The sequence below is a fragment of the Myotis nattereri genome, assembly GCF_964212035.1.
Source record: "Myotis nattereri genome assembly, chromosome: 8".
Taxonomy (NCBI): Eukaryota; Metazoa; Chordata; class Mammalia; order Chiroptera; family Vespertilionidae; genus Myotis; species Myotis nattereri.
The window spans coordinates 69,576,154-69,647,753 of NC_138083.1; the positions used below are offsets into that span (position 1 = coordinate 69,576,154).

At 45.3% G+C, this 71,600-nt stretch overlaps 2 protein-coding genes and 1 pseudogene across 3 annotated transcripts; 1 reads left to right on the top strand and 2 right to left on the bottom strand.

Moving 5' to 3' along the window:
- Positions 1–29,836: 29,836 nt before the first annotated feature.
- Positions 29,837–55,234, top strand: LOC308522962 (eppin-like; the record flags this gene model as incomplete). The annotated part of the gene is made up of 4 exons (XM_081096566.1): positions 29,837–29,849; positions 30,049–30,180; positions 31,893–32,060; positions 54,930–55,234. 4 exons carry the CDS (start codon positions 29,837–29,839, stop codon positions 55,142–55,144), a joined length of 528 nt encoding a protein of 175 aa, XP_080952692.1. The 3' UTR covers positions 55,145–55,234.
- On the bottom strand, positions 36,847–37,909 carry LOC308523630 (archaemetzincin-2-like; annotated as a pseudogene). The gene is made up of 2 exons: positions 37,901–37,909; positions 36,847–37,779 (listed from the first exon to the last, which is right to left on the bottom strand). The product of its transcript is annotated as an archaemetzincin-2-like (transcript).
- Positions 55,235–64,072: 8,838 nt separating the features above from the next.
- Positions 64,073–70,595, bottom strand: WFDC2 (WAP four-disulfide core domain 2). Its single transcript, XM_081097889.1, has 4 exons — positions 70,147–70,595; positions 69,456–69,599; positions 66,921–67,073; positions 64,073–64,229 (listed from the first exon to the last, which is right to left on the bottom strand). Exons 1-3 carry the CDS (start codon positions 70,217–70,219, stop codon positions 66,922–66,924), a joined length of 369 nt encoding a protein of 122 aa, XP_080954015.1. The 5' UTR covers positions 70,220–70,595; the 3' UTR covers positions 64,073–64,229; position 66,921.
- Positions 70,596–71,600: the final 1,005 nt, after the last annotated feature.

A 71,600-nucleotide genomic window follows, 5' to 3' on the forward strand; every position in this document is an offset into this window, starting at 1 on the left:
GGAGGCGCAGTGCTGAAGTCAAATTCTGAGGTGCGGAGTGAGCGCGGAGCGGGCTGGCTGTGGAGGGCGCGGTTGGCGTTTTCAATCGGGAGGGAGTCGCAGACTCTGAGCTCCAGATCCGGGCGAGTCTTTAGGGACCCAGACTCAAACGGGAGAAGCGGGACTGCCTAGCTTCGGTCAGAGCGAGTGCAGCTTTCTCTCCGAGCTTTGCAGCCATTGCTGGGACTCAGAGAGGCAGAGCCCCTGGGGACAGGACTGAGAGCGGCCATAACTGCTCTCTCCGGCCCACCCTGTTGATCCTGTGCGACCCGCCCCGCCCAAGCCCTGCACAGAGGCATTTGCCGGATAGCCTCAGGCAAACGCCAGATTAGCACCTCCCTAGAGGACAGAAGTTCTCTCACTGCTGACACAGCTGATTCTCATAGCCACTTGGCCTGGAGGTCAAACCCTCCCTGGAATTAGCTACAACAATCAAGATTTAACTATAAGACCACGAACAAAGACCACTAGGGGGTGCACCAAGGAAGCATAACAAAATGCGGAGACAAAGAAACAGGACAAAATTGTCAATGGAAGATATAGAGTTCAGAACCACACTTTTAAGGTCTCTCAAGAACTGTTTAGAAGCCGCCGATAAACTTAATGAGATCTACAAGAAAACTAATGAGACCCTCGATCTTATATTGGGGAACCAACTAGAAATTAAGCATACACTGACTGAAATAAAGAATATTATACAGACTCCCGACAGCAGAACAGAGGAGCGCAAGAATCAAGTCAATGATTTGAAATGCGAGGAAGCAAAAAACACCCAACCGGAAAAGCAAAATGAAAAAAGAATCCAAAAATGCGAGGATAGTGTAAGGAGCCTCTGGGACAGCTTCAGGCATACCAACATCAGAATTATAGGGGTGCCAGAAGATGAGAGAGAGCAAGATATTGAAAACCTATTTGAAGAAATAATGACAGAAAACTTCCCTCACCTGGTGAAAGAAATGGACTTACAGGTCCAAGAAGCGCGGAGAACCCCAAACAAAAGGAATCCAAAGAGGACCACACCAAGACACATCATAATTAAAATGCCAAGAGCAAAAGATAAAGAGAGACTCTTAAAAACAGCAAGAGAAAGAAACTCAGTTACCTACAAGGGAATACCCATACGACTGTCAGCTGATTTCTCAACAGAAACTTTGCAGGCCAGAAGGGAGTGGCAAGAAATATTCAAAGTGATGAATACCAAGAACCTACAACCAAGATTACTTTATCCAGCAAAGCTATCATTCAGAATTGAAGGTCAGATAAAGAGCTTCACAGATAAGGAAAAGCTAAAGGAGTTCATCACCACCAAACCAGGATTATATGAAATGCTGAAAGGTATCCTTTAAGAAGAGGAAGAGGAAGAAAAAGGTAAAGATACAAATTATGAACAACAAATATGCATCTATCAACAAGTGAATCTAAGAATCAAGTGAATAAATAATCCGATGAACAGAATGAACTGGTGATTATAATAGAATCAGGGATATAGAAAGGGAATGGACTGACTATTCTTGGGGGGGAAAGGGGTGTGGGAGATGCGGGAAGAGACTGGACAAAAATCGTGTACCTATGGATGAGGACAGTGGGTGGGGAGTGAGGGCGGATGGTGGGGCGGGAACTGGGAGGAGGGGAGTTATGGGGGGAAAAAAGAGGAACAAATGTAATAATCTGAACAATAAAGATTTAATTAAAAAAAAAAAAAAAAAAAAAAAAAAAGAATTACAGGTACATCCAACAGAGGAAGATTTCCCTTCCTTCAGACCCCATTATCAGCTGGTGCCATCACTGCCATCGAATTTCTTAAGGGAAAAAAAGAAAGAGAGAGAGAGAGAGAGAGAGAGAGAGAGAGAGAGAGAGAGAGAGAAAGGAAGGAAGGAAGGAAGGAAGGAAGGAAGGAAGGAAGGAAGGAAGGAAGGAAGGAAGGAAACTAGGAGATTTCTGAACCTCTTCTGAGTATCCTAAGTTCCCCTCTCCATGCATCAAACCAAAATTATAGCGTTTTTTCCTGAAGCTCTCTCTATCTGTACCCTTATTTCTAGGTTAGCCAGTGGACTCCAGATGAAAAATATCCCAGTAAACTCATCACCAGCAATGCACTTGAATTCTAGTCTTCTTTCCCAATCTGCCTGCTATTACTTACTTTCCAGTTTTTATAGCAGGAGAGAGAAGCAATCAGAACCAGGAAATAGTTTTTATGTCTGGAAATGGGTTTGCCTTCCCTTCTAGAAGGCCTTTGTATGGACATTTGTGTTCATCTCATTCGGAGCTGAGTTGGCGGTTTATTGGTTTATTGTTGCTGTGGTTACCTCGAGTGCACCAGAGACTTCAAATTCCTTCTTCAGAACACAAGTACCTGTGTTTAAGGTGGAGCTGGGTTTACCAGATGATCCGTTTCCCGCTGACTGCTCCACTCTCAGCTTTGTGTTCTCTGTGAATGACCGGCTCTTGCAGGTTACTTGCTACTACATGTTCCTAGTCTGGGGGTTAGTGGGGTGGTGGTGGTTGGGGGTCCGTTCTCTGTTGTTCTGATTAAGTCTGGGTCTTAGGCAGACACTGTCCCTGGGTTTCAGGCATGTTGTCTTCTTAGTGATCCTGCCTTTCCTTAGATGCCCAGGACAAAGTTCCGAACCTGGCTAGTATTTCTGCCCTCCCCGCAGCTGCATCGAGATTGCTCTTCTACTCTGAACAGTGTTGCTCCTCTCTCCCAAGATTAAAGCTTTGTCAGTAGGAAAGAAAGGAAAGCTTCCAGTTGGAATTTTTTGCCCCATCCATAGTGGCTGCTGCCTACTCTCCCCTCCGCAGTTCTGCATCACAAGGGAGACTTTCGATCTCTAAATATCTTCTCTCTAAGTGCTCAGTGGGGCTCCTGGAGAAAAAGTCTACAAGAGGGTATGACTGCCTGTATTTGCAGCCCCGGGGACTTGACTTTCTTTTGTTCCAGCAAATTGCTGATCATCCTCACTGAACTCTGCGTACCGGTGCCTGGCTGCACGCCCCGCTGGTCATCACTTCTCATGCTTCTCTCTCCTTGCAGGTGCCTCTCTTCCCCTAGATTCTGGCGGGGTTGGTTGCCCTGTGACCTCAGCATTCTGGTGAGCTCAAGAAAAGTTGTCCAGCTTTTTGTCCATGTAAGTTTGGGACTTTATTCAGCTCTCTACACCTCTGAGCAGAAACAAGAAGTCCCTTTCCTTTTTCAATTATTTTTAATTGTGGTAAAATGCACACAACATTAAGTTAACCATCCTAGCTATTCTTAAGCACACAGTTCAGTGGCATTACGTACATTCACATTGTTGTGCAACCTTCACCACCATCCATCTGCAGAACTCTTTTCATCTTCAAAACTGAAACTCTGTACCCACTAATCAATAACTCTCCAGTTCCCTCTCCTCAGCCCCTAGAAACCACTGTTCTATTTTCTGTTTCTGTGAATTTGACTACTCTAGGAACCTCATATAAGTGGAATATTATAATAAAACAGATACCATGGGGTGCTTTTTTGTGACTGGTTTAACAAACTGGTTTTGAAAATGCTTCCTTAAATACAGGATTCCAAGAAATTCCACAGATCAAGTGCCATTAAAGTTAAGTTTCCAAAGCTCTGGCTGTTGTGGCTCAGTTGGTTGGAGCATCCTCCCATACACTGAAAGGTGGTGGGTTTGATTCTTAGTCAGGGCACATACCTAGGTTGTGGTTTGATCCCTGGTTGGGGTGCATGCAGGGGACAGCCAAGTGATTGATGTTTCTCTCTTCTCTCTCTCTCTCTCTCTCTCTCTTTCTTTCTCTCTCTCTCTCTCTCAATATGAATATCAATAAAAAACATAAGTGTCTATTAAATATGAGGGTTCACAGAGAAAAATTCACACACAGCTTGACAAAACAATAAAAGATGAAGAAAAGTCAAGAGAAACAGTAGAGGCCCACAAAGACTTCAGATACTGGGATTATGGCATACAGAACACAAAATTAAAATGCCCAGGAAATAAATGGAAAGGAAAGGAATTAAAAGATGGCAATAACAGCATGACTAAAGTTAAAGAGAATATAAAAATTATCAGAATGTTGAAAAGTGCCAAATAGAACACCTAGAAACGAAATATGTAACTCAAGTAAAAAACAAAGAAAAAGAATCATTTAGAGCCAGAGGAAAAAATATTTTAGAATATAATAGAAGTAATCCTGTTATTTGCAGATTTTTAATAGTTCCTACAACTTTTATGATGTTATACTATGTTAGTACAGTTTTGGTAATGTTATTATATTTAAAATAGTTTTTCTTGAAATAATGTTTATTGCTTGTAATATTATATTTTAAATCATTTTTCTTGAAATATTAATGCTTATTGAATGTCACATTATTATATTTAAAATAGTTTTTCTTGAAACATTAATATTTACTGCATGTAAAAAAATAAAATAAAGAAAAGAAAAAAAGAACCATTTGACTAGAGTAGCAACAGAAGCCTAATGACAGCAGAAATATATTTTCAAAGTTCTGATAGAAAATAAACTATTAGTCTAGTTCTGAATACCCAGTGAAACTTTTAAAAAACTAACAAATTTTCCCAGCTTTAATGAGGTGTTATTGATAAATAAAAATTGTATATATTTACGGTCTACATCATAATGATTTTATATAGGCATATATTGTGAAATGATCTTGGCAATCAAGTTAATTAACATATGCATCACCTCCCATAGTCACCTCTTTCTTTTGTGGTGAGAACATTTAAGTTTTACTCTCTTGGAAAATTTCCAGTATATAATACAGCAATGCTAACCACAGTCACCATGCTGTAATTAGATCCCAGGGCTTATTCATCTTATAACTGAAGGCTTTACACTTTGACCAGCATCTCCACATTTCTCCCATCCCACAGTCTCTGGCAATCACCATTCTGGCATCAACTTCAACTTTTTTTATATATATATATTTTTATTGATTTCAGAGAGGAAGGGACAGTGAGGGAGGGAGAGAGAGAGAGAGAGAGAGAGAAACATCAATGATGAGAGAGAGTCATTGATCGGCTGCCTCCTGCCCGCCCCTTTGCTGGGGACGGAGCCCGCAACCTGGGCATGTGCCCTTGACTGGAATCGAACCCGGGACCATTCAGTCCGCAGGCCAATGCTCTATCCACTGAGCCAAACCAGCTAGGGCTCAACTTCAACTTTTTAGGATTTCATATATACGTGATATATATAAATGTGATCTATATCACATTTTCTTTATCCATTCATCTATTGATGGACACTTAGGTTGTTTCCTTATGTTGGCTATTGTGAATATTGCTACAATGAATAGGAGTGAAGATATCTTTTCAAAACACTGATTTAATTTTTTTTTTTTGTATGTACCCAGAGGTGGGATTGCCAGATCAAATGGTAGGCCTATTTTAAAATTTTTGAGGGAACTCCAGACTGTTTTCCATAAACAGGCTGTATCAATTTATATTTCCACTAACAGTGTACAGAGTTTCCTTGCCAACACTTGCTATTTCTTTTTTTTTATTTTTTATTTTTGGTACCCGTGACTGGAATTGAACCTGGAACCCTTCAGTCTACAGGCCAACGCTCTATCCACTGAGCCAAACCAGTCAGGGCCACTTGCTATTTCTTATCTTTTTTATAATAGCCATTCTAACAGGTATGAGATGATAGATCATTGTGATTTTGATTTGTATTTTATTAGTGATATTGAACACCTTTTCATGTACCTGTTGGCCATTTGTATGTCATCTTTTTTTCAAACCCTCACCTGAGGATATGTTGACAGTGAGAAAGAGAGAAGAACATTGATGTGAGAAAAGCATTGATTGGCTGCCTCCCATACATGCCCCCACTGGGGATCGAACCTGCGAGCTAAGTATGTGCCCTGACCAAAATCAAACCTGCAGCCTTTTGGTGTATGGCATGATGCTGCAACCAACTGAGCCATCTGGCCAGGGCTGTAAGTCTTCTTTTGAGAAGTGTCCATTTAAGTGCTTTGCCCATTTATTAATTAGTTCATTTTCTTGCTATTGAATTCTTTGAGTTTCTTATATATTTTGGATATTAACACCTTATTAGATATGCAATTCATAAATATTTTATCTCATTCTGCAGGTTGTCTCTTGTTGTTTGTTTCCTTTTTTGTGAGAAGGTTTTTTGTTTGCAATCCTGTCTATTTTTGTTTTTGTTGCCTGTGCTTTTGGGTCATATCCAAAAAAAATCATTGCCTAGACCAGTGGTTCTCAACCTTCCTAATGCCGCAACCCTTTAATACAGTCCTCATATTGTGGTGACCCCCAATTTCATTGTTACAAATTGAACATAATTAAAGCATAGTGATTAATCACAAAAACAATATGTATTATATATGTGTTTTCCGATGGTCCTAGGCGACCCCTGTGAAAGGGTCGTTCCAACTCCAAAGGGGTCGCGACCCACAGGTTGAGAACCGCTGGCTTAGACCAATGTCAAGAAGCATTTACCTGTATGTTTTCTTCTAGTAATTTTAAAGTTTCAGGTATTACATTTAAGGCTTTCGGGAACTTTGAGTTAATTTTTGCATTTATTGTGAGATAAGGGCCCAATTTCATTCTTCTGAACATGGATATCTAGTTTTCCCAATGCCATTTACTGAAGAGATTATACTTTCCACCTTCTGTGTTCTTGGCACCCTTGTCAAAAATCATTTACTATAAATGTGTGGATTTCATTTGGGGCTTTCAATGTGTTCCATTGGTCTATATGTGTATGTGTTTTATATTTGTCAATACCATACTATGTTTTTAAAAGAATACCATACTGTTTTGATTATTATAGCTTTGTAATATATTTTGAAATCAGAAAGTGTGGTTCTTCTAGTTTGTTATTTTTGCTGAAAATTGCTTTGGCTATTGGGGGTCTTATGTGGCTCCACATGATTTTTATGTGTTGTTTTTTTCTATTTCTGTGAGAAATGTCTTTGGAGTTTTGATAGAGATTTCATTGAATCTATATCATGTTGGGTAGCATAGATATTTAAACAATATTAACTCTTTCAATGAATGAATGTGAGGTATCATTCCACTTTTTGTGTGTCTTTGTTAATTTCTTTCATCACTGTTTTATAGTTTTCAGTGTACAGAACTTTCATTCCCTTGGTTAAATTTATTTCTAAATATTTTATTAATTTTGATTCTATTAGAAATAATTTTGTTTTCTTAATTTCTTTTTTTTGATAGTTTGTTGTTAGTGTATAAAAACAGAATTGATTTTTTGTTGGTTGATTTTGTATTTTGCAACTTAACTGAATTTTGGGGTTTTCTATATATGCTAGTGGCCTGGTGCATGAATTCATGCATTGGCGAGGTCCCTAGGCCTGGCCTGCGGGGATTGGGCGAAAGCCGGTAGTCTGACATCCCCCGAGGGGTCCCAGATTGCAAGTGGCACAGGCCAGGCCAAGGGACTCCACTGGTGCACCAATCTGTGCACTGGGCCTCTAGTATGCATATAAGATCTTTGGTTAATCTCTTCCCGCCTTCCCTCCACCCCCCTTCCCTCTGAGATTCATCAGTCTGTTCCATGCCTGTGCGTTGAGCATCTGCGCCCTGGTGGTCAGTGCGTGTTATAGCTACTGCTCAAACAGTCAAACGGTCAGACACTTAACAAATTCGGCTTTTATATATATAGATTATCATGCCATCTGCAAACACAATTTAACTTCTTCCATTCTAATTTGAATGTTTTTTCTTTTCTTTCGCTTTCTTGTGTAATTTTCTGGCTGGGACTTCCAGTACTGTGTTGAATAGAAATGGCAAGAGTGGGCATCTTTGTTTTTTTCCTGATCTTAGAGGAAAAGCTTTCAGTATGATATTAACTATGTATTATATTAGCTGTGGGCTTGTCATATATGACCTTTACTGTAAAGAAATTAATCATGAAAGGATGATGAATTTCTTACATGTTTTTTCTGTATCTATTGATGATCAGATGATTTTTATCCTTTATTCTGGTAATGTGGTCAATCACATTGATTGATTTGTAGATGTTGCCTCCTTGCCTCCTAAGGATAAATTCCACTTAGTCATGTTGTATAATCCTTTGAATGTGCTGTTAAATTCAGTTTTTACCAGATAATTAAAATGACCTATCTTTAAGTCTACCGATCTTTATTCTGCTTGACCACGTCTGTTTTTGAAGCCCCTCTAGTGAATTTTTCAGTTTATTTATTGTATTCTTCATCTACAGTATTTTTGTTTTATTTTTTTTTAATCATTTCTATTTCTTTGATGACATTATCATTTTGTTCATATGTCATTTAAAAAAATTTTTCATTTGGTTGTGAATCTGTGTTCTTTTATAGTTATAAAAAATAATTATTTTGACATTTTTGTTAGCCAATTTAAAGACCTCCATTTCCTTTAGGTTGGTTACTGAAAATTTGTTTTCTTCCTTTGGATGTGTCATGCTTTCTTGATTTTTCATGTTCCTGTAAGTTTGCTTTCTTGTCTGCACATTTGAAGAAGTGGCTGCCTCTCCCAGCCTTTATGAACTGGTTTTGACTGAGAGACACCTTTACTGGTCAGTAGTACTTGATATAAAGCAAGACAGAGACCAACTCTGCAGGGAGCACACAATAAAGCTGGGACTAAACCCCTTTCACGTCTTCCCTTCCCTCCTAGAGAAAAAGCCTCAATTCTGTGCTTTTTCCAATCTTACAGAGAAGTGCCTCCTCTAAGAGGATATCTCCTCCTTCCTTCATTGTTAGCTGTCCCAGTGCTTGGTATATTTGGTCACTATATAATGATAAAAAATTCAACCCGCCAGGAATTCATTCATATTGACCTAACTCAATAGAATCAGGATATAATAAGCAAACATCAATGGAATTACAGGCATAAACTGAAAAATCCATGGCTGTGTGAAGAGCCCTCAATATACTTTTCTCAATTATTGATAAGTCAATGAGAACAAAAATTAGAAAGATTTAAGACATTTAAACAACACACAATGGAGATATACCCTGCTCTGCACTGAGAGACTGCCCTTCCTCAGTGTCAGAATGTAGATCACTGATTAGGAGTTATTTAGAAGGTTATGTCTTTGGAGGAGGCAGCTACTTACTCTGAGTTTAAGGCAAGGTTTATTAAAGAGATATAGAGCCAAAACCGGTTTGGCTCAGTGGATAGAGTGTTGGGTGCGGACTGAAGGGTCCCGGGTTCGATTCCGGTCAGGGGCATGTACCTGGGTTGCGGGCACATCCCCAGTGGGAGATGTGCAGGAGGCAACTGATCGATGTTTCTCTCTCATCGATGTTTCTAACTCTCTATCTCTCTCCCTTCCTCTCTGTAAAAAATCAATAAAATATATTTAAAAAAAAGAGAGAGAGAAACATACAGAGCTAATTATCCTCCTCAAGGTCTCCTGCCTCATGGCTGAGGCTAAAGGCACATTCGTGGTTGAGTAGCCACACAGCAGAACCCACCACTCTATTGGAATGAGGAAGATGTGAACAAGGAGCTTTCATGCATGGAAACAAAACAGGACTTTGAGGCAGGGTGTTTGTGTTCCCAGTGGGGGAGCAATAGGGGACCATGATGGGGCCTTACCTGTAGTTTTCAAAGGTTGTAACCTGGAAATTCACACTGTTCCCCCAGCTCCTGGACATCTGTAGATCTGTCAGTTGCAAAATGCTCCTGGATTTATTGCAAAGAGCAACCTCTGCCACATGGGGAAAGGTAGAGTGTGAAGAAAAATGATCAGGAAAAAGAAAAAAGGAAGCCAAAGAGAAAGATACCTACGTTCAGCTGAAGCACCAGCTGGCTCTACTCAGACAAGCACACTTTGTGAGAACCAATGGGAAGGAGCCTGAGTGGCTCGAACCCGCTTCCTATGAATTCATGGCATGATGAGTGCCAAAATAAAGACCTCTGTACTGATAAAAAATATATACATATAGATAAAAACCACCTTAATAGTTGGAAATTTTAAAACACTTTTTCTTCTCCTTGAACTCCTATTTCCATTCCTCTTGCTTAGACCTTTCATGTCATGGAATATAATGTTATGCTCAAAACTTTTTTCTTCATGACTTTTCATACTTTTATGCAACAAAAACATGCATATAAGTTACACTTCACTGTTTACATCTACTGGGACTATAAGACACTAGGAATAAATTTTTTTCTTATGGTTTTATTTTTTGTTCCATTTGTTATTTAAATACTATAATAATAATGAATATATAAATAAATACATTGAATATTAATAAATACACAAAATTTTATTGATAAACAAAATTCTATAGGTAATGAATGCATATTTCAATGATATATAAGTGCATGGGAATAAAATTTCATTATTGGTATGTCACTTGGTTCTTTGAACTTCTAGTTAGTTGCCAAAAATCTCATAATGCTCTATAATAAAAAATGTTTTAAATATCTAATTTAAATATTAATCAACTTGATTAATGTCTCTTTTAATTTTTATAAAGACATATAATAGAAAACCTTATACTTACAAAAGAATTTGTTTCCTAGTAGGTAGAATACTGATCACAAATCGCAAGTGATTTTCTATTTTTAAATGTTTTTATTAATTTCAGTGAGAGGAAGGGAGAGGGAGAGAGAGATAGAGACATCAGTGATGAGAGAGAATCACGAATAGTGATTTACACAATAGTTCAATTAATTCTCATGTCTATGGAGTAGGTTTTAATACTATTCCCTTTGTAAAAAACGAGGCTCAGCAAGGATAAATAACTGAGCTGAGACTACATAGCTAGTAAGAGGGGGATTCAGGATGTGAACTCAGGTCCAAGTCTAAACTAAGTTTTGATCATACCATACCCAGTCATGAATACTCTTCACACTATCTCATCCACTCTTCACATCGACAACAGAGCTGCTAGGCAGGTGATACTACTTCCATTTTCTAGATGAGGAAACTAGGACCCAAGATACAGCTACAGCTATAAATGACCAAGCCAGGACCAACTGTGTCTTGGCCCATATTCTCATTACTGAGCAGTCCAGGCACTGTTGTAAAATTTTGGGAAGGATACTAGATTCTAATTCTGAAAAATAACAACAACAAAAACATTGTCACAGGTCTTTATTCTTAGGCAGCCAATTAGGATATCTGGCAAAGATTCTATCCCTCTCTTAGTGTCTGAAGTTCTACCAATAATACAGATGCATAAATGGCATAGAGACACATTCATTCCCTTCCCTTCCCTTCCCTTCCCTTCCCTTCCCTTCCCTTCCCTTCCCCTCCCCTCCCCTCCCCTCCCCTTCCCTCCCCTTCTCTCTCTCTCTCTCTCTCTCTCTCTCTCTCTCTCTCTCCCCTTCCCTTCATTCTTCCTCCCTCCCTTTGTCCGTCTCTTACTATTTTTTAATTAAATCTTTATTGTTCAGATTATTACAGTTGTTCCTCTTTTTTTCCTCCATAGCTCCCCTCGACCCGGTTCCAAAACCACCCTCTGCCCTTACCCCCACACACACCCACTATCCTCATTCATAGGTGTACGATTTTTGTCCAGTCTCTTCCCGCACCCCCAAACCCCTTGCGCTCCTGAGAATAGTCAGTCCACTCCCTTTCTATGCCCCTGATTGTATTATATTCACCAGTTTATTCTGTTCATCAGATTATTTATTCACTTGATTTTTAGATTCACTTGTTGATAGAAGTGTATTTGTTGTTCATAATTTGTATCTTTACCTTTTTCTTCTTTTTCCTCTTCTTAAAGAATACCTTTCAGCATTTCATATAATACTGGTTTGGTGGTGATGAACTCCTTTAGCTTTTTCTTATCTGTAAAGCTCTTTATCTGACCTTCAATTCTGAATGATAGCTTTGCTGGGTAAAGTAATCTTGGTTGTAGGTTCTTGCTATTCATCACTTTGAATATTTCTTGCCACTCCCTTCTGGCCTGCATAGTTTCTGTTGAGAAATTGGCTGACAGTCCTATGGGTACGCCCTTGTAGGTAACTAACTGTTTTTCTCTTGCTGCTTTTAAGATTCTCTCTTTGTCTTTTGCTCTTGACATTTTAATATGATGTGTCTTGGTGTGGTCCTCTTTGGATTCCTTTTGTTTGGGGTTCTCTGTGCTTCCTGGACTTGGAAGTCTATTTCTTTCACCAGGTCGGGGAAGTTTTCTGTCATTATTTCTTCAAATAGGTTTTCAATATCTTGCTCTCTTTCTTCTTCTGGCACCCCCATAATTTGGATGTTGGCACGCTTGAAGCTGTCCCAGAGGCTCCTTACACTATCTTCATATTTTTGGATTCTTTTTTCTTTTTGTTTTTCCGGTTGGGCGTTTTTTGCTTCTTCGCATTTCAAATCTTTCACTTGATTCTTGCGATCCTCTAGTCCGATATTGGAACTCTGTATAATATTCTTTATTTCAGCCAGTGTTTGCTTAATTTCTATATGGTCCTTTTTCATATCCTCAAGGGTCTCACTAGATTTCTTGAGAGTCTTATTAACTTTATCGGTGGTTTCTAGAAAATTCTTGAAAAACTTCATAAGTGTGGTTTTGAACTCTATATCCAGTAGTTTGCTTTCCTCCATTTCTGTCATTTGTGACCTGTTTTTTTTTTCTCCGCATTTTTTATGCTTCCCTGTGCTGATAGGGTGGCTTTCTGTGCTAGGTGTCCTATAGGGCCCAGTGGCTCAGCCTCCCCAATTACCTGAGGTGAACACTCTTGGTGCACCCCTTTGTGGGCTGTGTGCACAGTCTTGTTGTAGTTAAGCCTTGATTGTTGTAGGTATCACTGGGAGGAATTGACCTCCAGGCCAATTGTCTGTGAGAATCAGCTGTGTCGACAGTGGGAGAACTTCTGTGCTGGAGATACCCTTCTGGGGCAAGACTTACTTCAGTGGGGCTTTGGTGCTCACTGAGTCTGCCCCCTGAGTGTGTCCCTTATGGATCTGAGGAGCTGTAATCTGATGGTCCCACTCTGACCACTGGGTACACTGGCTCTTAGATCTCTAAGGAGGTGCTAATTTAGCCTCTGCCTGAGGCTACCCAGCAGGAGCTACAGAGAAATCTGCAGGTTCCTCTTCCTTGTTTGGGGTTTGGAGGTGCCCAGATGAGGCCCAGCTGTGAAGCAATGCAAGCTTCTGTGGGGCCTTGGGCCTTCTTTTGGAAGTTCTGGGTCTCTCTGACCCACCTGCAGTTTGTTAGGTAATTTTCAGATTGCAAAGGGCCAGGGCATTCATATGCAAAAGCCTCTGCGCACAGCTTGGGTGGGGCGGGGTCTCAGGGAATCAACAGGGTGGATTAAACAGCTATGGCTGATCCTCAATCCTACCCTAAGGTAGGAGTGCCCAGGGTCTCAGTGTCCCACGGTAATGGCTGCAAGCACCTCTGAGAAAAAGCCGCCCTCGAGTTCCACCCGCTGCCAGACAGTCCAGTTTCTCCCCGTATGAGTCTGGGTCTCCAGAGACTCGCCTGAAACAGGAGTTCAGAGCAGTCGGGAGCTTGAGACTCCCTCCTGATTGAAAAAGACAACCATGTCCTCAGTTGCCAGCCCTTTCCATGTGTGCCTCCGTGCCTCTGCACTTTACTTCCGCACCTCCTCTGGGTCTCAGTGTGCTTTTCTCTTTCCTTCTAGTTGTAGAATTTTCACTTAGCCAGCCTTTCTGTGGTTCTGGATGATGTCAGTTTTGTCTTTTAGTTGTATTTTTGAAGTGGTTGTGCAAGGCAGCAATTTCTGGTGTTTACCTATGCCACCATCTTCCTCTCTTACTGTTTTTAAAATGCATTTACTCCAAGAGAGCTAATACAGTAAGGCATTAGCAGTTCTTCCCATCATAATATTTTAAAAATACTTAAGGGCCAGGAAGAGACCTAGAAAATGGAGATGTGAGTTGGTGGGGAAATATCATCTATTTATGTGGTTGTCTAAGATCATAAGTTCACAGGCTTGGATAACACCAGAAGGAATAAAAGGGATCCTTTTGTTACCCCCAGGTCATCTGGGATCATTGTTCCTCCTAAGATGGAGGGCCATATGCCCAGGCTCTCTCCTGAAAATCTGTTTCTTGTCATGAGTGGTACAAAGAAAAGTGCTCCTTAGAGCCTGGGATTGCCCCAGGAGTGACTGTGGGCAAACTAGCCTTGTAACTGCTACAGCAGAATCACTGTGATCATTCACATGTGGCCTCTCACCCAGAGCCACATGGGCAAGTGTCTGGGTAGATCACATACTGTACCATGGAAGAGTGTGGGACCATGGGGAGGGTCCTGGGACTGAAGGTCCTGTCCTACTTGCCATGTGACCAGAGACAAGCCCCTTCTCCACTATGATTCTCAGTTTTTAAATTTGTAAACTAAGGGAATTGGTGGATTATTTCTAAGGTTCATCTGCATGTGCTTTGTGTCTCTGTCTGGTTTGTGCCTAACCCCTGGCCCTCTTCTCATCCCACACAGGCCCCTTCCTTGCCACACCGCCATCGTCTCCAGGAGGAGCAGAGCTCTCCTGCTGCTTCTCTCCCTCTCTTTGGAGATGACATTTGCGGCGCCACGCCAAAGAATCAGACGTGGGTTCAGAAAAGCTGTAGCTGCTCATCCTAAGCAGGCATTCTCAGGGACTGAGGGTTCGGCGTGAGGCAAGGACTTGTGTTGGATGAAGCCACTTCCACTATGGTTTCAGAGAACAAGTCCTACTCACCCACTTTGGGCCCTTCAGATCTTTCCCTCACCTGCTCCCTGAAAATTATTTCCCTAACTTTTCCCGATATGTGTTTTTACCAAGTTTAATTTAAAAAAATTAATCAGTCACTAGATAAGAGCTGGAAGGCAGAGGACCAGTGAGGAGGCTGTTGGAATAGTTAAGAAAGGTCAGAGGAAGTCATAGTAAAGAGGGAGAAGGGAGGGGGTTGGAGAGTTAGGAGATTGAATCGACCCAAGTCCGTGACTGATAGGATGCTAGGCTGATGGAAAGGGAGGAGCTTATTTCATGGGGACTATTGCTGCCAAATGTCAAAATGGGAACAGACAAAAGGCACGGTTTTGGCACCGGGAGACACTGGCTCTTTTTAAACATCTTGCAACAGAGGTGCTTATGAGATGCTCAAATGCCATTGTCCCCAGGTGGTTGGATATAAGTGTCTTAGCCTGGAAGAGAGGAGAGGTCTGGGGGAGATAAAGGAATCACAGTTGGGATTGTCACAGGAATGGACGTGGTCATCTGGGAAGTACGTGTCAAGTAATGACAGGAGAGGGCCGAGACCAGAACTTTGGGGACCATCCCCAGTAACAGCAGAGGAATCCCTGGGGTGTGTATCACAATGGAAACTGTACACACAAGGTAAGTGGCTGAGAAGGGCTGACAGGGAGGAAGGAGGATTCTAAGTGAGAGTTCAAGCTGAAAGTGGGGTAAGAGGCTACCATGACTGAAACCCCAAGAAAGGTTTAAATAGCCCCCAAAACAGGGAGCAGGAAGAACTGGCTGGAGTCAGCACTAGTAAGAAGGGAAGTTTGTCTTCATAATCCCAAGGTTTTTATGCATCTTTACCTCTTTGGAGGTGTCCTGTGTGATTTGCTTAACTCTATGCCCAAACCTAGAACACTGGTTCCCAATTAGTAGCCTACATCATGGTGCCCAGCTGGCTGCTTCAAGATTACCGAGCAACTTGAAAAATCTGAGTCCCTGGGCCTCACTTTCTAGACATTCTGATTCGGTTCATGGTCTATATTTGCTAAATGATGCACAGATGATTTTGTTGTGCACTGCAGGTTGGGAACCATATGCTCTTCTTAGCTTCAGGCTATCCTTGGAGGAATATTAAGGGTGGACTGAGAAGTAAGAAATACAGTTGAAAATATTATAAGTCTCAGTGGCCAGTCCTTAGGGGAGATGTGGGATCCTCTGGAGTGAGCCATGGATTAGAAGTCCCAGACCTCCCCCTAATTCACTGTTATCTACTCTGACCTTATTGTTTTTAAACCTATGAAATTAGAAGGTTGATGCTAATGATTATTATGGTGTTTGTAATTCTCAACATCTATAGTTTCAAGACTCAGTATTGTTTAAAAGGATCATGCCTCTCTGGTCAGGCTCCACTGGAGAAGTAACGAGCATGAAGCAAAATTAAGCATTGTTGCTGCATAACCAGTTACCTGTAGGAGGAAGGAGGATCCTGTGCTCAGGTTCTGACCAGGCTGAAATCGCGGTGTCAGCAAGGCTGCTGTTGTCTTCTGGGACTCTCCCAAGATCGCTGGATGTTAGCAGAATCCTTTTCTTGCCATTGCAGACTGAGGTTTCCTTATTGGCTGTCATCTTCTAGAGTCCACCCTCATTCCTTGGCACTGAGCCTCCTCCAGCTTCAAAGCTATGAATAGCATAATGGATTTGTGTTATAGTTTGAATCTTTATGGTCTTTTCTTCTCTACTAATTATGGGGGGGGGGACCCTCTTCTTTTTAAGGACTCAAGAAATTGAATCAGGCCCACTTAAATAATCGATGTATCTTAAGGTCAACTGACTTGAGACTTTAATTCCCTTTACAAAATCCCTTCACAGCAGTATCTAAATGGGTGTTTGATCCAATAACTAGAGGATCGAAATCTTGAGGGTACAACTTTGGAATTCTGCCTCATACAAGAGCTGAAATAAAGAAGCCATATCTAACCCTAAATAGAAAGGAAGTAAACCCATATGTGCCAAGCGCTTACCATGTGCCAGGCATGATAAGTACATTTTGGCATCATCCCACTTCATTGTTTTAAGCAGCCTATAAGGTAGAGATTGTAATTCTCATTTTGCAGATTGGGAAATTACGATACAGACGAAGGAAGACATTTTCTCCAAGATTATTTAGTTGGTTGTGTTGAGTCAAACTCCCAAGCCAGATCTGTCTTGCTTACAGTGCTTCTTCCACTCCAACATTTCCTTCCCCCTTACAGGAAATGTGAATCATATAGTGGAACTCAGGTTGGTCTTGAACTTACAGGGAGTTAGGGGCTAAAATTAGGCCTCCTGACTCCTATTTCCATATTTCTGCTGCTCCCCACTAATTAATTCCCCTTGTCAACTAAGATACTAGAGACAGGAATTAAGCATTAAAATATTAAGTTTCGAGAGGAGAGAGCTCCTGAATTTAAGGCAAGGATCTTGGTTACCATTTAACCACCTGCCCTGGAATCTAAGAGGCTTCCCCTTTAGTTCTACGTGGGCACACATTTCTAATTCAGATCTATCTCAATGGGCTGAGAGTGGTGAGAGGCAGACCCAGTCCCTAAATACAGTCAGCAAGAACTAAAGATTAAAGGCAGAGGATAGGACTGAGATAGTTTCACTATTCACCTTTGCTATGGCAGAAGAGCTGAAACTCTCAAGAGTTGTTTGTGAATTCAGACATACCTTTCTTGCAGAGAAACCAGGAATATGCCCTGAAGAGAGACTCAAGTGTCAGACTAACATTCAAAGATCGTGTGCAGGGGATTATGGCTGTGAGGAACACTTGAAGTGCTGCCAATTTGCCTGTAGGAAGAAGTGCATGGATCCATACGAAGGTAGTGGCTTCCAGGCTGAAGGCAGAGGTGTCATTTGAGGCACCTTACTTCTTACTGGTCCAGAACTGGCTGAACATTCCCTAGGATGGCAGGATCAAGAGGCCAGGGTTCGTGTTGTGCACCTTTTCTAATTAGACTCCCAACTTTCAAGTGCATGCTCACTGTGTGTCAAGAGACACACAGTCCCAAATATAAACCTCAGTCAGCTTAGATGCTGGTGTTGTTGTTGGACTCTTTGGCCTCCAAGGAAGTTTTCTGGTAACTCAAGCTATTGACCATCTAATAGTAGGGAACTCTGCATTTTATATAAATCCACTCAACAAATATCTATTGTCAATGTCTTTTGCCCAAAGTCCACCAGAAACACACCTGTAATTAAACAAGTTGGGTTTGTTACTCATTGCAATCAGGGAGAATGTTCATCACAGACAACCTGAGGCATCTCACTAAGAAGCTGTTAGAAAGAATCTACTATGGGATTGAGGCTTTGATAGGGTTATTTCAGGGACAGTCTAAGGAAGTGGGGGTTGGCTCTAGATTGGGTGCTATCAGAAAGTGGGGCAATTCTATGAGTACCTCGGTGAATCTTATCTACAGAGAGGAAAGGCTAGAATGAGGATAGAGTGTAGTCAGTAGAGAAGCATAAATCACTCAAAGGTGCTTGCTATTTTGTGGGTTTCACAGTGATTTTTATTTTTTGGTTCAATTTATACTGGTCTCAGAGTGACCTTGGTTGATGTGGCTGTTCTGTGAGATTGTTTATGTCCTACAGAGAAACAACGTGACTTAGCTGTGAGCATCAGGTAAGTTTCCAGTCATGAGCGGGTGCTGTTTTTTTCTTTCTCAGTATTTTAACGCTCCTATGTGTCAGGCACTGTCTTAGGCACTTTGGATATAGCTGCTGAATGAGTCTTGCCCTCCCAAAGCTCAGAGAAGTGGAAATATCAGCTCCAAAGCATTTTCGTGTACTCTTTATGAGATCCTTTGCAAGGTAGAAAAGATGCTCAGAGATGCTATTCACTACAGAGCATTTGTAGTAGAGTGAAGACTAGAAGTTTTATTGACCATGGCTCTTTCTATGATGTGAATGGTAACACCATGAATTATAAAAATGCTGAGGGCCTGACCCCTTCCCTCTTTTGCTACCTTTTATGTTTTTCCCTCTTTGCTTCTTGCCCTCAGAACCCTGCATGCTACCATTCGATCAAGGAAACTGTAAGCATTTTGATAGGCGCTGGCATTATGATTTAAAAAATTTGTTATGCAAACCTTTTAAATATGGAGGCTGTGATGGAAATTCCAACAACTTCCTCAGCAAGGAAGACTGCATGAAGGCTTGCTCGTTAACTGGTAAGACTAATATCCTTGGCAATCTGAGGGCCTAGTCCAGCCGTGGGCAAACTACGGCCCGCGGGCCGGATCCGGCCCGTTTGAAATAAATAAAACTAAAAAAAAAAAAGACCATACCCTTTTATGTAATGATGTTTACTTTGAATTTATATTAGTTCACACAAACACTCCATCCATGCTTTTGTTCCGGCTCTCCGGTCCAGTTTAAGAACCCATTGTGGCCCTCGAGTCAAAAAGTTTGCCCACCCCTGGCCTAGTCTAACGAGAAACAGAAAACCCATACTGCTAAAGGCTCAGACTTTGAGATGATCTGGATCTCATAAATGCCTCACATTTAACTTGTCTAAAATTGAATACCTTAACTCTCCCATCTCAAACCTGCCATATCCATATATCACCCCATCTTAGTTGTAAAAAACAACAACACAAAACTCCTAAATCACCCATGATATCTTCCTTTTTTCAATCAACATCCGTTTAGTTAGGGAAATAGATCTAGGAGTTGACTGCTTCTTCCTACTTCCACAGCTGCTACCCTGGTAGGAGGTGTCATCTTCTCACCTGGATATGGCTTCAGCCTACTCACAGGTCTCCATGCTTCTATCCTTCCCCTTTTACAATCTATTACACAATAGCCACAACGATCCTTTCAAAATGTGAGTCATCCTGTCACTCCTCATTCAAAGTAAAACCAAATCCCTGAAAATGGCTTACATTGATTTGTGTAGATCTCACATAACACTTCTATTTTACTGGTGTAGGAGAAACTGAAGCAGGACTGGGACTTTACCTTGGGGCTTCAAACACCAATCCTAACTCTTTGTCTATTGCAGGGGTCCTCAAACTTTTTAAACAGGGGGCCAGTTCACTGTCCCTCAGACCGTTGGAGGGCCGGACTATAGTTTAAAAAAAAAAAACTATGAACAAATTCCTATGCACACTGCACATATCTTATTTTGAAGTAAAAAAACAAAACGGGAACAAATACAATATTTGTATTTGCATGTGGCCCGTGGGCCGTAGTTTGAGGACCCCTGGTCTATTGCATCCCATAAAATGTGAGGCATTTCATTCCTCCACAGCCCACTACCCATAGGCAGAATGAACCAAGTCACAGAAATACCAGTTTTGAAGAGGAGAAGTTGCTTGAGGGTGGGGCAATGGGATGGGGTTTTAAGGAGCTCATATCTGCTCTTGTTTTAGTCAAGAAAGGACAGTGCCCACTCTTTCCTTCCAAGGACCGTATGCAATGTTCGGGTTCGTGTAAGAGTGACAATGATTGCGCTGAGAATGAAAAATGTTGTGAATCCATGTGTGGCTTTGTTTGTTCCGTCTTCTGGATAGGTGAGTACCGGGTATGCCTCCCAAAGTATACGAGCTGAGGATGCTGTGCTGTGTCGTAGGTTAACCTTAGAGTTCTCTTGAGAACCTTTCCCCCTTTAATACCCAAACAATGCGCTCATGTTGCCCTCCTGATCTCAGGAGACTATTATGCTGTTCTTCAAAGTCAATCATGTGTGTTATCACTCCCCATTTTTTCCCCATGAAAACTCATTTATTCTGAATCTCTTTCTGCAAAAGCCTACAAGGTGACAGGATGCTCTTATTCATACCAAAAATCATAACCATTGAGTATATTCCTAGTAAGTCTGCAGAGAACTTCAGAGCATGCACAGCATATTCACACCCTGTAAGGTGTACTAGGGAAAAGATTGGTAGCAAAATATGTTGGGCTAGAAGTAAACTCTCCAGCCTCTAAGGCTAGTGTTCATTCCCCGACTGTTCAGATGGTATGATCTTGTCCCAGGGATTGTCAGTGTTTTGAGGAACAGCATGGTATGATGGAAGGAGTCTAGTCTTTTCAACTGACTTCCAACTTTTCTGTGTGGGCTTAGGCAACTCACTTCCCCCTCTATGGTCCTCAATTTCTATAGTTTATAAAACAAGGAACTTCTGATAATCTTTAATACTCTTTCTTCTACCTCTGGTACTATGGAATTAGATAACCCAAATCCATTAATTCTTTAGGGACAGGTAGAAATACTATCAGATTTTATAAGTAAGACATGGCAAAACTTTTTGATGTCCCTCAAAATTATTAGCCATAGAAAGTTGATACTCTGCTTCCTTCACTCTATTGTTATGCTAGAGGGAAAGATAAAAGGCTTAATCAGAAGAAAATCCTTTTTAGGGATCCCAAGAGACTCCAAATTTGTCTCAAACTATGATCAAGTACTTATTTTTTAATGATTTTTCAATTTTATAAGTATTAGCACAATAATTATGGTTAATCCAGGATAATGTGAAATATTATACAGTGGGGCCTTAACTTACGAGTGTCCCAACTAACGAGTTTTTCAAGATACGAGCCATCTCTCAGCTGATTTTTTGCTTTGAGTTGCGAGCTAAAATTCGGGTTACGAGCCAGCTTCAGATACCCCACCGCTAGATGGTGCAGCAAACGTCACAGTGAACGCCACAACATCAGCCCAGCATCACGTGTCTCACTCGTTCACTGTTGATTTGACATACGAGTAATTTGAGTTACGAGCTCTGTCACGGAATGAATTAAACTCGTAAGTCAAGGCCCCACTGTAGTTACATGCTGATTCTATATAATAAAAGAGTAATATGTAAATTAACCATCAATCCGAGACAAAGATGGCAGCGCCCATAGTGGCCAGGGAGGAACGCTGGCGGCGTCACCCCGGGAATGTGAGCCCAGTGTCTGTGCCCTGGCCACGTGGAGGGAGAGGAGGGGAGAGGCCTTGGGCTGGAGGCCGGGGTGAGGGACACTGGTGTTGTTGCAGGCTGGGCTGAGGGACAACCCCCCCCCCCCCCGTACAAATTTCGTGCACTGAGCCTCTAGTATTATAATAAAAGAGATAAAAGCTGTGATATTTTTATTTTTTATGATCAAGTATTTAAAGTTTAAGTACCTTGTTGTATCCCATAAAGTCAAAACAGGCTCCTGCCCACCAAAGCCCCCAACATGTCTAAAGATTGATAAACCCCAGTGCCAGAGAGATGAGGATTGCCAGTTGGGGGACAAGTGCTGCTCACGTTGTGGACTAAAGTGCCTGGAACCTCAACCCTAGAGAGTAAGTAAAAATATTTTCTTTTTCACAAATTTATTTATTGATTTTTAAAGAGAGAGAGTGTGAGAGAGAGAGAGAGAAACATCATGTTGTTGTTTCACTAAGTTGTACATGATTCTTATATGTGCCCTGACCCCATGCTTTATAGAATTTCTTCTTTTCAGACATTCTGGAATGAAAGAATTTGGCTGCTGCTATTTTTATTAGAATTTTTTTTACACCTGCTTCCCCCCTTCCTAGGCTATTAATACAGATAGTTATTGCTTTTGTCCCTCTGAAATTCCTTCTAAGAGCTGAGTGCTAGGGGGACAATATTCAATCACTTCATGCTCTAGGAACTGGTACATGGGATTGATGACATCACTGGTGAGCCATTCATCTAGCAGTAGGATGATAATCCTGAAGCAGTTGCTGCCTGGCTAAGAAAGGACAAGGATGTGGCAAAGCCAGTCATTAAACTATACAAGAGCCCAGGAGTGTTCCACCAATTTTCTGGAATGGAGACTAACAAAAGCTGGCCCTGTGTTTACATGCTTTTCTTGAACAAGATCACACCTATACAATCCAAAGAAGCATACTGAGCCCGCCCAGTGGAAGAACCAGGAAGATGTGGTTCTTTCAATTATATGTGTAGTTTTGGTGTGGTGTCCCAATTAGAAGCTAGCTGAGCTATCTTGCAGTGTCTTCTAGTATAAATGGTGAACTGATTTGAAAACTAATGAGTAGAAAGAGTTAATGAGGAGGCTCTTAACTGCCTTTCAAAAGAAGGGTCACTTAGACATGTTGAAGATATCTCTGCACATGTGTCAAGCCATTCACAAGGAAGCAAATACAGGCTGCATTTCAAACATGTATAACCCAAGCTCTAGCTGATCTGAGCGTCATGCTGTTGTCATAGTAGCCATGATGGTGGTGGTCTTTGGGTCTCCCCCATCCCCTAAAGGCTGTTGAACCATAGCACCAGTAGGCGTGGGAATGCCAAGGGCTGTAGCCTGGGGTTTGTCCCATGTTCTCTGGTATGTGCCCCCCTGGTGACAATGAGGGTGAAGCCAGTTGCTTTCCGTGGTCGATTTTATGACTTTGAGTGACTGTGTCCACAATTCATTTTTTTCTCTCTTAGGAGTAACACCTTCTTTTCTGCATCCATGCTCCACAGAATCTCTTTTTTTCAGACATTCTGGAATGAAAGAAAGATTTCTGCTTTTTACTTATTTTTAGTTCCTTGGTTAATCCTCACCTGAGGATATTTTTCCATTTATTTTTAGAGAGAGTGGAAGGAAGATGGAGAGACAGAGAGAATCAACTATGTGAGGGAGACATATCAATTGGTTGCCTCCTGCACGCACCCCCACCAGGGCCAGGGAACCTGCAACTAAGGTACATGCCCTTGACTGGAATCAAGCTCGGAACCCTTCAGGCTGCAGGCCAATGTTCTACCCACTGAGCCAAACCAGCTAGGGCTCTGCTATTTTTTATTAGACTGCATTTTTTCCATTTCTGTTTCTTCCCTCCCTAGGCTATTAATACAGATAGTTACTGCTTTTGTCCCTCTGAAATTTCTAAGAGCTGAGCACCAGGGGATGATACTGAATTGTTCACACACCAGGAACTGAGCTCTGCGGAGGGTCTACTTAAACTGCTGCTCTGATTCTCATGGGTGAATACCATTTCTTTCATTTTTGTGAAAACATAAAATCCACAGCGTCTTTTGGAAATCCTAAAAAAAAAAAAAGAAAAGAAAAGAAAAGAAATAGGCTTGTACATAATGTGAAAAGATCCTATATAGTTATGTATAGATGCAATAAGACCATATGGAATTACTGGACTAAAAGAATAATTTAGTTTTTTATTCAAGATTTTAAAAAGCTTATTTTGAAAATACTGCTAAATGTTGATGCTGACAGTGTTTTTCTCCTGTGAGTAACCTACGCACATAATAAGTAGTTAGTAAAGGGAATGGAGCCCATGGAGTTGAGGAAACACGTTTTGCTGGCTGTGCCTGGACTAAATATGACAGCTTTACAATTATGAGAAAACAAAATCTTAATTTTTTTTCTATTCCAAAGATTCCAACCTGCTGGAGGTCTTTGCTCAAATCATAAAGACCACAAATTTCCAAATGAGTTACAGAATAGGCATTCTTAGTAGTTATTGTTTACCGGTACTTCATTCTAAACACATTACTTGCATTGTTAAATCCTCAACAATTAACACTAATTAATAGATATTATTTCAATTTTCTTGCCTCCTTGTATTTAAAAACTGAAATAATTCTGTGTGTGTGTGTGTGTGTGTGTGTGTTTTAATCCTCACTCAAGGATATTTTTTCCATTGACTTTTTTTTTTTTTTTTTTTTTTTTTTTTAGAGAGAGTGAGAGGAAAGAGGATGGGGAGAGAGAGAGGGAGAGAAACATTGATGTGAGAGAGACACATTGATTGGTTGCCTCCCAATGCACCTTACTGGGATTGAGCCCATAGCTGAGGCACACAGCCTTAATTGGAAATCAAAACCTAGACCAGTGGTCGGCAAACTGCAGCTCACGAGCCACATGCGGCTCTTTGGCCCCTTGAGTGTGGCTCTTCCTAAGCCTTAGGAGTACCCTAATTAAGTTAATAACAATGCACCTACCTGTATAGTTTAAGTTTAAAAAATTTAGCTCTCAAAAGAAATGTCAATCGTTGTACTGTTGATATTTGGCTCTGTTGACTAATGAGTTTGCCGACCAGTGCCCTAGACCCTTCGATCTACAGGCTGATGCTCAAACCACTGAGTGAACTGGCCAGAGCTGAAATAATCCTGTTTATGTGAATTTGTGTTTTTATGCACCTACAGGGATTAATCAGAAAATTCAAAAGGGACTGCTTGGTACCTTTCTTTAGTTTGAGCTCTCCATTCTTATTAATAGGCGAAACGGTGTATTTGCTCCCTCCTGGGATCTTTGCTTTTGGCGCTCTGGTGCTAAGACAGGAAATGGGTTTCTTGGTGGTAGTTGCACCCTGTATATGCAGAGGGCATATGTCTCAACTCTGCTGCATTACAGGATCTTGGGAGGCATCTGTATCTACCTGATGAATTTCATTTATTACCTTTCATTTAACAGACAGCATCTTTTCTTGCTGCAGTTAATTTTGCCAGGGAAACTATTCATAAATCAGTCATTTGCACAGTATGAATTGCTTTCTCTCTCTTCCTCTCCATTTTTAGTAACTTCCTTATCTATTTGGTTTTTCAAAAGAAGAACCCAGTGACGGAGACTTCTATTAGTACAGAAACGTGGTCTGGACATAAGTTCTCATACCTTTCTGTATATAACTCAGCCAGTTTGGTTTGCAAAGGAAAAGAGTGCAAGACCCAGGTGTTGGGAAACCATGAAGCCGGATTTCAACTACAAAGAAAAATCTGCTTCCTGCATCAGCTGCGATGTATTATAATGATGGTGATTTGTAAATGCCATACCGTATCTTTCCTTAACAAATCGCACAATTCTGGCCCAAACAAATGCCGTTCTCTGTATGCTTCCGCAAATTCCCCGACATAATTAGTGTGTGTGAGGGAAAGAGGTAGAGACGATAAAACATTTCCAAAAGGGAGAAAGTTTTTGTATGGCATAGATAGTCCTTTCTTCCTTAGTGATCATTAGGCTGTTCCAGGAGGCATTATTCTTGAAATAAAAGATTCTCTGGGTAAACTTTCCATGGAGCAGTGCACCTAGGAGATTCTCCCTGGCGTTAGTGTGTGTCTAACTCCATTTCATTAAATCTTTCCTTTTTTTTTTGTTTTAAACCCTGGCTGTAAAGACAAAAATGTGCTAAATAGGAACAAACTGGTTGGTATTTAACTTAAAGAGAGTAAAGGGAAGAAAAACACAAACTCAGTCTATATGTCAGCTCCGAGGTGTCAGGGCTTGAGGGCTTCTCTAGTTTTAGGAGAATGTGTGCTGCTGATGTTTATATACTTTTGGTTTTGAGATGAACAGATCTCTGGGGGAAACCGTCAAGTTCCAATGGCATTTCACCGTGATCCCTCTCAAGCTCAAATCAGTTCTCTAACCTCATGACAACTTGTTTCTGGTTTATTGTCCTGGGAAATGTCAGCTCCACTGTCCCGGAAGTCACGTGCTTATGACGAGCCCATGTGAAAACCATCGCCCCTTGGTTTGGGTGTATGTGCTTAATTCAAAGTGTCTAAACCTAATCTGTAAACGCTCTTCTAACTGTTCATGGTATTATTGATTACTTTGATTATCTTGTTTGAGGATGATTCAAACTTTTAATTTGATAGAAATAAAAAAATTTTTTCTGCTAAAAAAAGAAAGAAAGAAATTCTGAGTTTTCATTTACTTTCCAGAAAATGTAGAGACAATTTGACTGTGATTGGGAGCCCTGGGAAGTATTTGGACACTTACAGACTCCATGGGTCTTTAGCCCCTGCCCCTCACTAAGGACATAACCTTCATTCTCTTTGGACCCACTATTCCTCTCTACCTTTAACTCCATAGTAAAATATTATATTCACACCGATATTAGAAAATTCCCTGGTGACCTGTGGTAAGAACTTAGACACTCAGCTCCCTCTTAACGTCAGGTCTGACACTCATCTGCTGGGTGACACTGAGTCAGCCTCTTTCACTTTTCTGGACCTTAATGATCCCTACCTGTAAGATGAGGACATGGGACCTGATGGGCCCTCAGAATCCTTCCATTTAGGAATTTCAGCTTTTTATTCCCTTCAGGGCTAAGTTTGGGAGAATGCAGGTAGTAGAATAAGAGGGACAGGACTGCGTAACACATCTTGGTTGTTCATTAAAAATTCTATTCCTTAGTCTCTTTGTGGGATCTAGTGAGACTGAAGTTGGTGGGATGGGATTGTGTAGTGTAAGTGTCTGACATGTTTTATAGTTATGTAAGTAAGCTTTTGATTGCCAAGGCATTCATTTCAAAGACACTCACCTCTAGTAAACATATTGCCAGCTGTAAGACATAGCTGTGAGCAAAATAACTAGGTAAAGAACCAGGCTGCCTTTTAGAAAGCCCTGAGTAACCTAGGTAACTGACACTTGAGTGGTCCTGCTTCTCCCTTCCCATGTTCTAATTCCCAATGTTATGCTTTAAATTATCTAATAGAGTGAACTATGGAACCCCAGACGTGGACGTTAATAAAGACAGAGCCCAGGTTCACGCTTTCTGCCCCTCTCTCTGCCCTCAACCTTGCTGTGTGGCCCTCCAGCCTGCCATGTACCCTTTGGGACCTGTGAGCAATAAATATTGTTCTTCCAAAGTCCCCTGATGGTTTAGTAGTGGTGGGTCCTGCAATCATAATAAGAATCACAGGGCTGGTCCAAGCACCACATTGGTCCTGGTAGTGGTAGGGGGAATGTCCGTGGGGCTCACTACATGAGTGAATATAGCTGCCCTAGTGCCTTAGGTATTCCTAGTCAAGGACATCACTATCCATAGGCTGAGGGGCTCTGCCTTTCATCTTAAATTTTGTGACCAGATAGTCACCCACTGATGACAAGGCTTCTGTCCACCAGGTAGGACAATGGGAGAACAAAGCTTGTCCCAAAAGTGCAATACCTAGTTAGGAAAGGGAATAGGAACCTTAGAGATGACATTAACTCTTTGAAGAGTGTCTCCCTCTATGAAGACTGGTTGACTGGCTCATGTTTTGGATTCCGTGGCTATAGGAAAGCTTATCTTTCCAATGACTCCTCCACTATTCCAGTTAGAATCCAACAACTCTGTTGTCTTATTGACCTTTATTGTATTGAGGTCTCTCAGGCAGATTTCTTCACTTGATAGTTCTTCCTTAGACAACAGGGAGTTTGAGCCAGATGATAGCAGCTCTCTAAAAGCTCTGACATTCTCTCCTGTTCTCAAAGCAACACAACCTTGACAAACTCTGTCTGCAAACTCTATCAGCTGCTTCCTTCCCCACACCCTGCTCTGGGGCAACATATTTATTCTTTGGCCTTAGTCAAACAATAGAAGTGACCTAAAGAGAAAAGGGAGAGAGATGGGAGGAGAGTGTGGGAAAGGGAGAAAGAGACACAGAGATCATGGGAAAAAGAAAAAGTCAGGCAAAGGCACACAGAGACACAGAGAAGCAAAGAGATACCAAGAGATCAAAAAGACACATTGTCAGAAACAAAAGGGGTGTGCCAGTTAGTGTGCAGATAAAATGGAAAATGAATAGAGAATGAGGACATTCCACAACTCTCAATGTTATCAAGAAGACCCCATTCACTTCCAAGGTAGCCTGGAAAGTGAGACAAGCTTTGCCCATTTTTCTCACCCCTACCCCATAGCTGACCAGAGAACCCAGCCCAGCCCAGGGGACTAAGAACCAGAACCAGGAGCCATCCAATAAGAGACCTTTCCCCAGGGCTGTGGGTTATAGCTGCCAGCTCGCCACATTGATAATCTCAGAAACGTGGTGTTCCCAGGAAAAAAAAGAGAGTGGCTGGCTTGACTCCAGATCTCATATCCAAAATACTGACTACTGAAACAATAGGCTAGACAAAGGCAGCCAGACATTTTTATGTTCTGGAACCACCAGACGGACAGGCCAGCTCTTCTTCAGAATGGTGTCTTCTGGACTTTTGAGGATCCTGGTGGTATCCATCCTTCTAGAGAATGTCCAAGGATTTAGTCTGACTAACTTGTTCTCTCCAAGTAAGTAATGGGGTCTCAAGTAATAGAGTTACTTTTCACTATCTTAGCCTTGGTCCTGGGTTGGGAAAGGAGAGAAATATTTGGAATATTTCATCCTATTTCCCTCTCTGTTGAAGATCTCGTCTATGAATGCAAGAATCCAGAAAAGGCAACTCTTACTGCCCCTTTGAAGTAGAGGGTCTTTCTTGGGGGAAGGTGGGGAGGGGCTGGGAAGACTCATAGAATATAACATTTCTGGGAGGGTCTTTAGGAATCCTGGGAGCTTAAGGGGCCTTCCTCTCACCCCACACAAAAACAGCTCCCTTTCTTGGGACATCATCCCTATCAATTCCTGATTATTTCAAATACAGTCCTATAAAATAGTTCTGCACCCCAAACGGTTCCTTGACTTTGGGATAAAGGACAGTATCCAGAAGTTCCTTTGAACTTAAGACAGTAATATTCCATGACTATATAGTAATAATGTTAATTGCTAACATTTACAGAACACTCAGAAAGTAGGGATTTAAAGAGAAGGATCTGGAGTCAGACTTGGTGGGTCCAAATTCTGGTTTCACCACTTAGTAGCCATGTAATCTTGGGCAAGTTACTTAAACTCCACCTGCTTCAGTTTCCTTATCTGCTAAATGGGGATATTAATTAAACTATTATGGGGATTAAATAAGAGTTAATATGACTGTGTATTAGTTACTGTAATTACAGCTTTATATGTGTTGTCTCATTTCTTCCTCATAACTCTGTGAGGCTAAAACGATTTTACAAATGAAGAAACCAAGGCTCAGAGAGAGTAAGTGGTAAACCAAGAGTTAAGAATTTAAAAACCTAACTGTCTGACGCCAGGTTGAGTGGTATTAATCACTGTACAATACACCCCTCCCCCTCAAGAAGGAATTCCTGAACGGTGACTCCCTGACCCGGCCAAAATGACCAGATTAGCGCAGACCAGTGGGTTTTAACAGGGTGATTTTGCCTTCCAGGGGACATTTGTAAAGTCTGGAGATATTTTTGGTTACAACTGGGTGTGCTATTGGCATCTAGTAGGTAGAGGCCAGGGATGCTGCTAAACCTCCTACGATGCACAGGACAGCTCTTCTCTCCCATCAAATAATTATCCAACTGGAATGTCACTAGTATCAAGGATGAGAAATCCTACCTTAGGCGGGCTGGGCTGATGGTGGGACTAGGGATGGGATCAGAAGGTAGAGAGTGAGGGATGGTCAGGAAGGAAGGTATTGCAGGCAGTGCTGGGAAATACATGAGGACACCCTGAGGAAAAGGACTTCTGGGAAGAGCAAAGTAAAAGCAAATTTCCCTGACTCCCCAGAGTCGCCTTGGGTCTGGAGAAGATGGGCACTGTGCCCTCCATGACTCATGGTTGTAAAACTGTCTCTTCCACAGGGAGATGCCCCAGAATCCGAGAGAAATGCCAATTCAAAGAAAGGGATGAATGTTCGAAGAACAAAACCTGTCCGGACAAGAAGAAGTGCTGTGTCTTCAACTGTGGGAAAAAATGTTTAGACCTCCAACAAGGTACTATTCAGAGCCTCTGAATAACCAATCCTTCTACCCAAACCCTCACCGTCTGCCCACTTGGGCTGGCTTTGTCCCTGGTGTGCTAAGGGTAGGTGTCTGAGCAACACTGCTGGACTTGGGAAACAGGGGCTCTACATTCATCTCCGCCCCTAATATGATGTCTGACATTAGGTAATGTCTTCATTTTGTCTGGGCTTCGCTTTCCCCTGCAAAGGGGTGCAAGGGTGTGATGATAGTCTCTCGGCTAGTTTCCACTCTTACTCTTTCGAGTCCCCAGTGGCCATTGTTGGCCCACCATATACCAACATTGTTGTTGCAAATGGCATCATCTAGCTTCTTGCTCTAGAGTGCCTGCCTCTCTGCCTAACTTGGTAAATCTAAGAGCACCAGCAAACCTCCTCTGACCACTTCAGACTAGTGCCAGTTGGATACTGGAAATATCAGGGGAAACACTTTGTAAAGTATATGATTGTCTAACCACTATGCTGCACACCTGAAACTAAGAAAGAGTGGCAGAGAGGTAGGCTGTGAGGAAGTGAAAATCAACAGGACTTGACTGTTCAGCTGAACTAGCAGTTTAGTTCAGACCTGTTTTGGTTTGCCAGGGCTGCTGAAACAAAGTTCCACAGACTGGGCAGCTTTAGCAACAGCAATGTATTGTCTCACTGTTCTGCAGGCTCGAAGTCCAAGGTCAAGTGTTGGCAGGGTTGGTTCTTTCTCAGTTGTGTGTGAGAATCTGTTCCATGCCTCTCCCCGAATTTCTGGGGGTGTGCTGGGAGCAGTTGGCATTCTTTGGCTTGTAGACCTCTGTCTGCAGCTTCACATGGTGTTCTCTGTGTGTGTCTCTGAACAAATTTCTCCTTTTTCTAAGGACATTGGTCATACTGGATTAGAGAGGCACCCTATTCCAGTATAACTCAACTCTATTTCCAAATAGGGTCACATTCTGAGGTACTGAGGATTAGGACTTTAACATATAAATGGGTTGGGGGGTGAGGGGATGCAATTCATTTCATAACAGGAATGAAACTAACCACCAGAAGAAAGGGGGCTTGACCATCTGAAAAACTACTCTCGCCTTCCCTGCATTGGACTTGCACTTTACTCATGATCACATAGTCTCTTCTTGGCATGCTGTGGAAGGCAGAGTAAATGGCTTATAATTTCTAATTTCCATATCTTTTATTTATTCAGGGCATGTTTTTTGAGCAGCTACTCTCTGCCAAGCACTGTGCTCAAAGCTGCACATTCAGATACAGTCAAAGAGCTGGCAACTTAGAGGGCCATGAGGGTGGTTCACTTGCCCTCAGGACAGCCCTGGGCAACACGCAGGGTGAGACTTTGCATTTCCATTTTACAGAAATGGGAGTCGAGAACAAGAGAGGTAATGTGGGAGGTCGATGGGCAGACACTGAATTAGGAAAAGAACCTTGAAGCCAGAGTCTCCTCACTCAGGGGAGACAATGAGGCCAGTGACCAGAAGGGAAGGGAGATACCGATGTTTCCCAGGGAGGCAGTTGCCCAGACAGCTCCACTTTACGGTCTCCCTGGAATGTGCACAATACATAAATGGGGCTGGGCCCCACGGTGTGATCAGGTGAAGAGGAGGCGGCTCGGTTTTATCCTACGGGGGTTGCCAAAGGGACAGTAACAGTTGTATTTTTTCCAGGTGGGCACTCTAAGTTCTCAACTCTGGGATCTCCCTGCAGATATATGCAGTTTGCCGAAAAATCCTGGTCCCTGCATGGCTTTTTTTCGTCGTTGGTGGTATGATAAGAAGAATGATACCTGTTCCATGTTCATCTATGGTGGCTGCCAAGGAAACAATAACAACTTCCAAACCAAAGACCTGTGTCAGAACATGTGCTCCAAAAAACGTGAGTACCAAGGGCCTCGACCTCCCATCCTCCCCAGGGCCACGTGGGAGGTCTGGGTGTTGGCTAGTCCATCCTAGGATGGCTGCATCCTTGGCACAATCAGCTTCAACCAGGAGGTAAGAATATATCTCACAGAGGGTTGGACAGGGGCTTAGTGGGAACTGAGACTGGGAAAAACGTGGTCATGAATCAAAGCTGGCAAGTATGAGGAGTGGAGGGAGGGTGCAGATGTGGTGAAATATCAGAGACCCAACTTCAGAGAGATCACATGACACCCAACCTAGCACTGGGCATATTGACCAACCACCCAGGCCATTAATTTCCAGACCATTAATTTCCTTATTACAATGTTTTGCTAGTAATCCACATCCATTTTTCCTCTAAGGAGATGTATAACTTCCCAAAGTAAACTCACTTCTGTTTAATGTCCTGTGGAAATGTTCAAACACAACTTCAAGACTAGTTCTGAAGATAAGCCCAAGATGCTCAGCTGGTCTTGGTCTACATTGTCAACAGGCTTCTAATCCTGAATGTATATGGATTAACTGGAACACCACCAGGATTTGGCTCATGATTCAAGGCTCTGTCTGTGTGCCCGATCGGCACTCTAAGTTGGCTTCCTCTGTTCCACTCCCAGCATTTCAAGGCCTTATCCCTTCCCAAGACTAAACCCCTGGATCTGCTTCCCCCTTCTTCCGTTTCAGTCTCTTTTCATATAAAATATCCTGTTTTGATCCCATTTCTAAAGTCCAACTTCTAGCACCCCCTGTTTATACCTTTGTAGCTCCCAATTTTTCCCAATAAAATACTGGTTGATCCTGTGCCTCTAAGGCTGAATGACTCACATCTATTGGTACATTATGGTTTGTGGAGAGTAAAAGCTTACTGAGGCTTCTCAAGACACCATTAAAGGGAGTGAAGAAAATCAGAACCTTGAAAATTGATACCCCAGGGATATTGGTATTCTCCTCTGTTTCTTCAAAAAATTGCAAGACCCTTTTATGATAAGGGCTCCTGGGCATTGCCTTAGCTTGGATACCCCAGTAACTGATCCTAGGACATGGGTAAAAGGGCATGGGTAAAAGTAGTTTATTTGGGAGATAAATGTGAGGAGTAGGTAAGTGATATAGGAAAGCGAGGAGTTGATAATGAGCTGGTTACCACGGTGCAAACTGTAGCTTAATTCTACTGGAGACCTTCCACAAGATCATGTAAAACATGTCTCCATCTGTAGTTATAGGGAAGCTGAGGTGTGTATCCACTGATTCCCGTATCCTCCTGGATGTCTGGGGGGGGGGGGGGGGGCATGAAATCCCTCATTCTTCCAGGCTGTTCTGTATGGAATCTGAGCAAGCTCCCAGGAGAAGGAAAAAACTCTCAGCAGAGAAGTAGAGACTCTGATGCTTGACGTGGAAAGCTATCAATATGCACTAGATCAGCCGTGGGCAAACTACGGCCCGCGGGCCAGATCCGGCCCATTTGAAATGAATAAAACTATTGAAAAAAAAAGACCGTACCCTTTTATGTAATGATGTTTACTTTGAATTTATATTAGTTCACACAAACACTCCATCCATGCTTTTGTTCCGGCCCTCCGGTCCAGTTTAAGAACCCATTGTGGCCCTCGAGTCAAAAAGTTTGCCCACCCCTGCACTAGATATTATTCAGCCATAAGAAGGAAGGAAGCATGAATACATGCCACACTGGGTGGACCTCAAAAACATTACGCTAGCCGAAACCGGTTTGGCTCAGTGGATAGAGCGTCGGCCTGCAGACTGAAGGGTCCCAGGTTCGATTCCGGTCAAGGGCATGTACCTGGGTTGTGGGCACAACCCCAGTAGGAGATGTGCAGGAGGCAGCTGATCGATGTTTCTCTCTCATCGATGTTTCTAACTCTCTATCTCTCTCCCTTCCTCTCTGTAAAAAATCAATAAAAACAAAACAAAACAAAACAAAACAAAACAAAACAAAAAACATTACGCTAAGTGAAAGAAGCCAGTCACAAAAGGCCATACACTCTATGGTTCCATTTATATAAAATATCCAGAATAAGCAAATTCATAGAGGTAGAAAATAGATTAGTGGTTGCCAGGGGCTGGAGTAAGGCTGGGGGAAAATGGAGAGTGACTGCTAATGGTTATGGAGTTTTCTCTTGTGACAAAAATGTTTTGGAACTAATAAAGGTGATGGTTACACGACATCATGAAGGTAATAAAAAGCCACTTAAGTGTTCACTTAAAATGGTTAATTTTATATAATGTGAATTCCATCTCAATTATAAAAAATGGATTAGAAAAAAATGTACATTAGAATTGCAGCTGCAGGTGAGCTGAGAATATGTCTTACTGATGCTTCAAGCCTTAAATTGGAAAGTTCAATGGAATAATCTTCAGGCCCCACCCATTGATGCAGCTGGTTCTGAGGTCATAACTGACACTTATTTACTATTTACTATTTCCCTCCTGCTTCACCTATTCCAAATTGAACCCGATGATAGAAGTTCTCCGTTAGCCCTACCATTCTCTCCTGCTTTCAAAGTATCATGATTTTGATAGGCACTCTGAAGATTTGGTTCAATCTGGAATCAACCTTCTCCTCCCTTCCATGCTATTCGTGGCAATAGCTTTACTCTTTGACGATGGTTAAAGAAAAGGGATGGCCCAAAGAGAAGAAAGAGGAAAAGGACCAGAGGGAAATAGAAGGGCAGGGAGAAAGAGACCCAGACCCTGAGAGACTCACAGAAAAAAAAAAGAGAGAGAAAAAGACAGGGACAGAGTAAAAGAAAGAGGCACAAAGAGAAGAAAATGAACAGCGTGAGAAAAACAAGCAGACAGAAAAATAAACACGCCAGAAGAGTAAGTTCTGAAAGAAAGACAAGACCTGGGATACTCTTGACCTCCAAACTCTCCCTGAAAAATGAGAGACCTTGGAATCGAACATTCCCTCTGCTAAAGGCGTTTAGAGGCCCCCGAAAAACTTTCTCTCTCTGGTTGACCAGACAGCCAGAGAGCCTCCGCTCACTTGAGGACTAGATGCTGCCTATCAGGAGCCCCTTCCCTCAGGGTTGGTGCTGTGGGTGTCAGCTAGTCCCATTCATGGCCTCGGGGACTTGGCGTTCCTTGGAGGAGGGAGAGTAGCTGGCTGGTCTCCAGTGACGTGTACCTCTTGGAGTGCTAAGCTGTGTCCGGGCAGACAAAAGCTCTGAGGCTGCTGCTTAGCCCTTGTTCTTAGTTTTGGTGCCACCAGCCAGGCCAGCCCCTCCTAAAATGGGGCCCTCAGGACTTCTGTCAATACTGGTACCATTCATCCTCCTGGGGGGTGTCCAGGAACCTGGGCTGGTTGAGGGGTTCCTCAGTAAGTATTGGGGACTCAGTGCTCCCAGTGGAGAAATGGAACTCAGCTGGGAGGAAGGAACAAAGAATTCTACCCCTGAGAAATGCTTCCCCCCATCTCAGCCTGGGATCTTGGGCGGGAAAGAGGGGAGATATTTGGAGTTTTCTTTTCAGGTAAGATGCCTCCAGGAATGCAGGAAACAGTCGGTGGCAACTGACCCCCCCACCCCCACCCCCACACCATCATTATGAGAGATTTCACTTCCTGAAAGTGCCTGGACCTGGACCTCATGAAACAAACTAAGGGAACTGGGAAGCTTAAGGGTCTTTTCCATATGAAAGGCCACTCCCCCTAGCACTACCCTTTCCCTTGCAGGCCCCAAAAGTCTTCCCACACCCACAGGGGATCCTTGCCTTTGGGGTAAAGAATGGTCTCTGGAAGTCCCTTGAAATGCTGAGATATGAAGACCCTCATAATTAGCAGCTAAAACATACAGAGCATTCAGACCACAGTGGAGCCATACTTCACAGGTTCAAATCTTGGTTCCACTTCTTAGCAGCTGTGTGATGTTGGGCAAAGTTCTCCTAACTTCCCTGTGCTTTAGGTTCCTCTGATATAAAATGTGAATATTTTTATATTTGAAAATACTTATACCCCAGGCAAAAGTACTACAGATTTATTGTTGAAAGTACTACAGATGTCCCTTTCTCCCCTCTCCCCTCCCCCATTGACCCCTGCCTGCCCACTCCTGCTCTCCCCACTACCCCCAGGCCTTCATGGAACTACTGTCTGTCTCCATGGGTTATGCATATATGCATATAAGTTCTTTGGTTAATCTCTTCCAGTCCTCTTCCCTTTCCTCTGAGAATCATCAGTCTGTTGCATACTTTTATGTCTCTGGATCTGTTTTTCAGTTTATTTTATTCATTAGATTTCACTTATAAGAGATCATGTGATATTTGTTTTTCTCTGACTGGCTTATTTTGCTTAGCATAATACTCTCCAGGTCCCTCCATGTTGTCTCAAAGGGTAAGAGATCTTTCTTTTTTAGACCACAGCTTTTTTATCCATTCATCTACTGATGGGCAGGCACTTGGGCTGTTTCCAGATCTTAGCGATCATAAATAATTCTGCTATGAACATAGGGTTACATAAATTCTTTCTAATTTGTGTTTCAGGCTTCTTAGGATATATTCCTAGACGTGGGATCACTGCATCAAATGGCAGTTCCATTTATAATTTTTTGAGGAAATGACACACTGTTTTCTATAGTGGTTGTACCAGTCTGCCTTCCTACCAGCAGTGCACTAGGGTTCCCTTTTCTCTGTATCCTCGCCAGCACTTGTTGTTTGTTGATTCAGTGATGGTAGCCATTCTGGCAGGTATAAGGTGGTACCTCATTGTCATTTTTTTGTTTTTGTTTTTAATGTGCAAATTTTTATTTTAATTACTCCTATTTGAAGGTTCTTATTTTTGGACAACAGCAAGGCATTTCATTATCCACTGTGTAAAGGTTCCCACAGGGCAAATGCACATTATTCTCACGACTATGTTTTGGAGTGACTGGTGAGTCAGCAGATTCATCATCAATCCACCTTCGTATCTTTCTACAACATTGAAGCCAATAGCACACTGCAACTTGTGTAAACAGACAGGGCACGGATTTAGGGGGCACTGGTCAGCTTCTTCCAAGTGCTTGTTCTAGGCATGCAATCCACTGGCAGGGTCGAAGTCCAAATATGTGTCTAATTTCATGTACTAAAGCCTTACAGGACTGAAGCAGCAAAACATCAGTCATGTCAGGAGTATAATAGTTACCAAACACCGAGTAGCCACTTGAAGATTGTTTTCTGCGACACCTTCACGTTGCCTTCATAGCCTGAGCTGTAGAAATCACTGCCATAGCTTACAAAGCTGAATATCCCCACATCATCTGTCAGAGAGGCCTGTCCAAAGACAAAATTTCAGGAGTCTCTTGGGTGAAGACGTATCCTTGTTATTCCCGCAACACAGAAGTCATCCTCAGCTTCCTTCTTTTTTAAGAACTTCAGGATGTGCCCTGCATGTATTTGAAGGTTTTGTATATTATCATTGACTGTAAAGGAACAACTCGTTGCAGAGACAGGAACTGGTTCTAGGCATTTTACTGTCAAGCCATAGAAAATTGCTTCACAGTAGCCTTTGAGCCATTTAATAGATTTTTCACTGATAATTCTGGTGTTTCCTAGAGATCCAGTGCACTGTATATAAATACTGTGTTTCTCTGGAGAAGGTATCTTTCTGGAAGGATCATTTGAAAACTCTTCAAGGTCTTGGGGAGGCTCAGGATGAGAGGTGATCCAATCTGATGGAGAATGCAAGGTAATGGGTCCAAAGAGATCACTGGCTGGTTGGAAGTCTTCGTTCATCAAACACCACTCTGCAGCATCAACCTTCTCCTACTGGGACACAAGCACTGGGTTCTTTGAGATGAGAGCTGTTCTAAGTGTCTGTTCCGAGTGCCATACCGTTTTCATAATGACAGGTCTCTTCCATTCACAACATGTTTTAGATAGAGCTTTCATCCTTCCTTTGCATGGGTCAAACAGCAGTTCTACCATGAGGCTCACAAGAACAGGCGTGTCAGGGCCTGGTCTGGAAGGTGTTGTGCGGGGGTGCCTTCACCCGCACCCTGCCCGGCCTGGGTAACACCAGACCGCCTGCCTACCACAGTGGCCTGTGCACTTCTCCTCATTGTGATTTTAATTTGCATCTCTCTGAAGATTCGTGACGCTGAGCATTTGTTCATATGTCGCTTGGCCATTTGTATGTCCTCTTTGAAGACGTGTCTATTGGGTCCTCAGCCCATTTTTTAATTGGATTGTTTGTCTTCCTTTTGTTGAGTTTTATGAGTACTTTATGTATCTTGGAAATTAACCCCTTATCTGATGTATCATTGGTAAACATGTTCTCCCATTCAATGGGTTTCCTTTTCATTTTGATGCTTGTTTCTTTTGCTGTGCAGAAGCTTTTTATTTTTATGTAGTCCCATTTGTTAATTTTTTCCTTTGTTTCTTTTGCCCTAGCTTCTGTATCAGTGACAATTCTGCTGCCTGAAATGTCTGATATTTGGCTGCCTATGATTTCTTCCAGGATTATTATGGTTTCACATCTTACATTTAAGAATTTTATCCATTTTTTTAGTTTATTCTTGTGTATGATATAGTTGGTGGTATACTTTCTTGGGTGTTGTTTTTTTTTTTTTACATGTCCAATTATCCCAATTATTGAAGAGATTGTCTTTACTCCATTGTATGCTCTTGCCTCCTTTCTCAAATATTAATTGAGCGTAACAGCTGTTCTGTTCCATGGATCTACTAGTATATGCCTATTCTTGTGCCAGTACCAGGATGTTTTGATTACAGTGGCTTTGTAGTATAGTTTGATATTGGATATTGTGATCTCTCCAACTTTGTTCTTCTTTCTCAAGATTGCTATGGCTATCCAGGGTCTTTTTAGGTTCCATATGAGTTTTTGGAGTATTCTAGATCTGTGGAATATGCCTTTGGTATAGTGTCTTCATATGGTTTTGGTTAGAAGTGTTCCTCCCTCTTGGATCTTTTGGAATAGATTGAGGAGGATAGATGTTAGTTCTTCTTTGAATATTTGGTAAAATTCCCTTGTGAAGTTGCCTGGGCCAGGGCTTTTGTTTCCTGTATTTTTATTACTGCTTCAATTTCATCAGTTGTTATCAGCCTATTCAGGTTTTCTGATTCTTCCTCATTCAGTTTTGGATTTCAGATTATATTTTTCTAGGAATTTGTTCATTTCATCCAACTCATCCACTTTGTTTGCTTATAGCTGTTCAAAGTATTTTCTTACAACAATTTGTATTTCTGTGGTGTCAGTTGTTACTTCACCTCTTTAGTTTCTGATTGTATTTATTTGGGTCATCTCTCTTTGTTTCTTTTTTCTTTTTTTAATCCTCACCCAAGGATATTTTTCCATTGATTTCTAGAGAGAGAGAGAGAGAGAGAGAGAGAGAGAGAGAGAGAGAGAGACCTGCATGCACCCCTACTGGGGCTAGGGAACTTGCAACTGAGGTACATGTCCTTGACCAGGAATCAAACCTGGGACTCTTTGGTTCACAGGCCGACCACTCTATCCACTGAGCCAAACTGGCCAGGCCTCTCTTTGTTTCTTGATGAGTCTGGCTAAAGGTTCATCAATCTTGTTTATCTTTTCAAAGAACCAGCTCTTGGTTTCATTTATCTTTTGTATTTTTTTTAAGTCTCTATGTCATTTATTTCCACTCTGATCTTTATTATTTCCTTCTTTCTACTTGCTCTGGGATTTTCTTGTTCTCTTTCTAATTCTTTAAGATGTAGGGTTAAATAGTTTATTAGAAATTGTTTTTTGTCTCTTGAGATAGGCCTATAGTGCTATGAACTTCCCTCTCAGGACTGCTTTCGCTGTGTCCTATAGATTTTGGGTTGTTGTGTGTTCATTTTAATTTGTTTCCAGGAAGTGTTTTTATTTCTTCTTTGATCTCATTGGTAACCCATTCATTGTTTAATAACTTGCTATTTAGCTTCCATGTGTTTGAATGTTTTGGGGCATTTTTATTGTAGTTGAGTTCTAGTTTCATGCCATTGTGACCTGAGCAGATGCTTGATATGATTTAAATTTTCTTGAACTTGTAGAGACTTAGTTTGTGTCCCAACATGTGGTCTATCTTTGAGGATGTCCCATGTGTACTTGAGAAGAATGTATATTCTGTAGCTCTGGTTGAAATGTCCTGTTAATTAAATCCATTTGACCTAGTGTGTCATTTAGTGTCCCTGTTTCCTTGTTGATATTTTGTATGGAAGATCCATCCAGTGATGTCAGGGGTGTTCAAGTCCCTTACTATGATTGCTGTCAATCTCTCCCTTAAAGTACTCCAGAAGTCTTTTGTTTGTTTGTTTGTTTTGTTGTTGTTGTTAATCCTCACCTAAGAATATTTTTCCATTGATTTTTTTTTTTTTTTTTTAGAGAGAGTGGAAGGGAGCGGGAAAGACCGAGAGAGAAACATCAATGTGAGAGAGACACATCAATCAGTTGTCTGTCACACATGCCCCACCTGGGGCCAGGAATTGAGCCTGTAACCCACGTACATGCCTTTGACCAGAATCAAATCCAGGACCCTTCAGTCCAAGGGCTGACACTCTATCCACTGAGCCAAACTGGCTAAGGCCAGAAGTTTTCAAAATATATTTGGGTGCTCCTATATTAGATGCATATACGTTTACTAGGGTTATATCCTCTTATTGTATCAGTCCCTTTAGTATTAGGAAGTGGCCTTCATTGTCTTTTGTTCTGGCTTTCATTTTGAAGTCTATTTTGTCAGATGAGCATTGCTACCTCAGCTTTTTTTCCATTTCCATTTGCATGGAAAATTTTTTCCATCCCTTCACTTTCATCCTATGTGAGTCTTTTGTTCTGGGGTGGGTCTCTTGTAGACAACGTATATATGGGTGACAAAGCTAGAAAAGCAATTGGCAGGTAATATGTTTTCTTATCCATTCAGCTACCCTATGTCTTTTGATTGGAGCAGTTAAGCCATTTTACATTTAAGGCTATTATTGATAGGTATTTATTTGTTGCCACTTTTATTCTTTATGCCTGTGCTCCTCTCTCTCTTCTTACAACAGTCCCTTTAGCATTTCTTGCATCACTGGTTTGGTGGTAATAAACTTCTTCAGCCTTTTTTTTTTTTCTATGAAGCTCTTTATTTCACCTTCAATTTTGAATTATAGCCTTGCTAGATAGAGTAGTCTTGGATTCAGTCCCTTGCTTTTCATTACTTTGTATACTCATGACACTGCCTTCTGGCTTGAAGTGTTTCTATTGAGAAATCAGCTGGAAGTCTAATGGGAGCTCCTTGTAGGTAACTTTCTGTCTCTCTCTTGCATCCTTTAATATTTTTTCTTTGTCTGTAACATTTGGCATTTTATTTATGATGGGTCTTGGTGTGGGTCATTTTGGGTTCATCTTGATTGGGACACTCTGTGTTTCTTGGACTTGTGTGACTTTTTCCTTTACCAGGTCAGGGAAGTTTTTCTGTCATTATTTCTTCCAACAGGCTCTCTATTCCTTGCTCAGATTCTTCCAGCACCCCTATGATGTGGATGTTGTTACATAGTATGTTGTCCCAAAGCTTCCTTTAACTCTCCTCCTGCTTTTTAATTTTTCTTCCAATTGCTGCTCTAAATGGGTGTTTTTTTCTATCCTGTCTTCTAATTCGCCGATTCAGTCCTCAGCTTCTTCCAGTCTACTGTTGATTCCACCCAGGGTATTTTTTATTTCAGCTATGTCATTTTTCATTTCTGATTGATTCTTATTGCAGGTCCATGCATCCAGGTGGGCCATGTGCCAAGATGGCTGGGTAGGATGTGCACGCTGCTTGTCAAGGCAGCAGGGTTGGCCCTAAAATGTGAATATCACTAGGGCTTGCCCATAGAGTTGTCATGAAGGTTAAGGAGAAAAATACAAGTACATAGTAAGCACTTCATTAATATCAGTTATTATTATTATGCCTGAGGCAGCCTGCCAATTGCTTTGCTAGCTTTGTCACACAATCATCAAAACAATCATAGGCAAATAAGGGAATAGAGGATCAGAGATGGTGCCTGCCATACCAAAGATTGCACAAAATTCAGAAACTCGGCCATCTAACTCCAAAAATGGGAGCTCAATCACCGAAAGCTCTAGCACCTGCTCCCACCGCACCCTCCCTCAGGGAATGTCCAAACACAGGAAGGTTAAGTGAACAGAACAGTCCTAGGGGAGAGTGTCCTTTAAAACTTTGTGGGTGGTGGGTATAGGGGAGAAGGCTGAATTTAGGGATTAGATGGTAAATTGTGATGGGGTGGAGATGGGGGCAGCAGTGTGCCAGTCATAAGCCCTCTGAAGATCACTACTTTCTGTGGACAATGAAGTGAACAAACTTCCCTAAGTCTGCAGTGGTGCCCTAGACCTGGGAATGGTGTTCTGGCCCCTCAAAGTCCTTTCTCCCCTCCCCTTAGACACGTGTCCCAAAATCAAAGTACATTGTGATACGAACGAAATAAACCAATGTCGGAGGAGAACCAAGATGGCGGCATAGGTTAACGCCGGAGTTTGCTGCTTTGAACAACTACTTCAAAAGTGAAACTAAAAGACGGAACGGACATCACCCAGAACCACTGGAACGCTGGCTGAGTGGAAGTCCTACAACTAGGAGGAAAGAGAAACACATACGGACACTCAGAGGAGGCGCAGTGCTGAAGTCAAATTCTGAGGTGCGGAGTTCGCGGAGTGGGCTGGCGGCGGAGGGCGCGGTTGGCGCTTTCAATCCGGAGGGAGTCGAAGACTCTGAGCTCCAGATCCGGGCGAGTCTTTAGGGACCCAGACTCAAACGGGAGAAGCGGGACTGCCTGGCTTCGGTCAGAGCGAGTGCAGCTTTCTCTCCGAGCTTTGCAGCGGGTGCTGGGACTCAGAGAGACAGAGCCCCTGGGGACAGGACTGAGAGCCGCCATAACTGCTCTCTCCGGCCCACCCTGTTGATCCTGTGCGACCCGCCCCGCCCAAGCCCTGCACAGAGGCATTTGCCGGATAGCCTCAGGCAAAGGCTAGATTAGCACCTCCCTAGAGGACAGAAGTTCTCTCACTGCAGACACAGCTGATTCTCATAGCCACTTGGCCTGGAGGTCAAACCCTCCCCGGAATTAGCTACAACAATCAAGATTTAACTATAAGACCACGAACAAAGACCACTAGGGGGTGCACCAAGGAAGCATAACAAAATGCGGAGACAAAGAAACAGGACAAAATTGTCAATGGAAGATATAGAGTTCAGAACCACACTTTTAAGGTCTCTCAAGAACTGTTTAGAAGCCGCCGATAAACTTAATGAGATCTACAAGAAAACTAATGAGACCCTCGATGTTATATTGGGGAACCAACTAGAAATTAAGCATACACTGACTGAAATAAAGAATATTATACAGACTCCCGACAGCAGAACAGAGGAGCGCAAGAATCAAGTCAATGATTTGAAATGCGAGGAAGCAAAAAACACCCAACCGGAAAAGCAAAATGAAAAAAGAATCCAAAAATTCGAGGATAGTGTAAGGAGCCTCTGGGACAGCTTCAGGCGTACCAACATCAGAATTATAGGGGTGCCAGAAGATGAGAGAGAGCAAGATATTGAAAACCTATTTGAAGAAATAATGACAGAAAACTTCCCTCATCTGGTGAAAGAAATGGACTTACAGGTCCAAGAAGCGCGGAGAACCCCAAACAAAAGGAATCCAAAGAGGACCACACCAAGACACATCATAATTAAAATGCCAAGAGCAAAAGATAAAGAGAGAATCTTAAAAACAGCAAGAGAAAGAAACTCAGTTACCTACAAGGGAATACCCATACGACTGTCAGCTGATTTCTCAACAGAAACTTTGCAGGCCAGAAGGGAGTGGCAAGAAATATTCAAAGTGATGAATACCAAGAACCTACAACCAAGATTACTTTATCCAGCAAAGCTATCATTCAGAATTGAAGGTCAGATAAAGAGCTTCACAGATAAGGAAAAGCTAAAGGAGTTCATCACCACCAAACCAGGATTATATGAAATGCTGAAAGGTATCCTTTAAGAAGAGGAAGAGGAAGAAAAAGGTAAAGATACAAATTAGGAACAACAAATATGCATCTATCAACAAGTGAATCTAAGAATCAAGTGAATAAATAAACCGATGAACAGAATGAACTGGTGATTAAAATAGAATCAGGGACATAGAAAGGGAATGGACTGACTATTCCTGGGGGGGAAAGGGGTGTGGGAGATGCGGGAAGAGACTGGACAAAAATCGTGCACCTATGGATGAGGACAGTGGGTGGGGAGTGAGGGCGGAGGGTGGGGCGGGAACTGGGAGGAGGGGAGTTATGGGGGGGAAAAAGAGGAACAAATGTAATAATCTGAACAATAAAGATTTAATTAAAAAAAAAAAAAGAAATAAACCAATGTCTAAAGAGCAGACAGTGCCCAGAGAAGATGAAGTGTTGCAACTTTAACTGTGCAAGGAAATGTTTAAACCTCAAACAAGGTAACTCAGAAATCCTCTGAACTATCCCATGCCTACACACCCTACCCCCAATCTCTGCCCACCTACACTGACATTACTAGACCACTTCCCTGGTTCACTGATGGCTGGTGTCTGATCAAGAGTCTGGGTGCATCTTTTAATTAATACAAATCCTGGATTTGGAAGGAGGGGGTGTTGGGAGTCATGGGTTTTATTTCTTTTCTGTTCATATTTAGGTATGTGATGTGGGTAATGGAGTTTTTCCTTTATGGGACTTAGTTTCCCATCTGTAAGAAAGATGGGAGGGGGGAAGTGGGCATTAGATCACATTGTCTCTTGGCTGCTTTTCTGTGATCCTCTGAGATGCCAAATAGCCAGTGAAGTCCCATCAAATGCCAACAGAGAGCCAGGTGATAGAATAGTTATAAGACACAGGTATATAATTTTTATTTCCTGGTTGTGCTTTTTCTAGGCCTCTTTGTCTATATAAATCCAAAATGCCTTCCCTAACCACCTTTGTCCTTCACTCTTTCCTCTCTGCTCATATAATTGAACTCTAAAGAAGACCATCAAGGAATACTCATCCATTCATTCATTTTACAAATATTTACTGGTTCCCCTGACACCAATGATAGGCTCCACTTGCTCAGTGTAGCCAGGGAACTCAGTAAAGTTTTTCCAGGTAAAAAGATCCACAATTTAAGACCTGTGAGGTCTTAAATGATACGGTTCTGAAAAAAACAACACAAAAAACCCTCTCTTTATTCCCCTTAGCACTATGTACAAAACATTTGCTCTATAAATGTTTTTTGAAGTTCAGGATACATTTGATTTTTAAAAATATTTTTAATTGATTTTTAGAAAGAGGAAGGGAGAGGGAAACATTGATATGAGAGTGAAACATGGATTGGCTATGCCCTGTATGCCCCCTACTGGGGATCAGCTTGCAACCCAGAATGTGTCCTGATCAGGAATGAACCAGTGACTTTTCAGTGCAGAGGACGATGCCCAACCAACAGAGCCACATTGGCGATTTTATTTTTATTTATTTATTTATTCATTCATTCATTCATTCATTCATTCATTGTGTGTGTGTGTGTGTGTGTGTGTGTGTGTGTTTTACTGTGAACATTCCTGAAGCATCCACTCAGTGCCTAATTATCTTAAAGGAACTGGTGTACCAAGATGACATAAGGCACAAATCTCACATTCTCATGGAGGAGTCAGAAAATACAAACAAGTAATTACATAGAAGTGGCAAATGTGTGTGCAAGACTGAGAAGCAATACAGAAAGGCAAGGAGTGAAGCATGGAGCCGGGAAAGGCAACATAGAAGTGTGTGATGACTGAGAAGTGTTTGAATAATGAAAAGGGATGTACCTGGTGGGCAAGAGAGAGGTGGACACTCCAGGCATATGCAAAGGCATGGAGGCGTGTAAGAGGCCACTCCTCCATGACTTTGCACATGTCTGAAATGTTCTCTAGGGAGGCAGGCACCCAAACTGCTCTACTCTGTAATCTCCTTGCAGACATATGCAGTTTGCCAAAGGTAGTTGGCCCCTGCCTGGCCTTCTTTCCACGCTGGTGGTATGATAAGGAAACTCAGGCATGCTCCAAATTCATCTATGGTGGTTGCCTAGGGAACGATAACAACTTCCAATCTGAATCTATCTGCAAGACCATCTGCAAAAAAAAGAAAGTAAGTCCCACAGGTCCCATTTCCCATGCTCACCTGGGCTACCCTGGGAGATCTGGGTGTTGGCTGGTCTGTTCTAGGAACTTGGCAGGTTTGGGGCTGATATAACCAATTCAATCAGGAAATAAGAATGCACCTTTGAAGGGGTAAGTGGAAGAAAAAGAGGGTGGAAAGGGAAGCAGTAGTCAAAGTTGGCAAGTATGAGATGAATAGAGGGTACATAGAAAGCTGAAGTGGTGAAGGGTCTGAGACCAAGTCAGAAGAAGGCCCAGTAAATAAGCGGCACCATGAATCAGTCAGTCACTCCAGGACATTACTTCTCACCAAACCTCATCAACAATTCTCTTCCCTTTCCTTCTTAAGCTGATTATAGCTAGGACAACCACATGCTACATTGATGACATGAAGATACTTTTGAGAGCAAAAGGAAATACCATTAATTATGTTATTGGGAAAACGGACATAAACTGGGACTTTAATGGAAAACCAGAACATGTGATCACTCTCTGAGCCCCTGAAGTCACTCCACTTCTGTTTCCTCTTCCTGTGAAAAGATGCCAAATGATCTTATCTCAAACACTTCCACACCTTTCTTCTCTCTTTCTCAGGCATATATCTTATCTCTGTTTCTCCTAAATGCTAAGGATCCTGGCGAGACTTGCAACCAGGGGAGCAGTGGGCAGTGGCAGCGCATCCCGGGCTCATCCCCTGAACCTGTCTTCAAGGCTCCCTTTTCTCTGACTTTATAATGAGCTAACAGAAGCCCCACCTAGGCTCACTTCTGTCACTGATATTTACTTCTCAGGGAGTACACACTGGCCTGCATGGCTCACTTCTTTCCTATTATGTTCCTATAGAGCCAAAGCAGGACACCACTTAGGCTATCTCCTGCTGCTTCTTCTACCCTAAGCCCTTCATTTGTTTCACCTTCCCCAGAATTAATAAGCATACTCTAAAAATCACACACACACACACACACACACACACACACACACACACGCAGATCTTACCTCTCTTTTTCCATTAACTGCAAGACTTAGTTCATATGGGGATTAAAGTCCAAGTATCTCACCCTTTTCTTTTCTGCTATCTCACAGGGTCGTGGTCTTGGGTAGGATAACCTAAGCTGAAACCACCTCCAGAATTTGGCTCATAATACAGCTCTCTCCATGTGTGCTTGACTGATATCCCATATTGGTTTTTGCTGGCCAAGTCTCCGCTGCCAAGACCTTGGCTGTTCCAAACACCAGTCCCCAGGATTTGTTTATTCCTGCAGCTCAGCTTCTCTTCAAATATAATGCCCATCGCCCTTTGACCCTATGTCTTCAACTCTCGGGCCCCCATTTATCCGTTGGAAGCCTCCAGTTTTCCCTAATAAAGTGCTCCGTGAGGTCTGATATCTCTGAGGCTGAATAATTCACATTTGCTCCCTGGTGCAGTTTTTGGAAAAGAGGTCATTGGATCTCCTGGGGACGTCAAAAGAGGGAGAGAGGAGTAGAAAAATCCTGCAAATTGAGAACTCTGGTAACACTGTTTCCTGATAAAATTGTCATAAGAGGCTTAAGAATGGAACCAGAGCCGATTCATGTTTTGTATGGTCTAAAGCTTATAAAGTTAGGGGGTTCATTTCATAAATAAATACAAATTAAAAAGTGAATATTCTTCAAATGAGAAAGAAAATTGCAACCAATTGCAAATTTTAAAAAGCTAACAAATACCACATGTTGCATAAGATCCATATAGATTAATTATTAAGTTTTTACATATATGACAGCAATTCTACAAAACTCAATTTCTGTGGAAAGATAATTCAGTCTTTTGTTGAACATGGTTGAACAAAAATTATTATACTTTTATTTTGGTTGTAGTTGGGATGCATACAATAGAAGCATGAATGCACAGCCATACTTGATATTTGTGTCCTAAAAACACGAGAATTTAAATTCTCTTTTGCACAGTTCCATCAAGAAGCCTAGTTGGGCCGAAACCGGCTTGGCTCAGTGGATAGAGCGTCGGCCTGAGGACTGAAAGGTCCCAGGTTCGATTCCGGTCAAGGGCGTGTACCTGGGTTGCGGGCACATCCCCAGTGGGAGATGTGCAGGAGGCAGCTGATCGATGTTTCTCTCTCATCGATGTTTCTAACTTTCTCTCTCTCCCTTCCTCTCTGTGAAAAATCAATAAAATATATTTAAAAAAAAAAAAGAAGCCTAGTTGGGACAGGGTAGGGTGCAGGACTGCTCCTCTCAGGATCTCAGTTTTCTAACCATGAGTTGAAGGTGGTGGACTAGTGTCAAAGAATACTTCTAAATTTGAGAAGATAAGGCAGCTCAGGAGCCCTGCCCAATTTGATAAGTACCTGGGGCTTTTCCAACCCATTGGTGCTTCTCAATCCTTGCTTGGGGTTGAAGTACATGAGTGACTGGAACAGAATCATCCGTCCTAGGGGCTCATGAACCAGAGAGGTCCTTGGAAATAGCCAGAGTGTGCCCTGTAGTCGGTAGTATCTGCTCACCTGCTGAGAATGAGCCCAGAGCCCTTGTGACTGAGTACAGGGAACTCCATGCCTTATTAAGACCTCAGGGAAAGATGCTGCATGTCTTTGTTAATTGTTTGTTCATTTCTCCGCCCATTAAAACCTAGGGAACACCTCCAGTGGAATCTTTTGGTGTTATTCATGGTGCCATGCAGACCTGAGATCCCCCTCATCTTCCTCTCCTTTTTAGTCTCACCTCAAAGCTTCCTGCAGAGCCAGAAATGCCCAGAGGAAGCTGTGGATGGTTTGAAAATTCAGGAAATGTCCAAGCTGAGGATATTAGAGAGCCCCACCGGCCCAAATAACCCTCCTTGTTTTTTTATACATGTACAAATGGAAGCTACTAGTAGGAAATAGACATCCAAGATACACAGCAAATCAACAGCAAAACTGGAGCTAAAATCCAGGTTTGAGTGTAACAAGGTGTTGCCAGATCCCACAGCCTTGTTGGAAATCAGGGTGGATATAATGGCTACTTGTCACTTTGTTGTTTTAATATTCAGCATCTCTTTTTTTCATTTTTTTAAAATTCTTTTTTAAAAAATCTTTATTGTTGAAAGTATTACATATGTCCCCTTCCCCTGCCCCCCAATATTCAGCATCCTAATGCCATTCCTACAGTTGAAGAATTCCCTACCATGGGGAGTCTTTGTGTAAAGTAACACCAGTGTTCCATTATGAAAGTTGAAAGGCCAGACTCTCACTCTATTGGTCGGGTTTAGTAATGGACACAGAAACCATACTCAGTATTTCAAGAGAAAATGTAATACTGAGATTTGGTTACATGATTATTGGGAGGATCTGGGCATTGGAAAGAACTGGAGCTTGTGTAGGAATCAGAGAGAACATTTTCTCCAAAATAACAGGATAAAGTGAGACTAGTTCCATGAATAATGGAAAAGGCTTTGGGCTTGGGCATCTGGATTCTAATGCCGGCCCAGCCATTAATTTCTAGGGGACAATAAGCAAGTCATTCTTCTCTCTGGGAGCCAGTTACCATACTTGCACCATTGGGAAAGAACAAACAAAGGACCTTCCTCACATCACTGGGGCACTTCCTTGGCTCTCATCCTTACTGGCCCCAGTGATGTTCAAAATATATCAGTGGTGTTAGTGATGGGAAAAGTGTGGACCTGTGCCCAGCAATAGGTGATCCAGTAAAGCACTGTAGACCACACACGTTCCAAGAAGACCTGGGAGTCCAAGCCCTTGTGCTATGTCTGCCTCTCATCAGGAGAGCGGCACTCTAGGGCAATAACATATCAGGAAGGGAGAACTGAGTCAATATAACTGTTATTGAGACCTGGGTTTTGTGTTGGAAGGACAGTTTCCTCTCTAATTTAATAAGTACTGCTATATGAACTGCTGTAAGATATCTCAAACAACTTGAGCAAGTCTTCTGAGGAAGATGGGCAAACATCATAGAATCTTTTCAATTCATTGTTTGCCATTGAGCAGGTCAAGGATTTTTTTCTGTAGCCAAATCATGTAAGTGGCTGACCAATACCAGTGCATTAAAAACTCAGAGATAGAATCTTTAAAAAACTGAATTAAAATAAAATGAAAAGTCTCAATCAAGGTGACTCTGATATAAGTTCAGGACTACTGGTCTAAAACTCTTCTGATTTAATATCACACATCTGATTTATATAATTTCCTTGGGTCTTGGTGTCCTCATCTATGAAATATGCAAAACAATAAAACCAGTGTCATAGAGTTTTTAACAAGCACACAAGATGAGTTATGTAAAATGTGCATAACATACTGCCTTGGATGTTAATGTTCCATAAACAATAAAGATTAGTATTATTGCCCTAACCAGTTTGGCTCAGTGGATAGAGTGTCGGCCTGCGGACTGAAAGGTCCCAGGTTCGATTCTGGTCAAGGGCATGTACCTGGGTTGTGGGCACATCCCCAGTGGGAGGTGTGCAGGAGGCAGCTGATCCATGTTTCTCTTTCATCAATGTTTCTAACTCTCTATCCTTCTCCCTTCCTCTCTGTAAAAAATCAATAATATATATATATATTTTTTAAATGATTAGTATTATTATTAGAACAAACACAGTAAAAAAAGGTAGGCACCCCTTTATGATATCAACTACTCAGATGCAAACCTTGTAGGGTCACAGCTTCCAGAAAAGGGGTCAACCTGGAGCTTCCCACTGTAAACAGTTTCCATGTCCTGTGAATAAAGCTCCAGGCTCCTGGGTTCATAGACCCTTTCTCCCTCCTCTATTTATATTCAAGCTCTTTGGCATAGAGTGCTAATAATTATCTTCTGTAAAAATTCCACTTGGATTTCAGAAGATATAAATTAACTCTCCTCTTAAAGTAATCAACCTTATTTTGCTCCCTACACATTTATTTTGCATATAAATAAGGTAAAAAATAGAAATAAACTTTCTTAGTACGTGTATGCTTATAATAAATGCATTTGTTATATGTATAAGCAAGTCCTCTTTCTAAGTCCCTGTTCCCCTGTTCTGTAAGATGAAGATGATGATAATATCTCTCCCAAGGACTTTTTTAGAAGAGTGTAATGAGAAAAGGCAGAGAATCCTCTGACATATTGTTGGTGTTGAAGTGATGTCAGTTTCCTTCTCCCTTCTAGAAAAGATAAAGGTTTTGTGGAGTTTAGAATCTGACTGGGAAAACTTTATTCTTTCACAATCCCACCCACATTTACTTCCCCATCTCTACGCCACCCAAATCAATGGATCTCAATCAAAAGTAATTTCATTCTTTACACACATATATGGTTGACATAGGGTTTGTAAGACTCCTATGATGAGTACAAGTGCTAAATAACTAGCAAGAGCCTCCTGCTAGTTTCTCGAATGTGCTTTTAATAAATCTTACACTTGTGCTCCATGTTCTGGAATGTTAGTAACCTTACCACCCAAATCACCTGAGGAAGAGCCAAGTCACTGAGATGAGGCCAAAGATCCCCCAGGGCAACCCAGGTACAGAGTGGTTTTCAAAGGCCAGTACCTCCCACTCCACCCACAAGGCCTGTTCAGCCAAATAAGTACATCAAATACATCAAATAAGTACAGGCACATCTCATCAAGCACTGCCCTCACTGCATGGAGTCCTTATCGCACTCCTCATGTTGGAAATATTTTTATAATGAAAAAACACTTATATCCATAACTCTTCTGCAGGGTTTCTAACTGTGGCACTATTGACATTTGGGGGCAGCTCTTTCTTTGTTGTGGGGCTATCCTGTGCATTGCAGGATGGTTAGGTTAGCAGCATCACTGGCCTCTGCCAGTAGGCGCCCCCATCCCCCGCAAGTTGTGACAATCAGAAATGTCTCTAGACATTGCCAAGTGTCCTGGGGGGTAGAATCGCCTCCTCCCCAGATGAAAATTGCTCTTCTGAATTGTGTTTTAAACGGTCAGTTTTCACTTCCTGGTCAGCTGCTCTAGAAGAGGGAGCAATGTGGGAGCCCTCTTCCAAGAGCACCGGTAGGCAGCCCTGCCTTTCCTCTGTTGGAATGGCAACTGCCAGTCTGTTCGCTCCCTGGGGACCTCCTTCTACCATTATTTTGGTTTCTGACTAACAGATTTGATAATCCAAGAGAGCTAAGGAAAGAGACAGGAATAATAGTAGTGGACCCAATAAAGTGCAAAAAAAGATGTATCACCGAGATGTTGAAATGCAGGCTTTTAGAGGAGTCTTAAGAAAATAAAGGCAGAGGAAGCAGTGAAGGTGAGGAGGCCATGAGAGGGTTGACCCACCATTATGTGAACTATAGTTTGGAGAAGCAATGTCCAAGGAATGAGTATCATCATGGCTGCAGGGGATTTAAAGAGAAAGAAGGAAGAGTTACCACTAATATGCAAGGATGGGTAACACATTTCTATAGATAACAAGTATGGTTCTAACCTAGTTTGCACTCCCATTTCCAAAGATTATCATACACACACACATCTGCAAATGGCATGTGTCTGTGTGTGCATTTATAATATATGAAGCATTTGTATATCTATTGAACACTTGTGCAGTTCTCGGAAGTATGCTAAACCAGTATCATTAATCTCAATGTATAGATGATAAACTGAGGCTCGGAGAGATCATATGACTTGCCAAAGGTCAAGAGCACCTGAACTCAAAAGCACTACCTTAGACTTCATATCCCACACTCACTATATCCCACCAAAGCATGCCAGCTTTGCCTTTTAAAAAATCAGATCTCTAGAGCAGGGGTCCTCAAACTACGGCCCGCGGGCCACATGCAAATACAAATATTGTATTTGTTCCCATTTTGCTTTTTTACTTCAAAATAAGATATGTGCAGTGTGCATAGGAATTTGTTCATAGTTTTTTTTTTTTTTAACTATAGTCCGGCCCTCCAACGGTCTGAGGGACAGTGAATTGGCCCCCTGTTTAAAAAGTTTGAGGACCCCTGGTCTAGAGTCTAGAGGATCTGGGAAAGGAAGAGGGTGGGAATGTGCTGGTTCCTGGCAATTGAGGTGTGTCTATAGACAGATGATTCTCTAAACCAGACAAAGCTGGCCCCTTCTACACCACAATGTTGCTCTCATAATTCCCTGGGAGACTTCAGGTGAGAGGGAGGAAGCAACTAAAACCATGCTTAGCACGTTAAGTGTTTGATGAATGAATGAATAATACGAGGGCATTGGAGCTGGACAGACGAGGATCCCAATCCTGGCTTTGAAACTCACTATCCATGTGACAATGGCCAATGAACTTTAACCTCTCTTCGTGTACAAATTGGGGGTTCTAAGCCTTGTAGGAATCCTGTGTGGGTTCAAGGGAGGTGATATGCGAAGAGTAGTTTCTATGATGCTTGGGAAGGTAAATGCACTCAATAAATGGTACTTATTGTTTTATTATTGTTACAGCAGCTTCCACCCTTAAGTGTAATAAAGTGGCCTTGGATAGAGGCCAAAGATCAGACAAGGTCAAAGAAAAAAGTCAGAGATGTGCTTTGGCTGGACACTCTGTCCCAGGGCTAGCCCAAACTCGTGATTAACAAGAGTTAGGGGTGAGTGAGCTGAATGTGGAGCCAGACTTCTCCCGATTGGTCCCCCTTCTCCCTAAAATGCCAACCTCAGGCTGGGCCACTGGCTGGGTGGCACCATGCAGCTCCGGATCGCTCTTCCATTTCTTCTATTTCTCACCTTCAGCCAAGAGTTTCAATCGGAAGCAGGAACAGGTTGGTATGGAAGTGGGAGCTCCAAGAATAGATTGGGAATAGGGGGGGGGGGGCGGCAGTACAAAGAGAGTCTGTTCTTTATCTCATAACGTAGGGAGTCAATTCAATTCACTTCATCAAATATACATGTTGGGTGCATGCAGTGTGCCAAGTACTGTGCTAGGTGCTAAGGCTAAAGTAATGAGTGAAGCAAAAATCCTGCCTTTTGTGGAATTTATATTCCAGTGGGAGGGAGACAGACAATACATAATACACATAATAGATGATAAACGTGCTATAGAAAAGAGAAAACCTAGAGCTGGGTAAAGGGTGAGATCCCTGCTCTCAAGAGTCCTCTTGGTCAAGGAAGGAAAAGAATGATTGAGAGCAGCTACTATTTACTGGTGCTTTTCTATTTATCAATGCTTTCCATAGGTTATCTCTAAGCCTTTGGTGCGTCTAACGTGTGAATATTACACCCCCATTTTACATGAAGGAATCTGAGTGCCAAAGATACAGGTGATTTGTCTAAGATCACACAGCTAGAAATCTGAATAAACTTTGAACCCCACTCTCGGATTCTAAGTCAGCCCTTCCATACAGGGTGTCTATTCTAAAGAATGAGGAGGAGACAGGAGGTGGAAGCCTGGGAGAGCTTACTCATCAAATCCTAGAAAATCAGATCTGAAAGGATGCTCAGAGATGATGGAATTCAACTCCCTAATTTTAAAAATGAAGAAATGAAGATTTGGAGAAGTTGATACGGTTATCCCACAGTAATAAGTGGATTTGAATCCACTAGAACAGGATTCTCAAGTCTGGGGGTTTTAGCACAGCAGTCTACTTCCAGAAATGAAAAATCTCAATTTCTGTAGAGATGGATAAGGCCATTGCTGTGTGGGCCAGATGAGCTGGATGGGAAGAGGTACAGAGCTCAGTTGCTGTGTATAGCCTCACAGTTGTGCCCATGGCCATCCTAGCCCCTGGCATATGAGCATATGGGCCAACAAGGGAAAGGTTTTGATAAGTTTTGCTGATATCAACCACTTTCTCTATTTAGGCCAATCGACTCACCATCAGAATCACCAACCGAGTGTCTCCCCAGAAGATTGCAAACTTCCAATGGAAAAGGGCCCTTGTCGAGCCAAACTCCCACGGTGGTTTTACAACTCATCAACTTATGGATGCATGCTGTTTCACTTCGGAGGCTGCAATGGCAATGGGAACAACTTTTTGAAGAAAGATGCATGTGAGAAAGCGTGCAAGAACATCTGATTTCCTCATAAGAGCACAGTATTCCCTGGAGTCAGGATTGCTCTATGGCAATAAAAGGTGTTTTTGTGAACATGAGATGCATTTCTCCGCACCAAATTTATAGTCCTTGTTGTGTTCTTAAAACTACTCACCTCTGTGCCTGAACTTCTATAAATATGCACGTGATCAGCCAGAAGTGGGCACCTGGCCAGGGGGGCTGGGGCTTGTGATCAGCTGGAAGCTGGCACATGAACAGGAGGTTGGGGGCACTGATCAGCAGGAAGGGGCACCAGGACGGGGGGGGGGGGGTGGGGGCGGGGGGCTCCTGATCAGCCAGAAGCAGGCAGGTGAACAAGGGGGTGGAGGCAGTGATTATGCCAGAGATGTCAGGAGAGGATGGAGGAGGGACCAAATGACTCCGGCCCCCCGGCCCCCCAGTCCCCAGGGCTCCTCGGCAGTGACAGTGCAGTGGGCACACCAGGGCAGGCTGTTTGGTTGGAAGTGCAGGTAACCTGGCTCAGGGACTCCTCCTCTTGCCGAGCCCCAGACTGTAGGATGATGCAGGGTATTCCAAAGCCCCGCCCTTGCCTCCCGCCTTTCCCTTGAATCCAGCCTGGGGCTCCCCTTCCTGAAGCACCTGGGTTGACAGGAGCCAGCAACTGTGTTGTCCTGCCCAGATTCTAGATGCCAAAACTGAGGCTCAGAGAGGGGAGCAGAGGTCCCTAACCTCAGCCCACCCACCCCTCAACTCAGCCCAGACAACAGGGGGTTCCACCCGCTGCCAAAAGGGTGGGGTAACATAATCAGGTGGAAATGGCACCTGAATAAGGGGGCAGGGGCAAGTGAGCAGTGGGCACATGAAAGGGGGGGCGGGCGGGGCAGGGCCATGTGGGCAGCCGGAAGTGCACATGTGAACACAGTGTGGCTTATGTTAGGACAGAGGAGGAGGCACATGAGGATGGAGGAGAGGCCACATGAAGATGAGGGGAGATTGAAGGGATGGAGCAAGAGCACCAGGAGCCCCCAGAAGCTGACCAGGCAGGAGGGACCCTGCCCTGGAGCCCTCTGAGGGAGCACAGCCCTGGACGCCCTGATTTCAGATTCTGGCACCCAGGTGGGGAGAGCACTTGTTCCTGTTGGCTTAGGCCAGTCTGTGGTCATGGGAGCAGCAGCCTCAGGAAACAGACCCTCCTTTTGGGGCTTTGACTGGGTTCTGGGAACAGCTGAGCCCTGTGCTCTGAGGCAGGGGAGACACCTCCCGCCCAGCCCTCTCACTGCAGGGCTCACAGGGAGAGCCATCCCTGTGTCTGTGCCTCGGCCTGTCTCCTGCTCCCTGAGGCTCCTCCGCAGTGACAGTGCGGTGGGCATAGTAGGCAGGCTGCTTGGTGGGAGGCTGCTTGGTGGGAGGCGCAGGCCACGTGGCTCAGGGACCCCCCCCCCCCGTCCCCCCCCCCCACCACCACCACCACCTTGCCCAGGCCCCGGGCTGTAGGATGATGCAGGGCACTCCTCAGCCCCGCCCTTATCTCCCTCCCAGGCCTTCCTCTAAGGCAGCGGTTCTCAACCTGTGGGTCACGACCCTTTTGGGGGTTGAACGACCCTTTCACAGGGGTCGCCTAAGACCATCGGAAAACACATATATAATTACATATTGTTTTTGTGATTAATCACTGTGCTTTAATTATATTCAAGTTGTAACAATGAAATTGGGGGCCACCACAACACGAGGAACTGTATGAAAGGGCCGCGGAATCAGGAAGGTGGAGAACCGCTGCTCTAAGGAGTCCTGCCTGGGCCAGGGCTTCCTGGAGCTCCTGGGTTGACAGGAACCCACAGCTGGGTTGCCGTGCCCATATTCGAGATGCCAGGACTGAGGCTCAGAGAGAGGGAGCAGAGGTCCCTACCACCAGCCCACCTCCCCCTCAACTCAGCCCAGCTCCTACGTGGCTTCCCCAGCTGCCTTGCAGTTGCCATGGTGTGTCGGAGGAGGAGGAGGAGGAGGAGGAGGAGGAGGAGGAGGAGGAGGAGGAGGAGATTGAGGAGATTTCTGAGAAGCAATCCCAAAACACACACCAGCTGGCCCCTCCTTCCTTACTCCCTCTCTCCAATGTCATTTGTGCAGCTGGGCCGGGGCCTCTTCCTAGCCAGGAGCAAAGGAGGTCAAGAAGGCAGAGGGTCCAGGGAGTGGGTTCTGGGACCCCAACCTCACCCAGCAGATTTCCTGGACCTGGGCTCCCACAGTTCCCAGACCAGGCGGGCTCCCTGCCTTCACCCATGCAGTTCCCGCCCTCTGGAATGCCCTTCCTCAGCCTTCAGGTCCCAGCCGGCTGCTTTAACTCCACTGGAGAACCTTCCCTGAGTCCCTTGGGGCTCCCCCTGCATCCTGCACCCACCGCGGTCACAGCCTTTTTCTTGATGATGCTCTCACGGGGCAGTGAGGTCCTGGGGATGCTAGCTTTGCCTTTGGACCCCAGCGCCTGGCACAGACAGGTGCTCAGTAAAGCCAGAAGGAAGGGAAGGAGGGAGGGAGGGAGGGAGGGAAGGGAGCAAAGAAACACCTCTCACAGGATTGGAGAGGATCTGGACCGTGAGCACCGGGCACAGGGCTGGGCATGGAGCAAAGCCCACCAACTTCCTGCCGCCTCCACTTGAGCCTGGGCTCCAGCACCTGCTGCCTCATCCCATTTGGAGCCGGCTCAGAGGTCGTCTCCATGCCCACAGGCCTGAGTCTGTTGCCCACTGGAGGCAAGGTGCCCTCTTATTTCTGAGTGGAACGCCTGGCAGGATGTCCCTGCAGCATGTGGAGGGAAGAGCAGAGGGCTCCCATCCTAGAGGCTGCGTACCAGTCCCGGCCACCACGTCCCAGCTTGTGCCCTGCAGGGGTCTCTGGTAATACAGCCACAGTTACAAATGCACAGAGGGCCCTGGCGCCTCCTGGGTTTGTGAAAATGGGCACCACACACATCAGCTGCAGAGACCGCCCTGATTCCCAATCCAGCTCTGCTCCATCCCAGCGGAGGGAAGCGCCCAGGCCTGGTTCTAACTTGTGAAATGGGACCCTTGCTGCCTCCCAGTGGGCAAAGGCTGCGTGGCAGGGTGACTCTTACTTTCTTGCAGTAACAGGAATTGGCCAGCAGAGGGCAACAGCCCCTGCCGCCTCCCAAGGCAGGCAGCCGGGCTGGGCAGAACCACACCTGGTTCCCCTTCAGAAGGGGGAAGGGGGAGGCTGAAGGATGGCTTTGGTGCCAGGTGGGTATCCAGCTGCCCTGTGAGGCCTGTTCCGCCTACCACCGTGCAGACGGGTCTTCTCTGGTGGCCGCACTGCGCAGGCGGAGCCCTCCAGGAGCTGGACGTCAGCACAGACTCGGGGCTCTGGGCATTTCCTCCGGGGAGAGGGCAGGCGGGGTGTGGGGGCAGAGTGCCCACCTGGTGTCTGCACCCCTCTGCCTAAGGGGGTCAACCCTCCCCCTGACCCCTCCCAGACTGATTTGAGGACCCTGGGGCTGCAGGCAGGACCTGGGGAACTGGTGACCGGCTGGGGCTCGGGCTCAGCAAGTCCCTGGAGGTGCGGCGGGGGGGGGCCGGGGGGGGGCGGCCCAGGGGATGAGAGATGCTGCCACGGAGGTGGGGAGGCATCGGGGACTTGGACCAGGAGGCGCCGGGGCAGAGCCACGTCTCACAGAGCGAATGCAGGAAGTCTGCTGGTTTGCAGACCCCGAATCAATTTCATGTCGAGGCAAAACAAAATCTGCCGGGAGAGGCAGGCTGCGTAGGCCAGACGGGGAAAGATAATGGTACTTTGTAATCTAAGCCACGGATGGCGAGGGGAGGCGGGATGTTCTCCACGCAAGGCCCTCGCCCCAATGCAGCGGGACTGGGCCAAGATTTCCAGCTGGGAGGGACCTTGGGACAAAGAGAGCAGCCACCCAGGAGCACTGGTGCCATGACAGGACCCCTGTCTGCTGGGGGTGGGGGGAAGGGGGAAGCCCATCAGAGCAAATGGCCGCAGGGTGAAGGGCCGCTTACCCAGAGGTCACAGGTCAAGGAGACAGAGGCTCTGGGCGGCAGAGGGTTCTATTTTCAGCTCCGTCCTTTTACTGCTGTGCACCCTCCAAGGAGAAGTCACTCGCCCTCTCTGTGCCGCAGTAGCTTCACCTGTACAAGGGGCAGGAGACCAGGGTGGCGGGCCCATGTGATCAGCTGGAAGTGCGCAGGTGAACACAGGGTGGTGTTATGTTAGGACGGAGTAGGAGGCACCTGAAGATGGAGGAGGAGTCACGTGAGGATGGAGGAGAGGCCACATGAAGATGAGGGGAGATTGAAGGGATGGGGCAGGAGCACCAGGAGCCCCCAGAAGCTGACCAGGCAGGAAGGACCCTGCCTGGAGCCCTCTGAGGGAGCACAGCCCTGGAGGCCCTGATTTCAGATTCTGGCACCCAGGTGGGGAGAGCCCTTGTTCCTGTTGGTTTAGGCCAGTCTGTAGTCATGGGAGCAGCAGCCTCAGGAAATTTACACCCCCTTGTCCCTCCTTCTGTGGCGTGACCTGGTTCTGGGGACTGCAGTGGCTCACAGGGAGATCCATACCTGAGTCTGTGCCTTGACCCTGTCTCCCCCTCCCCCAACCTGTGGGAGCCCCTCGGCAGTGACAGTGCAGTGGGCACACCAGGGCAGGCTGCTTGGTGGGAAGTGCAGGTAACTTGGCTCAGGGACTCCTCCCCTTGCCGAGCCCCAGGCTGTAGGATGACAGGGGAACTCCAAAGCCCCGCCCTTACCTCCCAGGTCTTTCCCCTATTGAGTCCCCATGGGGCTCCCCTTCCTAAAGCACCTGGGTTGACATGAGCCAGCAACTGGGTTTTAGTGCCCAGATTCTAGATGCCAAAACTGAGGCTCAGAGAGGGGAGCAGAGGTTTCTGGCCTTGGCCTATGTCCCCATCAACTCAGCCCAGCTCACAGGTGGCTCCACCTGCTGCCACGGGGGCGTGGCCACATGATCGGTTGGAAGTGGGCACCTGAACCAGGGGGCAGGGGCAAGTGAGCAGCCAGAAGTCGGCATGTGTACAGGGGGGTGGGGCTTCTGATTAGCTGGTAGTGGTCACAGCCGGAACGGGGCTCATGAAATGGACGCAGGGCTTGTGATCAGTTGGAAGTGGGCACCTAAATAAGGGGGTAGGGGCAAGTGAGCAGCCGGAAGTGGGCACATGAACAGGGGCGGGCACACATGATCAGCCAGAAGTGGGCACAGCTGGAAGTAAGTAGGTGAACAGGGGGGCGGAGGGCAGGTGATCAGCCAGAAGTGGGCACCTGAATAGTGGGCAGGAGCAAGTGAGCAGCTGGAAGTGGGCAGGTGAACAGGGGGTTGGGGCTCATGATCCCCCAGAAGTGGGCAGGTCAATAGGAGGTTGGGGCAGGTGTTCAGCCGGAATTGGGCACCTGAACAGGGGGGCAGGGGCTTGAGATCAGCAGGAAGTGGGCAGGTGAACAGGGGGTTGGGGGCTTGTGATCAGCATCGTATTGGAAGGACCTACATTGAACAAGGAAAAGATTTCTTGTCAAATAAGGGAAGAAAAGAAACCAAAGAATAATGGACATAAGACACTGGGGGATAGGGGAGGCTAGGGGACTGTCTAGGGCGGGGGGAAAAAATGGACACATATGTAATACCCTTTGTATTACTTTAAGCAATAAAAAAAAAAGAAACCAAAGAATAAAGAAAAATGGGGGAGAACCTGAAGATATTAAGACTATTTTTAATTTAAAAATTAATGAAACTTTATGAAAGCCCTTATCTTCTAAGGCTACACCACATAGTCCTGCCATAGGCTACTCGGGGAGAGGAGTCCCTTGATTTACCCTAAGCAACACCAACTATTGCAACGTGGAGGGGAAGGAGAAAACATGAGGATAATCTGTTCAGTTATCTAAATCCAGAGCGGAAAATGGAAGACCAAAGGTTGGGCAGAGACTTCTCTAAAACCACACGAGAGGAATGAAACCGAGGTATCACTAATCCAAGAAAAAGACCTGATTCTCTGCATTGCAATGCCCACTCTATAATTTTCCCAAGCTTCCTCTATACTGGGGGATGGAGCATTCAATTGGGTGGGAATTGGGCACCTGAACAAGGTGATCAGGAGGCTCTGTGCATGTCACCAGCCTGCCCTGGTGTGCCCACTGAAGCCCTTGGAGGGAGCACACCCATATGGGCCTCCAGAGCCAGGTCTATGGACCTCAATCTTGGCTGTGAAGCAGCCTGGGGCTCAGTTCCAGTCCCTCTCATTCATGGTCTAGGGCCGGTTCTGTCCATTTGGGGACCCATCCAGTGACCAAGCAAGGGAACAAGGGCCCTGGTGGTAGCCACACTTCTGATATGCCAGGAACCAAGCTAAGTGCTTTACATACCGTATCTCGTTTAATATTTCCAACAGCCCAGAGAGGAAGATTCTATTAAAACTGTATCTCACAAATGAGGAAGTTGAAGGTCAGGAAGATAAATTACTTGCCCAAAATAGTCAACTGGCAAGGAACGAAGCTGGTGTCTGACTCTAGCGCCCATGTTCTTTCTTAATCAGGTTGCTATCATTAACACTCAGCTTGGCCATGACCACCCAGTCCCTGCTTAGCTCTCCATCTCATAAAATCCGCTTTCTTCATATAGACGACAGAGATCTTCTGGGCTTGCCTGCCTCTACCTTTGCAGGTTCACATATGGTGGTTCTTTTTAAAAAAAATATATATTTTTTTTATTGATTTTTAGAGCGAGAGGAAGAGGGAAATAGAAAAACATTGATGTGAGAAGGAAACATCAATCAGCTGCCTCCTGCCTGCCTCTTATGGAAGTTTGAGCCCACAACCCAGGCATGTGCCCTGACCAGGAATGTAATCAGCAACCTTTCTGTGCACAGGACGACGCCCAACCGAGCAACACCAGCCAGGGATTTGGAGGTTCCTGAAGTCAGGGATTCGCCTTACATACTTCTCCCCTACACTGAGCCAAGAAAAGTGACACGCACAGAGTATATGATGTTGATTTGTTTGGTTACAGGTGATGTTAACTTTGATGGCTGGAGTGAGGTGGCAAGCACTTGTCGATTCATTTCATAGAGATTATATAATGGAGGGAAGGAGGAACCTGGGACTTATTTTTGGAGTTAAGGTTTTAAACTATGCATGAATGCTATGAGTCTCATCATCTCTGAATTATGGAAGAGAGCATAGAAAGAAGAATGGAAGGGAGGGAGGATGGAAGGAATGAGGGGTCCCAAGCTCTGCTCAGAATGGGTGGGTTAACAGAAGACCTAAGGGTAACCCCCTTTCAAGAGTAGGATATTATACTACTGAGTTGGGACATTTAATCAAAACTCAGAGGCGAGATCTCAAAACCTACTATGAAGCTTACCCCCTACACCACCAAGCCCCCAGGCTCAGAAGCGTAGACAACACAGTACCATCCCTCACACTGAGGCTAGAGGAGATGGAAGCCCACCACCCCCTCCCAAAAAAAAAAGAGCTCAAGAAGGATAGAATTAGAAAACCATTGTTTAACAACCATGAAATAATCATTAATTTTGGCAAGAATCACCAGTGAGTGCTAAAACCAGTGTGTAAAATTTTAAGAAGTAATAGGATATTTACAAAGTCTCAAAGTGTCTCTCCATAGACACTTCTGTTGGGGTCTGTCACCAAGGAAGTGAGGGCATCCCTCAAGGTCCATTACCTGGGCTCCTTCTTCCAATAAGAGCTACCCAAAGCCCCCTGTGGGCTGCTGGCTGCTCACCCTCTTTGCCCATGTCATCTCCATACCCATACACCGATATCCAGCACAGCTCCCTGGGAATGTACCAATTTCCCAGCGTTTAGGAGAATGCTGAGTTCAGGCCTCCTTTTTTCCTACCAGTTTTGTGTCCTAGAAAAGCCTTTGTGCCTCTCAAGGCCTCCCCAGTCTCCCAACCTGCACAGTGAGGACGATGCTAGACACCATTGGGTGTAGAGGAGATGATACCGTTAACTCCTGTGAGTGTTGAGAGAAGGCCATGGAGAAGGGGGACAGAAAAGAGGTGATAGAGGAGGACAGGGGATGGGGGTACAGAGAGAGAAGAGAAAAGTGGGACAGACAGGGAGAGAGACGGGGAAGGGTGGGAAGAGAGATGGAGGGAGGGAGAGAAGGATAAAAAGAGGGGGAAATGGGAAAGAGAGTGAGTAGAGAGAAAGGGGAAAATAGGGGGGAAAGAGAGAGGGATAGAGAGAGTAAGGGAATAGAGGAGGAAAGAGGAAAGGAGAGAACAAATAGAGAAAGAGGGGCTAGATGGAGAGATGGAGCTATCTCTCTGAAAGAATACACAAGGAACTGATCCTGGTCCCATCCTCAGAAAACAACTGGTTGGCTGGGGTTGGGGAAGGAAGTCAAGGGTGAAAGATGCTTTTCATTTTACCTTTTAAATTTTGACCCAATATATTGTTTGTACCAAACAATGATTTGACTTGAAACAACAATAACAACAAAGGACCCTGCCTTTGCCACCTTCTTTTTCTGTGGCCACAAGCTAGTAACTCGGCAGAGACCTGGTGTGTAAGTCGGGGCTGTCATCACCCCTCTGGGGCGTCTGTGGAGCCAGGAGCTCTCACCAGGGAACCTCCCAGCCCTGCATCTGGAGCACAGTCCGTGCTGCTGCTGCTGCTGCTGCTATCAGAACGCCCAGCAACAATTCGGCGACCTTAGAAGCATTCCATCATCTCTGAGCTTCAGTGTTGGCTTCCATCATCCTCGAGAATAAACACCCACCCCAGACCAGACGAGCCCTGTAAATGTGTTCATTGTTCAGAGTTGATCCCTCTCTGGACTTCGTGCCTGGATGATTTGGTTGCCCCCCCCCCCCCGCCACCCCACCTTAACCCAGAATCAGGGGTGGGGGGGAGGGGGCAGAATAAGAATGGAGGCCATGGCCCCACCAGTGCTGGAAGTGGTCACTTTATTGGTTGGAAAAAGAAACTGTGGTCAGCACAGGAGGGAGTGCAGAGGCCAGAAAGAAGGGAGGGCAGCTGGGCTGGAGCCAGACGGGGCCAGGTAGAAACTCCCACTCCCTCATTCCTCAGGCTGTGGTGGCTGAAACTGGAGGAGAGAATCATAATAAAACCATCAACAACAATATCCACAATACTAGACGAGAGTACCTGCAGCTTCAGTTCTGGACCAAAGCTTTCCTCACGCCACCATACCGTGCCCCCCCCCACCCCCCACCTCGACACACACACACACACACACACACACACACACACTTCACCTTCTTGAGGCCCTGGGGCTCTGCCTATACTTCTCTGCGGGTCCTACACTCACCTCTTCTGCTTCAGACCATTCCTCAGGCACACATGGCCTTCCTGAGGAGCCATGGGCCATTGATCTCCCTGAGTCCCTCTACCACCAGGAAGCTCCATCTTGCCTCCCTTCTTTGGGTTCATCAAACTAATATTTATCCCATTTTATAAGTAAAATAATTGCAGCTCAGGGAGATGAAAGGCTAGTTAAGTGTCAGAGCTGAAATTTGAACCTGTGTCTTCCTGCCTCAGAAGCCTGGCCATGCTGTGGGCACTCAAGGAGGTAAGAGAGGGTTGGAATCATTGGAGTGCTCTGGGCTCTGGGAAGACCATGGTTCCCTCTCCGGCACTGAAGATCATGCCTTGAAGTAGCAGCCATGGGACCTTGGGCACGACCATCCCCTTCTCTGGGCTCCAGTCTCTCTGTGCAATACTGGGTTCTATTGTGACCACCCATCCCTTGGCTGAGAGCTTGTCAGAAGCAGCAGCAGATCAACAGTGAGACTTCAACCAAAGGGCGCTTCCAGGTTCTTGCTCATTCTGTTTCCTCTGCCCGAAGCAGCCTCCTGCCTGCACTTGACCAAGCTGGCCACCTCTGCCCGCACTTCACCAGGCTGGCCACCTCTGCCCGCACTTCACCAGGCTGGCCACCTCTGCTCGTACTTCACCAGGCTGGCCACGTCTGCCCGCACTTCACCAGTCTGGCCACGTCTGCCCGCACTTCACCAGGCTGGCCACCTCTGCCCGCACTTCACCAGGCTGGCCACCTCTGCCCGCACTTCACCAGGCTGGCCACCTCTGCCCGCACTTCACCAGGCTGGCCACCTCTGCCCGCACTTCACCAGGATGGCCACCTCTGCCCGCACTTCACCAGGCTGGCCACCTCTGCCCGCGCTTCCCAGGCTGGCCACCTCTGCCCGCACTTCACCAGGCTGGCCACCTCTGCCCGCACTTCACCAGGCTGGTCACCTCTGCCCGCACTTCACCAGGCTGGCCACCTCTGCCCGCACTTCACCAGGCTGGCCACCTCCTCCCTGCACTTCACCAGGCTGGCCACCTCTGCCCGCACTTCACCAGGCTGGCCACCTCTGCCCGCACTTCACCAGGCTGGCCACCTTTCACTCGTCCTTTAGGAATGGCTCAGGGCCAACCCTCGGGGAAGTCTGCTCCATCCTCTTCCCAATCCTACCCGTGCGGTTTTCCCCCTCTGTTCCCACAGCACCCCGCCCTTCCCTCCACGGCAGCACTGGGAGTGTCTGTCCATCTGTCCGCCTCAGCCAAGCGGCTGCAAGCTCTGTGAGGAAGGGCAGCAGTTACCTTGTGCCCCAGCACCTGGCAGCTGGTGGCACGGGGCTAACTCACCCAGTCAGCTGGCTGAGCATGTCTCCGGGCTCTACTTCCTCACGTTTACTTTAGGACTTAATGTTTTATTTTTAGTTATAGATGGGGACAGAGGCTCCGCAACCCTTTCCTTTTAGAGGTGGCCGAATACAGCCCCGCCTGCCACAGAAGGGCCCAGCACTCACAGACACACATTTGAGGAAGTACACTGATCTCTACCATGTCCGTCCTAAAAAGCCAAGCTTCTTGGCAAAAATATCAACTCTCCTGCTTCCCACTGGTCATGCCAAGAGCTTCCTACCTCCCCAGGGGCTCCCAAGATCCAGCTGCTCCTCCAGCTGTTGACTTATTTAAGTGCTGTGTTAAGGAAATGAAGGAGAAAATCTCTTTCCCTCACAGCCCAATTCAATCAATCTTCACGTATGTCCCAAACCCAGCCATGGATCTCCCCTGGTCTGTCATCTCCCACCTGGCATCTTGCAGGAGCCTCCTAGCTGCTTCCCTCTCCCCCCACCACGCCCCGCCCCCTTGCTTCTGCTGCTGCCCCTACAGTCTGTTCTCCACACTTCCACCAGAGCAAACCTTTTCAAATCTAAGTCAGAGCATGTCCATTTCCAATAGTGCAACATATCTGGGTCAAGACCAAAGTCCTTACAGTGGCTTGTCAGGCCCGTAACAAGCTGCTCGCTTACCCGTTCCCTCTCTGACCCTCTCCTCCTACACTGATAGCCAGCACAGCTCCTGCTTTTGCACCTCTCCCAGATGTCCTCATGGCTCTCCCATCCCCTGACTGTCTCATGTGAGAAAATGGTAACCCTGCTCCCTGCCCACCCCACTCCCACCCCAGTGCTCCTTATCCCTCTTCGGTTTTCTTTTCCTCCATGGCATTCATCTCTCTCTAACATTCTACCGAACGTGTTTGCTTATTTTGATTATTGTCTGCTAGCTTATAAACCCCAGCAGGGAGGAATTTATGTCTGGTTTGGTCATTCATGAAGCACCCCAGCACCAACAGCAGAATAAAGCACAGAACAGATGCTCAAGAAGCATCTGTTGAGTGGATGAAAGCTGGTTGCCCTGGGTCCTCCTTCTCCACCTCCTGCAGGTGTCATCACATAAGGGCACTTCCTCCCTCCCATCCACATACCTCAGAAGACGGGTGTGACACAGGACACCTTCCCGCAGCCATTGAGGCAGCATTTCATCTGGTCGGGACACTCGCTGTCCACCTGGCACTGGTCCCGGCAGAGGCCGAGCGGGGTCAAGGGTAAGTCCACCTTGGGGCAGGAGCCGGGCTTTTCTTCATAGAAAAAGAAGTCAGGGGAAGTGGGCAGAGGATGTGCCAGGAGATAAACACCTACCCACAGCCTGACCTCTCACCGCCCCACACCCTGGAAGACCATCCGCAAACCCCTCCCCCTCAGGCTCCCTCCACCATTGGTTTCAGAATCGCAGGACCCCAGCTCCAGAAATTTCCCCAGAGGCCCAGTACTTCAGGTGCCACAGGAGAACAGGCTTGTGAAAGTAAATGGGGCAATGTAGACCTGTATTAATTCTCTCTGAAAACGCAAACTCCTTTGCAACAACAATAATTATAATGAGTAACTAGAACAGTTCCCATTTTCTGAGCTCCTTCTGTGTGTCAGGTGTCATTCTAAGCACTTCTGTGCACTAACTTGTGTAGTGACTCAGCTAATCCTCACAATAGTCCTAAAAGAAGAGGAGAGGCGTTGTTACTACTCCCTCAGGGCACAGATGAGGAAACCGAGGCACCAAGAGGTTAAGTAATTTGCTTAAGGGTAGGAGCAGGATTTGAAAGCCAAGAATCTGGCTTCAGAGTCTGTGTGCCCTGCACTGTGCTGCTTTGTAAACTGTAAAGTGCGGTGCACAATCTCTTTACTCACTCCCATATGCCTGGTACACACTCCACGACTCCCCCAAGCACAGTCCTCATCCACACACAGCCAAGCATTCTCCATAAGATACACACACACACACACACACACACACACACACACACACACAGCTAAGGCTGCAGAGATATGCCACTTGCAATGCTCTTTGTGTAAATGCATTATCTCCTTTCATCCTCATGTCAAATATCTCCTCAGTAGGGGTATTTCTAACCACGTTCCTATCACAGATGAAGAAAATGAGGCACAGAGATGTGAAGGCACCACCCAACACCACACTGCTGGTCACAAGTAAAACCAAGGCCTAAGCCCAGCCTTCCAACATCCGTGTTCTCTCTCTCTCTCTCTCTCTCTCTCTCTCACACACACACACACACACACACACACCTCACACACACACACACACACACACACACACACGCACACCCTACGCTCCGTTTCCTGGGTCAAGGAGAAGGGAACTCGGCTCATTCCCAGAAGCCCCAGGAGCAAGCCCAGCCAGACGTCACCACAGGCACAGGACTGGGTGCAGAGGACGGGGGCGGTGACTTCCTAGCACAGAGAAGTCCATCCCTTTGAAAAAGGCTGGGCCTCTGGGTACCCAGCTGCCAGCAGTTTCCTGACAAAACAAGGCACTGGGGATAGAGTATCTGCTCTCTAACAAGACATTCTACACGTATTACCTAATTTAGGCTTCATGTCACTCCTATAACATCTGAGTGAGAGCGAGAGAGCACAGGCTCGGAGAGGAAGCGACTCGCTCAGGATCACACAACTAGCAGGTGGCAGAACCAGGATTCTAGTTCAGGAGGCCACCTGGCCCGGGCCCTCCGCCTGCCTCAGTCTGTCCATCTCAGACTCCACCTAACAGCAGAGACTCCTTGTTTTGGGGGGCGGGGGCATCCACCTCTCTCACCTGTCATCTGCCTCTAGCTTCCTCTCCTGGTCTCCAGCTCCAGTCCTTTCTCTGCCTCGCCCTCCCTGATCACAAGTGTCTGAGGTCTCTCATTACAAACCTTCCCAGCCCCTGCTGGCACCTTGGAGAAGTAATGAAGTATTCTGGGTAAGGACTAGTCATCTCAACAGTGGGTACCCCAGGTCAGAGCCCTGCGTCTAGTGCTCAGGTCTCCCGGTGAACACCCAGAAGCTAGGATTCCATGCAGCCTAATGCCACTCCCGGCTCCGATGGGAGAGACTGCGCTCCGGCAAGTACTTTCCATGGAGCGCCCAGCGTTCCCGCATTCTCTCCCTCCATCCCTACCGTGGAGGAGGTCTTTTACAGAGGGGGAAGGGGGAGGCGTGCTCAGGGAAGAGTCCCAACTTTCGTCAAACCAGCGGAGCAAAAGGTGAAGCCGCTGGCTATGCCTCCTGCTGAAGTGAGAGCTGGCATGCGAGCTGGGCCAGAACTTTCTCTCCTGGATCTGCAAGGTCGCCTCCGGCCCGGCCCGGAGAATCACCCGGGATGGATGAGCGCCCCAGGCCTTGGAACCGGCTCGCTCGCCAGCTCTGAACAACGTCCCCGCTGTGCGTGCCCGGAAGCCCGTCACGCACCAGAGACTGGAATACAGGCAGGAGGGGGGCACCCCATCTCGCGTCGCGCCTCAGCGACGCCGCCTTTGTTCCCCCGGGGTCAGGAGGGGCGAGCGCCAGCCGATCTGGTTCCATCCGCCTCGGCTTGGCCAGGGGTCCCCGGGTCCCGGGGCGCCCCCCTTCCCGGAGCCCGCCGCCCCCGCCGCCTCCCGGCCCCGCCCCCGGGCTCCCGGCCGTACCGTTGGGCAGCAGGCAGACCGCGGCGCAGCCCGCCCGGCAGCACTTGAGGTTGTCGGCGCACTCTCCATCCGAGCCGCACTCCTGCGTGCAGTTCAGCTCCTCCTTCAGCTCGGGGCACACGCCCGCCTTCCCTGCTCCGGCGCCTGGGAGGGGACGTAGGACGGTCAGTGGGAGGCCGGAGCCGGGCCAGAGGACGCCCACCTCCTGCGCCGGGGACCCCAAATCTCAAGTTTCAAGGAACTCTCAGCCTCTAGCCCTACGCACGCCCCTTACAGCCGTCAGCAGACCCCGCTTCCAGGCCCTGGGTCCCCAGCCCCGGAGCGCGCAGGAGTTCCCAAGCCTCGGCCCCGGAGCCCTCTATCCTCAGGGGACCACTCGCCCCCACCCCGCCCCGCACCCCGCACGGCTGACAGCCTAGGAGCCATCGGGTCCCGCAGAGGGTGCCCCTCCGGACACCGTCTCGCCTGCGGCACAAAGCCTCTCCCCGCCCACCGTAACGGGCCCCACAGCCTCACGACAAGGGTCACCACCTTAAGCACCAGGGATCCCCAATTTTTCGTCTTCATGGGTCTCCCCACTTCCGCCCCAGGAACCCCTACTTCTCCAGCCCGCAGAGAGGCTACGCCTCTGCGGCTGCCCTGGCCTTCCTGGCCCGGCCCTCCGGGCGCCGGCCTCTCCCTGCCCTCTCACCTGTGGCCGCGGCAACGCTGAGCAGCAGGCCCAGGAAGAGGGCGGCGAGCAGAGCGTAGCGGCAGGTAGTCATGGTGCTGCGCCCAGCGGGGTGCAGGTGAGAGCCGCTGTCGCCGGGTTGGGGGGATTTAATGGCGCGCGCGGGGGGCGGGGGGCAGGGGCGGGGCCGAGCCGGCCGGGGGAGACGCTCCGTACCGCAAGCGGGCGGCCACCTCCTGCCGTTTCACAATCCCCTGGGATCAGGTGTCACTCTTGGCCCCGGTGGGAACCAGGAACCTAATCAGCTTCCAGGCAGCCGCCGCTGACCAGCTGCAGCCGGACCCTTGTCCACTTCCCCTTCCCCCCCTCCCTCCTGGGGCCGAGGGCTGGGCTGCGGGAGGAAAGGGCCTGGCCCAAGGCTCTTGGGTGCCTATTCCAAGACCCTGGGTCTCCCCAGAAAGCTCAGGGTCAGAGGAGGGGGAGAGGGCAGGACCCACAAAGACACTGTGGACCCTGGGGATTAAGGGGTTGGATTTGGGGTCAGGGATTAGTGATGAGCCAGTGTAGTGATAAAGAGCACAGAGTGAGGGCGAGGAAAAAAAGCAATTGTTATGAATACATGAACCCATCCGACAAGAAACCGAGGCCCACAAAGGTGAGCCGCCTGTTCAGTCTCCAGCAGTTGGGGCTGTTTCTTCCTCTCTTTGCCACACCAGCCATGTAGCTGCAGACTGTAAGCCAGGCTGTGTGCTCATGGTTTCATGGAGTCCCAGCAAACCTATGACTACCGAGCTATTGTTGTCATCAGCTGTATATGACAGACGAACTGGGTGTCGGGTGGCTTAGGACCCCCCCCACCCCCCGCCCCCCGAAAGCTCCTATGTAATGCTAACAAGGTTTTGAATCCAGCTCTCCTTCCGTCCGCGCCCTTCTTTTTCCCATTCCATCATAAATACTCTCCAGGCTCCCACTATATGACACATATGGGGCAAGGCCCTTGTTTTAGAGAAAGGAATCAAAGGAAATTTCCTGCATTGGCCTTGAGGTGAGAGGGCCCAGGTTTGACAACCTTCCCCAGTTTCCAGCTGAGGGACCTTGAATGAATCACTCCCCTGTTCTGAGCTGCCATTTTGTCATCTACAAAGAAGACAGCAATATCAGACTGCAATGAGAACATGAATGTAATATTCCTGATATGAGACCGCTGTGTGCTCATTAGGGCTAGGTCCACTTGATGGGCATAGATACCAGTCCTGATACACAATGGATAAATGGTGTCTACTATTACTAAGCACACTGGTAAGTATATACCAAACGTTAGTATATGCCAAGCAAATGCCAAGACAGGGTTACCCTGGGAGTTCGACAAGAAAGTGCCTTCCAATACTCCTACTCCAACCATCTGAGATTCTCTAAGTCCCAGGAGGCTTTGCTGCTGAAGGCTATAGGGGGTCTGGGGCTGTGTTCACTGGGAA

Bases quoted from the DNA above. Each gene is read 5' to 3' on its own strand.
- WFDC2 (XM_081097889.1), bottom strand. From the start codon at position 70,219: ATGACTACCTGCCGCTACGCTCTGCTCGCCGCCCTCTTCCTGGGCCTG. The intron at 69,600-70,146 runs GTGAGAGGGCAG...GTCCCCTCCCAG, and splicing joins CAGCGTTGCCGCGGCCACAG to GCGCCGGAGCAGGGAAGGCG. The intron at 67,074-69,455 runs GTACGGCCGGGA...TTTTCTATGAAG, and splicing joins GGTCTGCCTGCTGCCCAACG to AAAAGCCCGGCTCCTGCCCC.